We start from the raw sequence: 72,089 nt of genomic DNA on the forward strand, positions 1-72,089 counted from the left end.
ACGTGTATCTACTGACACTAAAGAGTAGGGAAGGTGGAATAGGTGAGCATGTTTAGAGATAGGATGGCTTTGAAGTGTTGACACTGACTCCTGAATCAGAAGATGGAGGTTTAATTTTAGTCCTGCTGTGACCCCTTGGAATAATCTTCACTAGCAAGAGGCACCTTTAATCCCTTAACACTGAAGTACTTGGTCTAAGATAGTCATCAAAGCTCCTCTTCAGTTTCAGCAGAAAGACGTGCACAAGGTTATCTATTCCACATACCTCCCACACCTATGCAATGATGACAGCACAATGAATGTACACAGTCTTTTAGAAGTAGATCGATCTCTCTCCCACTCAGGTTAAGGTGTATCCAACCTAAATCCCTTCCCACTCCCCATCTTTGTTTTTCCCAATCTATATGAAGTTTCAAAACCAGGTGACTCTTTTTATTGACAGTTCACAGCAAAAGGATCCTGTTAAGTGCCATGGAAATCCAATGTAAGTAAAATAGCAATAAATTACTGAGAATGGGATGACAGATCTCATTTTATAGGCAACTTCCAACAGGAAAAAAGGGGTGGGAAATGGTGAACAACAAAATAAACTTTCCTCGACTAAGGCTTTGATTTCTGCCTCCAAAATATTAACATTGCATGGGAAAAGATGAAACCCAGACCAGAAAATGTTACTAAGTGAATCTTCTGTTCCTACCGAAAAGACAGGCTGTTTTTTATTAAAGGAGATAAAACTTTTCTATAAGGCTCGTGATGGCAGTGGACAGGCAAACAGGCCTTCATTTAAACAATGGCTGGGCTCCAGTTGACTCAAAACTATATAAAGAACTATTAAAAAAAATATAAAATTGGATAGAAATGGAAGTGGTATAGAAGTCCAAACTCCAGTCTTTGCCATGGTGTACACTAAAAACAGTAAACTCAAACTGAGACAGTTAAAAGGAGAAACATTATTTGAAGACTGTGCATTTTAGCTCTAAATGTCCTTTGGTCTGGTAGAAATACATGCTACTTGTAGAAATGTGTGCTAACATAAACAGAGAAGAGGTGTAATATCCTCTTCTGTTCTATTGGAATACCCAGATTTCAAGAGATTTCACCAATAGGAACCTCTGCCCTGAAATTTCATTCATAGTCATTAGAAGTTTTGACTTCCAATTAAAGTTAAGCCCTTCAGAAAATCAAATTAACAAAACACGGAAAACAAAGGGCATGAATGTATCTCTAGGAAGCAGTTATTTGTCTTCAGAATTAAAAAAAAAAAACCCAAACAAAAAAAAAAAAAAGGCAAACTACACAGTACAGCCTCTGACAGAGCAGAGGGATGCATGGAATATTTGATTGTTCCACTATCCAGGCAATTCCCGGTCTTATCCTGCAACACAAATATAGTTTGCCTTAAAAAACTTAAATTGCTTTCAAAAAGAAACACAGAACTGTTACTTCTCCTAGACATAGAAGAAATTTCCCCAAAATTTAAACACACCAAGGTCATAACCATCCACCTGTGAAGAATACACCCATTTCTTTGAGATGGAGTGCTTTCCGCAACAATGAGTTATTTCATATTAACCATAACAATCAATAGTTCAAGCACGCATTTCACTTTCAAAGAGGAATTAGTTTAATATGAAATAAGGCTACTAAAAACTAAGTAAGAACATCCATAGATTGTTTAATGCAGTTTAATAAATCATTTTAAAAAGCAAATAAGATTAATTTTTATAACACCCTTTTATAAATAACTCTCTTTTTTTTTGGCCGAGGCAGAAAGGCTCCCATTTTGATTCCTGCCTACTTGTTTTCCCATTGTCAAATGCCAGTGCAGCCACAAAACACATGCTGTTTTTGCAAAGTCAGCAACACTTATTTTATTTCACATTTTGATCAGACTCATACTTCAGGCCAAGTTCAGGCCATAGCTTTCTAATTTTTCTCTAAATTACTTGGCACACTTTTGGGAAGCTGTAAAACAAAATGAGTGATGCTACATAACAATTGTATGTGGCAGGGAAATGATATAGTGTTCCTCTTGTGTGGATGAACTGCAAACCTGGAGAACAGCAAGAGCAAAGCCTACTTTGAAAAGTCACATTTATGTTTAGGGACAGTATAAGCTTTTGACAAACATTTAATAGAAAAATCCTGTAGTAATAACAGACCACAAAATGTCACATTTTTCCTAAAAGCACTTATACAGACTCTGGAAAGATGCCCAGAAAGAGCCCCAGGCATGAGAATAAGTGGTAATATCTGTAAGTTTTCCATAATAACTCAATAAGACTAAAGCAGTACATAGATAATGGGCAGTGAGGATACCAACTTTCTGAAAAGGCAAACTGGAGCAAAGGTACATAAAGGGAGACACTGTAACACAAAAGCTCTTCTTAAAGGTAGATTATTATTCATTGGAGAAAAATCCTTGTTTGCACTGATGAATAGGCATTTCCTTGGATAAACTTCCTTTAAAACTTCTGGAGAAAGAAAAAGAAAAAACAAGTAAACTTTTGCTTCCATCAAGAATGGGCCTTTTCCATCAAGTGTGCAAGTATTACTTTCCTATGGCAGAACTGCAAAATAAGTATTCAAGAGTGATAGTTCTTAGAAGACAGTCCTTCTTTGGTTCAAGCCACGAAGCTGTGATAACTCCTTCTGTAGGTTGAAAAGGATCATGATGCCTTACATATAGCCTACATTAAACAGAAAGCATTTGAGGTATGATTATTTTTTTCTAAATCGGTGTAAATAAGACTGGTACAAAAATCCACATGTACACTTTCATGTTCATTCCAACCAGGCCTACTTTAGTACTTTAGCTAAAATTGATTAGGAATTCATTTAAATTGAACAACAATAAACTATTTCTAATTTGGAAATAGAAGTCCACGCAATAATTTGTAGTATTTTGATTACACCAGTGCATATTTGTGTAGAGGTAAGATTCAAAGCAGCAATGTGCCCTAATAAAATATTTGCTGTTAGAAATGACAGAAACTTCCCCCATTTTTCCAAATGAGCTAAACAAGGCAAACCATCTCAAGACCTAATTCTTGAAAAACAATAGGGCATACCTTTGCCTTTCTCTGTGTTGAACAGACACAAAGAGGAAAAATACAACTCCACAGTAACTTCTGCACTTGTAGCTCCTGCATCGCTCTCAAAATTGGGGCAAAACCTGGAAGGAGGACAGCGATCCAGTGTGGCCTGGTTGGCCTGAAAACGGTGCACAGTAGGACACAAACCCCTTCCGAGTTACATCTGCTGTGAGCAGCCCTAATCATCAGCACACGCTATGTGAACCCGCTGAGGCACTGCCAGCGGCACCTGGTAACTAATGCCAGCTATGCTGGAAGCCAGACATGGAGGGAGACGTGGGATCTGTCCCCCTTTGTCACCCGAATCTTATTTATTTAATGTACATGAGCATATATGGCATCTGTCACTTTGGGGTCCCAAATGATGGTCTGTCTTTCAAACAGTTGCGGAGTGAAGTCCATTGGTGACCTCCTGCAGCTTGTAAGGGAAAACCTCTGGAATGAACACATTTTCCAAAGTGGCCAAAGTGGACACCGGTTCAGAGCACGTCCCATCCGTGACTTTTGCAGGTGCCTCCCCCTAAGGGCGGTGTCCTTGGTGCCCCCCTAAGGGCCGTGTCCTTGCCTTGATCCCACAGGCTGTCTTGCCCAAGCACGAAGGCCAAGGCCGCAGCAATGTAAGTGTCAATCCTTGTTCGATCTGCGGCCTAAGGAAGGGATGCGCCAGAAAGCCTGCCCGAGCGCACCGGGCGCCGGGAGGCAGTGAGGGGAAGAGGGTTCCCCGGCCTTGCGCTGCCGGGAGCCACGGTGCGCCAAGCCTCGGGAAATACAAACCAGACCCCCCCTTCCCCGCCGCGGCGGGCGGAGGTTGCCGGCCGGCGGCTGCTGCCGGGGGCAGCCCCGAGGGAGAGGCCCTTCGCGCAGGCCCTCAGCGGGGTTAAGGGAGCGCGGCCAGCGCCGCGGCCCGCGGGCCCTGCTCCCGCCGCCGCCGCCACGGCCCCCGCCGCCCCCTCAGCACCGGGAGGGGCCCGCCGCCGGCCGGGGATCCCCGCACCGCGCCGCGGGGCACCGCCCCCCGCCCCGCCCTCCGCCCCGCCCCTCGCCCCGCCCCGGCCGCTCCGCGGGGGAGGGGGGGAGCAGCGCGCCCGGCGCGGCCGTTAAAAGCCTTCCCGCCCGCGCACGCGGCTAGTCAGCGGGGTCGCCGCGCCGCTGCTGGGGCCGCGGGCGGAGCGCAGCGATGCTGGGGAATGGCTCCCTGAGGAACTGCTGCGACCCGGGCGGCAGGGGCCGCTTCGGCTTGGCGGAGCGGGAGGCGGCGGGTGCCCCGCGGCCCGCCTGGGTGGTGGCGGTGCTCTCCAGCGTCCTGATCTTCACCACCGTGGTGGACATCCTGGGCAACCTGCTGGTCGTCGTCTCCGTCTTCAAGAACCGCAAGCTCAGGAACTCAGGTAAGGGCCCGAGCCCCCGGCACCCGCCCCGGCGGCGGCAGGTGGCAACGAGCGCCCGGAGCCCTGCGGGCGCCCCGGTCCCCGCTGCAAACTGCCCTGAGGAGACCAGCCCGCTCGTGGTGTCCGGGCGGGCCGCCTGCTGACGGCAGGGGACCAACGACCCCCCCTCCGTGGGTGCGTGCCCTGCGGTGTGCGCAGGGACCCCCAGGCACCCCGTCCCGGGAGCCCCCCTGGCGCAGGGCCCCGGCGCTGCCCGCAGCCCCCGCTTTGTCCTGCCCGGGGCGGGGGGCGGCGCAGGCCGGCAACTGGCGACCGGGGCACCGTGCAGTCCCTGTGGAGCTACTGATGAGGCGAATCGGTGCTACCCCGTTAACGTACCGGAGACAGAGCCCGAAACGGTCGGAGGAAGAAAGAAGAAACTTTAAAACTTGCTTAAGAGTACTTCTGAGGATGATGAGGTGCTGTGCATGTGTGGGAGCGTGGCTCTGCCCACGCTCCGGAGTCTCTCTCCATCGGCGTCCACAGTAGCTTTTCACGACACATCTTTCTTGTCTCCTCACCGAATATCCTTCAACCAGAAAGCAGCAAATAAAGTGGGGTGCTGTCTCCTGAATCGTGTCTATAGTTCTTTGTGTGTGCTAAAATGTGATTCTGCCTCTTCTCATTTGCTAAGCTTGCTTTCTCGCCTTTGCTGGGCTAGCTACACGTGTAACTACAAAACTCTAGCTAGCACCAGCTTCTCGGATTTGCCTGCCGGACATTTTCTCGCCAGATTCACGCCTGTCCCGCTGCATGAGGGTGGCTCCTGCCGCTGATGCAGCCGCCCGCTGCCTGACGCGCAGCTGGGCGGCTGCTGGCACACCTGCGCCCGGCTGACATGGGGTATTGCTGCAGGATAAGGTGCTACCCCCGCCCGAAATAGCGGTGTTAGCTACTCGGGTAGCACCGAGAAGTTCCTGAAAGTGCTCGCTTCTTCGAGTCTTGAATGCCATCGTTTTGCGATGCGCAGGCAGGTCAGGGTAACGAGACTCTGAAGAGACCTGGGTCGAGTCAGAGACGCGACATCCCCCACGGGCTCTGTACCGTATCGGTCCAGGTCCGCAACCGGGAGGCAGCGGGGTGCTTCCCCGCCAAGGGGAGGGAGGGACAGCTTGCTGACTGGTTTCTCCTGGGTGGTTTTTGGTTGTGGGTGTGTTTTTAACGGGTGTCGCTTCCCGAGCGCTCTCGTGTTTCACGTGCAGTGAGTGACTAGAGCTGCTAGCTGGACGCTGGCACTCATTCGCCCTTGTTATACATGAAGTGATGCTTAGGAACAGGAGTTCACAGCGGGATGAGACTTCCTCTCCCTAATGAAGGTGTACAGGAGTGTACACCTACACTCTACAGGTGTAACGGCAAGCGAGGGGTGCCGGCGGGTCCCGGCTGCGCGGGGCTGAGCGGTGACAGCCCGCGGAGCAGCGCCGGACTCGAGGGTCCCGAGGCGCGGTGCGGGTGGGCAGGGCAGGCTCGGGGCGCAGCCCTCTGCCTCCTACCTGGGCTGTGCGTTCAAGGGGACCGAGCCGTTCCCGAGAGCGGCAGAGCCTTACCCGGTGCCGAGCTGAGGAAGGCGGTGCACCCCGGGAGCGGGAGCCCTCCGTTCCCCGAGCGGCGCCGGGCCGGGAGCGGGCGTGCCGCCGCGGCGGGGGAGGGAGCTCCCCCTCGGCAGCCGCCGTGAGTCACCGGGATCTTGTCATCTTTGATAAGTACCCTGAAGAATAACAGGGAGTTCCTTCTGCATAATTTCCATAAAGTTAAGTAACTTTTAAATTGCCAGTCTTTAGTTTTCCATCGGTGAGAGATGGCTCTTGGGGATGCAGCTGAAAGAGGAGTTTGGTAAATGTCCACAGAAGTCTTCAGAGAAAAATTCTTAAGGAGGTAGCAGAGTGGAACAGGACTGCAAACTGATGTGGGTAGAGTGATGGAGAGGGGGTGGAGAGCTAAGACAGTGCTTGGGAGCCCTTAGCCTCCCACCAGGAAAGAAGATGGACAAGCAGGTGTACTTACAGGTCTTCCTTTCTGAGCGAACCAGAAACAACATGTTCGTACTCACAAGGGGAGTGGATGTGGTAGTAAGTGAAGTGGTGAGGAAAAATGGCACGAAAGGAGTCAGAGGAATGAGATGAAGCTGATGGAATGGTCCTGACAAGAGACAGGGGATCCAGGTGACAGAAGAAATAAAGAAGAGCTATAGCACCATAAGCATTCAATTATTTTTGAAGAAGATGAGATTTTTTTTGGTAAGGATGAGAGTTTGGGACTTCAAATCAGCCACAAATGTATAAGGAATAAATTAAGCAGCTCTACCCACTTCTCTAGTACAAAGAGTAATCTTCCCTGCAGAAAGCAAAACAGGGCTTTAACATATTCCCAGGATATATCAGCACTATTCTGTCCTGGGCTTCACAGAGGAATCCGATAATTGCAAACAGTGTAATTATGCATCACTGTCCTTAAAACTAAAGCATGATCAAACCCAAATCTATTGTAATGCTGTTATATAATACGGGACACAAGAATGGAGTGAAATAAAATGACCCATTAACCTTTATGCTGGTAAGTATTATGCTCAGCAGGAGAGAAATGGAGAATGGGTAGTGTTGTCCCGTAGGCAGGTTCATTACCCGGTGCGCAGCATCAACTGACACACCGAGCCGAGGTATTTCTATTCATTTATTCTAGTTTGCACAAAGTAGGGAGCTGGGTGGTACCCCCGAATGCCTGGCTCACCCACTGCCAAAACTTCACTCTGTTTATACTCCGCAAGCGAAGGCATCAGCCTTCATTGGGTACAAGTTACGTAATTCTTTCATTACTTCGTACTCATTTTCCTATTTGTTAAGCAGTTCCCTCACTTCTTATGTTAATTAGTCCGCATGCTCAGCCTCCACTTCTTTTGGAGTCGGAGGGGTAGGGGGCTCTTGAGTCGGTGGTCGCGATCTCCCCCTGCCGGAATTACTTTCCCCCTGGTTAGTGCTTCTTGTGGTAAACTTCCAGTCTGCTCGTTCATTCCTCTTGTGGTGGTACTTTCCTCGTTTAAACAAAGAACTTGCTGGCGCTCAACGAAGCGCTTAGCAGGACATACAAATATGCTTGTATCTTGGATTAACCATTAACAACTCATTTGCTCTAATTGTCTTAAAGTCAAACTACTAACAATGCATTCAATTTTAGTTATCGTTTGATTTCAGTAGAACTGGTGCTTTTAGAGTTTGCTCACTCACTCCTTAAACAGTGGGAATTTTGCCAGCCTTACGGCAGAAGGATTGTTTCATACTATACAGAAGCCTCTTTCCCACGTTTAAATTTGGTTTTGGTGGGGGAGGGGAAAACTTGCGAAGGCTCTTCCAAGAAATGCATAGCATAATTGGTATGAATCAACATGCTTTTCTTCTTACATAACTGCACCCAGTCTTTCTGGGAGAGGCTGAGCAACTTCTGATCCCTAAAAGTGATTTCATTTGCAGATACTAATGCTTTTATCACTTCTGACTGGGGAGAGGAGTAACTTCGTCCAACACACTACAAAATTAAATAAAATTTTTTATATGGAAATAATAAAATATATTAGCCTGTCTTTCTATTTGAAATGTCAAATGTGTTCTCAATTTTCAAAAGCAACTATTGATTTTGACCACCTTCAATGAAGGGTGCCCAAGTTGAAGGCAGCTTTTAAAGTGCTAAACTTTTGAAGTGATAAAGTTTACAAGTGCTCCACACCACTGCTGGATGGCCAAGTACCCTGAAGGTGCATTAAGTCAATCAAAACCACTAGATGCTTTTAAGAATATCAGGATACATTTGTATAGCCATAGCTATAAACATAACATTATGGGCTAGGGTAGGAAGCACTTCAGAAGGTGGGAACTGGCAAGGCGTCTCCCACAGGAGGCAGATAAAGCAACCCATTTGTATTTCATGGTCATTAAAGCCAGCATAAAATCAGCAAGAGGTGAGAATTGGGTATTAACTCAAAGAGTAGCGAGGACTTGGGACCCTTTGACTTTTGGCAGAAGGCCTAGTACTAACCTTGGTGCACTGCCACAGAATACATTAGCAGAAAATGATATTTTTAGTGCGTTGTGTCACCTCTTTTCTCTCTACTGTTTTCTTTTCTATATATAACAGCTAACACAGTATGATGAGACCCTGATTTCCATTCAAATAGCAAAGTGCTGTTGAAACATAAATTAAATCAAAATGTGTTTCTTTTACCTGTAAGATTTGCATGTTTAGTTCTAACTAATGTGCATGTGAGTGCAGAGATGGACAGTACTTCTCAAATCTACATTCAGACAAAATGAAAACTTCCTGCACCTAGAATTGTAATTTTGGTAGTCGTCTGTCTACTAAATAAACATGTTCAGCCATATAACCAAGTCTTGTAGTTTTTTCCATGCTATTTCCCTTTCCATAACCTTTGCTCTGCATCTCTGTAGTATAGTTGAGGGTATGTTTTCTCCATTGTTATATGCTGGTTTCAGTTATTCTTCATCTCTTTGGCCACACTGGGGGTTTTATTTTAACTTTATGCTTATTAGTTGCTAATTTATAGTGGACATTTTAATTTGTAGAACTATAATGGGCATTTAACTTGGATGGATCATTTCTCTACCTGGTGTGAACTCTTTTGCCCTTTTAATGGACAATGAACATGTATTTACCTCTTAACCTTTGTTTTTCCATGGTAAGCGAGTCAAATACTTTCAGTTTTCTCTAGTTAACTAGGCTCTTTGTTTCCCTGATTGTTTTAGGCCTTTCAGCTCACCTATCCCAGCTGAAATAATGTCTTGGACAAGAGAAAACTGAACTGTTCACAGTGATGCAGATGAAGTACCACCAATACCTTCCAGAAAATAATATTAACATTCTATTCTGTTCTGTCCTTCCATGGATGGACAAAACAGACATGGTATGCCTTGGAGCCACATTTTCCCTTTATAAAATAACATCATACATATGACTCTTCTTTGTGCAGTCACTTGCTAATGCAGCTCTTCTTTTTCTTTTGTTTTCAGTCCACACAATTATTATTTCTTCAGTACCTGACCTCATACCTCATGCTATTGTACTCCATCCACTTTCTTTTCTTTTTATCCTCAAGGAAAAAAAGATCTTGACATTTCCCTGTATCAATGTAGGCTCTCAACTTTGTATAATCACAAAATTTCATTAGTTCTCTTTGTGTTTTGTGACATAATGCTTCTGAACCAGACAAAATTAGTTCAGTGGAGGTTAACTCCCTCTGGTCCAACAGTTTTCTTTCATCACCATCCAGGCAGTGGTAACAACAGACTGTGTGTGGTACCCTAACATATGTGCTTATATCAGTTTAGAGCAACCTCCCAGGTACAGAACATCCAAGTCCAGCTTTTATTAAATAAAGATGACCAGATTAGTTGGTATGGCCACTTTGTATAAGCTCATGTTGAATTCTTTTCCATTTGTCTTTCCTGCATCTTTAATTTTCCTTTTCTTCCAAATTTGTTTCTGCATCCTTAACCCACAGTTAAGATGAGATCAAGAAGCTCAAGGATTTGTCGATTCATTCTTCCTTTGCAGCCGATTCATCACCTTAAATACAAGTGCCATGTTAGCACATAGTCTATGGGAGATGAATCTTCCAGAGGTGGCAACGCTGTTTTAGTTTTCTCATTACTCCCTGACTAATTGTTTTTATGACTTATTGCTAGCACCATTCATGCAAAAAGAAATGGCAATTTTGCCAGCACCACAGCAAGGGAGGAAGAGATGGGTAGTAAACTGTGAGAGCACCACAGCTGCAGGTGAGTCACGGCAAAGCTGCTTTTTGGGATGCATGTGGGGAGCCAAGCTCTGTGCCACAGCCTGAGAGAAATCAGGACTTCCCTACTGGCAGTGAGGACCAGAGAATATATTCAGCCCATTTTTACAGGTCCACACATAGCGCTCTGTCCTTTCAGAACACATGACACTATCTCTGAGATAACAGATGTTAAAAAATTCCTGCCATCAAGTATAGCGTAGGTCTCTTCTCCCACATAACAAGTGATAGAACTAGAGGAAACAGCATCAAGTTGTGCCAGGGGAGGTTTAGATTGCATATTAGGAAAAATTTATTCACTGAAAGGGTGTTGAAGGATTGGTAGAAGGCTGCCCAGGGCGGTGGTGGCATTATCATCCCTGGAAGTGTTAAAAAAAACCATAGATGTGCTTAGGGACATGGTTTAGTGGTGGACTTGATGATCTTAAAGGTCTTATCCAGCGTAGGTGATTCTATGATATTCAATCTCTCTGACATTTTTGCTTTATTGTAGATACGTTAATTCATCACATGCCAGCCTGCCTTGTCACCCAACCCACTGTTATTGTCCTTATTAAGAACTGCAGCAAAATCTTTTTCAGACCAGCAGGAATTTTAAGCTAATATTCAGATTCAGATTCCCCCTTCCCTTGTAACTCCTCTTTCCTTTTTCCTTTTGTTTATGTGGTGAAAGGGCATTTGATTAGTTTTAGAAGTCTTTGCAAAGCCAATGAAGTTTAGGGTCTTTGTCAGTTCCTGTTTTATCATTTTTTTTGCTCTCTCTAGCAGTTTTCTCTGGTGGGCGCATCTTTTCTAGCCCACCTTCTAGCCTCATTTTTTGCCTCTGCTATCCTTGCTGAGACAACTTTTCCTCCAGCTAGATCTGGAACTTCTTATATTTTTTCCCTATTTTGGATGCAAGTTCCAGAGAATATTTTTGTATCTTCACCATGAAGAAATGCCAAGCTTCCTCCACATTCAGGCCCCTAAGCTTCTCAATACAGTTGATTTCACTTTCCTAATTAGCTTCTTTTGTTTATAAAAATGTGCAAAACTTCTTCTTAGTTATGTATGTTTTGTTTATTCTTCTATTTAATTTAAACAAAATAATCTCATCTGCTTTCAGCACAACCTTATTTTCTATGACAGGCTCTTCAGGGATGTCTTTGTTCATTATCTAAACAATAGCCAGGATGTGTTGGCAAATAGACTCTGTATTGAAGAAATCTACTGGGTGGATGTCCAGTACTCAATGGTCAGCGTGTTTATTACCTCCTTTACAATGCTAGGAACTGCAGTGTCCCATCATTAAATCGTTCCCATTAGTATTTACCTACTAAAATAGAGGTGATCACATCCTACTGCAGGTTTCTGCATGCTTCCTTGCACATTGTACAATTTTTCCCCAGTGTAATTTTGGTTTTTAAAAGTATATTATCCTCTTTTTTTTTTTTTTTTAGGTTTTTTTAGTGTATTTTTTCTTTTTATGAAGAGTATACCTTTCAGTTAATATTTTTCTTCTCTGATCATTGGTGCAATTCTATTCTAACAGAATTATTTCCATAAAGTTTGATTTTAATTTCTCACTGGTTTTGAATCCCCTATGTTGTTGCATAGGTTCCTGGCATTTTTTTACTGCCTCTACTGCTTTTCAAATTTCCACTTCAGTCAAACTCCTCAGTCTTTGAGTTTCTATTTTCTATATTTGTTGCCACCACGTTCCTGAAGCCAAAATTCCCCCTGCCATGGGTGTTAAATGAAGAAACTATGTGGTTCCTTCTCAGGCTCTCCTCCCTTCTCTCAATTTCAAGTTCTTTTTTATTCATTCTGCCAGCTTGGATTGCAAGCTGGTATGCCACATGCTTAGGTGAAGTCTGTCCATGAAGATATGAAACCTCTTCTCAGAGAATACCTCCAAATGATCAATACTCCAAGTCTTTCTACATCACTTCTGGAATTATTCAGTCATATTCCCATGACTCATCTCATACTTCTAATTACACTTCTATTCTCTTCTTGGAGAGGAAACACAAGTAGTTCATCACCAATTCCCTCCCCTTTGCTATGAGACTTAGTTCAAACAGTAACCAGCTGGGAAAATAAATCTTCAAAGTTACTTATAAATAATAACTTTAAAGTTTATTAACCTGTTAATAATTCCAAAAGTAGGAGAGCAAAATGAAAAGCCAGTATTGTTCGTTTGCAAATTTGGAAAATTAACAAAGGAAGTATCCTTCAGTGAAAGGAAGGAAAACTTGCAAGTAAATTTGGAAAAAGTGAAAATCAAAGACCTAAGAATGTTCTAGATGAGAAGAAATCTAAAGAATATAAATTTAGTAATATGGAATTAGAAAGTTTGTAAGGAAATTATAGGCCTAAAGGGATTGAAAGAAACATGCAAAAGTACAGAAACATAATGAACGAAAAAAATTATGTCTGTATCACTCTGCATCACAGGGAATCCTGAGGAGATAAACAGTTTCTTCAAAAGCAATAGGAGATGGCTTTATATGACACTGTGTATAAAATAGTGGATAGCCTTAGAGAAGACAGACTAGAATAATCTTTTTTTTCATCATCTGGAGAATCACAATGCAAGACCAAGGACATGTTCAACATAATTTGGAGATGGAGAATACTAAAATAGAAGTAGTTTTCTGAAATGCTAGGTAAACTGTGGAAGTCAGGAATTTGGCAAATTTAAATAACTACTGACTCTTTTAGGAATATTTTGAGTGTTCAAAGCCATAATGGCTAATGCTACCAAAAACTGGAGAAAGTGTGCAATATATTAGTGGCAGGTGTAAACCAAATTCTAGCAACTAAGGATTACGGCAAAATTGCAGTCTGAGGCAGGTTTTTCTACAGCTATAGGGTACTTTGTATCCTCGTTCGAAGCACCAGGCAACATCACATTGGATGATAGCTCTAAACCAAAATCTTGTTTTCTCCTGTAGAAGAGTGATTAATTTGTTTGTAAGTGAGTAGAAAGTATATTGCCAAGATCAGCTTCAAGACACTTTTACTTTGGAATATAATGCTAAATTCTATACCACTTGCCAAATGGAGCTGTTGGTGCACTTACTTTTAGAGGAAATAGAATGATAAGCGTTTAGTTGCACTGGAGGACTATAAAAGTTTTCTTGAACTTGTAATGGAAGAATCTAAGGGTATATTTATGTTGTGTATTTCATTTGGCACGAGTCCACTCTACCCATGTTCTGAGTGAAAGAAAAACCGAAGGATGATGTTAGTGCGATGCTTTGCCTGCAACCCATACCCAGGCTCTCCATAGGTCCAAGTCTACCACAGTCACACAGTTGTGTTTTTTTTCAGCTCAGAGTATGAATAAATTTCCCTTCATGTGAAATAACCAATGCAAAAAACCCCACAGATACAGGAAATTATAAGGATATCTTAGCAGCTGTAGTATGGCAATTCTAATGTGTCTTAGCAGCACTCCCTTTGCTGCCAGCTCTCTCCTGGACTCTGGACTGGCATTTCTTTTGCGAGACTCACTGACTGCATGAGGCATGACCTCCCTGCAGTAGAGCTCTGTTCTTGGATGGATCAGCAGAAGCAATTCAAGGATTCGTGGTGCTCTTTGACATAATCAGCCAAAGAGCAAAGAGACCAAATCCACTCACAGAGAGCCAGGACAGCTTACTTCAAAAAAGTAATTTTTTCAACTACTCTTAGCATATGTATATATTCACCAAGTGACTTGAACCAGTCTATTGAGGATGTTATAGGAGACTACAGTCATCTTATTAAATCAATGATAACCTGTTCTCTGCCTCTAGGAGGAAGTTCTACTCCAATTCAAATCTATTCTGAGTACCAGTATCCTCAGATATGCTCCAGACTTTAGCTTCTTAGAAGTTATCCTTTACAAGCACATATTGGCACCTTGACATAAGCTGTCAAATACTCCCAAGAATATATATAAAAACAGCCGTGTTATCCTGAGCTGAAAAACAAAACCAATTTTTTTCCTTTGCGGAAGGGAAGAAATGCTATAGGAATTTTCATCTTCCTAAAAATCAGTTTGAGTGTTGTTCTAGTTTTTAGACTCCCACCTTGATATGGGCATGAAAGAGGTTTCCTGACAGAAATAGGTCTAAATCAGTGTGGGTGCAACTCCATTGTCCTCCTTAACTTTGGAATCTTCTGGTTTACTTTTGGTCACAATACTGATAAGGACTGAGCTATATCAGAGTCAGTGTTTTCCTGACATTTCAGATGTGTATGGGACAGTCATATCTTGACATGACAACAGATAACAACAGCCTAAACACGTTCATCAAATTACTAGGATCTGGATTGCTGGGATTCTCTTTTAATTATTTATTAATTATAGAGGTATTTGTTTACACTTGTTAATAAATCACAGAATGGTTTAGGTTGGAAGGTACCTTAAAGATCATCTCATTTCAACCCCCTTGCCACAGGCAGGGACACCTTCCACTAGACCAGGTTGCTCAAAGACCCATCCAGCCTGGCCTTGAACACTTCCAGCAATGGGGCATCCACAAATCTGGGCAACTTGTGCAAGTGTCTCACCATACTCTCAGTAAATAATTTCTTTCTAATATCTAAGCTAAATCTACCCTCTTTCAGCTTAAAGCCATTCTGCCTTGTCCTATCACTACATGCCCTCGTAAAAAGCCCCTCTCCAGCTTTCCTGAAGGCCCCCTTTAGGCACTGGCAGGCTGCTGTAAGGTCTCCCTGGAGCCTTCTCTTGTCCAGGCTGAACAACCCCAACTCTCTCAGCCTGTCTTCATAGGAAAGGTGCTCCAGCCCTCTGATTATCTATGTGGCTCTCCTCTGAATCCACTCCAGCAGGTCCATGTCCTTATGCTGGGGACTCCAGAGCTGGATGCAACACACCAGGCGGGGTCTTACGAGAAGAGCAGAGTAAAGGAAGAGAATCCCCTCCCTGGACCTGCTGGTCACACTTCTTTTGATGTAGTCCAGGATATGGTTGGCTTTCTGGGCTGCCAGCACACACTGCTGACTCCTGTCCAGATTTTCATCCACGGGTATTCCCAGGTCCTTCTCCTTAGGGCTGCTCTCAGTCCACTCATCTGCCCAGCCTTTATCCGTGATTGCTCTGCCCCACACGCAGGACCTTGCACTTGGCCTTGTTGAACTTCACGAGGTTTGCATGGGCCACCTCTCTAGGCTGTCAAGGTCCCTCTGGATGGCAACCCCTACCTCCAGCATGTCCACATCATCACACAGCTTGGTGTTGTCAGCACGCTTACTGCTTAAGTTATTTACGAAATAAAAACATAACCCTTCTCACAAAGTTACTATTTTTTTCAGCTGCTTTTTACAGACATGGCTCATTTTCAGTGTTTAAATACCTGTATTAAGGTTATAATAATGTTGCGTGACATATCCACATTGTCATCTTTCTGCTATAGAGCAACATCTGTTCATCTGTTGGTTTAGATTGCCATATTTGCACAAGGGCAACAATTGTCAGAAAATACCACATGCAGCCACTGGAGCTAGCAGTCTGACTAAAAGGAAAAATATCTGCTTAATCACATTATCACAGAATGGTCAGGGTTGGAAGGGACCTCTGGAGATCATCTTGTCTACCCCCCTGCTAAAGCAGGGCCACCCAGAGCAGGCTGCACAGGATCACGTCCAGGCAGGTTCTGAATGTCTCCAGAGAAAAAGACCCCACAGCATCTCTGGGCAGCCTGTGCCAGGGCTCTGTCACCCTCAAGCTAACAAAGATCTTCCTCATATTCAAGCAGAACTTGTGCTGCACTTTGTGCCCGTTGTCCCTTGTCCTGTCGCTGGGCACCACTGAAAAGAGCCTGGCCCTGTCCTCCTGACACTCACCCTTAAGGTATTTGCAGACATCGATGAGATCCCCCCTCAGCCATCTCTTCTCCAGGCTGAACAGCCCCAGCTCCCTCAGCCTTCCCTCATCAGGGAGATGCTCCAGCCCCCTCATCATCTCTGTAGGACCCTGCTGGCCCCTCCCCAGTAGCTCCCAGTCTCTGTGGAGCTGGGGAGCCCAGCACTGGACCCAGCACTCCAGGTGCGGCCCCACCAGGGCAGAGCAGAGGGGGAGGACCCCCTCCCTCGACCTGCTGGCCACCACGCTCCTCCTGGTGCCCCCCAGGGTCCCACTGGCCCCTTGGCTATGGGGCATACTGCTGGCCCATGGGCACCTTGCTGCCCACCAGAACATCATCCTTTTAAATATAACTATGTTAACTAATTACAAGTTCAGAGCTAGCATCAAACTGTAAAATATATCGCTGCAAAAGAGACAAGGACTTATATATAGGCATCCTCATGTCTCTAAGATTTGCTCAAATCCTGCATGCAATTCTCAATGTCCTTTCATTCTAAAGCTAGTGCAATTTTTCCAATTACCTCAGTATACACATCATTTCATTTGAGTTCAAATAGAGAAAAAGGCCTTATGTCAAATGACTGTCACCTATGAATATGTGTAATCTAATCGGTCTAGGTATTTTTATTTCCTATTTTTCATTCAAGTAAAAATAGTCTACTTGCTGGGTTTTTTAAAAAAGTGTCTATTGAAGTTACTCATGCTGTTCCTGCCCATGCTGGAGTCCATTAGTGTTGTAGTCTTTACGACTTTTAAAAGATGTTCTTAGAAAGAGCCAACTCTATTCAGCTCTTCTACTGACAAGTTAAAGGACATTGATATATTAAATCCTGATGCTTTGCTTCAAGACAAGTGAAGACACGCAGGTGGTGTAGTCACTGCATATCAACCGGGAGATAATCCATCCCTGCTTTCTGTGAGCTACAAGGGTCTTAAGACTCTTGGGAATCTATATTCAATCTATAATCAGTATATTATATTATATATATTACATTACATTACGTTACATTACATTACATTACATTACATTACATTATTGAGGTTGTAGAGTCTCCATCTCTGGAGATCCTGAAAACCCAACTGGACACAGTCCTGGGCAACCTGCTGTCACTGACCATGCTTGAGCAGGAGATGTTGGACTAGATGATATCAAGAGTTCCCTTTCAACCTAAACCAGTATGTGACACGGTGATTCTTAAGACTCCAGCACAACACCACAATTTGCTGTAAAAAATTGTATTGTATAATAAGTACTGGTGGAAAGATTTTCATTTGACATAATTGGCGGAACTCTATTAACAGCACTGGCTTATTGATGCGTAAGTTAGGTTTGACTCATCCTGATTTCTGAGATCCCTGATTTCTGAAAAGCTTGCTTTTTTTCTCAGTGCACATATGTTTAAAGGTAGTACATTTCCTAAGCCTTTAACATGGTCTTTTACTGCTTACTGACACTAGTTTTCCATTCCTTTATCGCTCCAGTTTGGAAAAGACCAAACAGGAAAAGAAAGTGAAGCTGGAAATATGTTTGCAGGAGCATTAGCACCTTTGGTTGCATGTCATCTGTTAAGCAAGGAATAGCCTTTTGGTGGCAGAACTCTGTATTGGCAGTATACAGTGATACTGAAAGCAGCTGGGAGGTAAACTCTCATTAATCTTCTGTATCAGTAGGTCCAACCCTTAACTGAAACATAAAAATAATTTTCCAAAAGAGAAAACAAAGCAGCACACTTTCTCACACTTTTAATTACATCAGCACAGTCACCTGACAGAAAAAGCTGTATTTAAAGAACTTTCTGTTAAATAGGAAGGCCTAATACTTAGGTAATACAACAATAATTTGATTAATAGGGGACTGGTACCTTATATGCCTTTGCCTTGTTACATTAGAGGTCATGATAGAAAAAAAATCTAAAATTCCAGGTCCCCTGCCAAAAGTCAGGTAGCACACTGGCATGTTCCAGGTATTTTACTGGCATAAAATATAGTGGCAGAAAGTGATTGTTGTGCTCTGGAAATATAGAGCGTCCTACTCAAGGACACAAAGCCTACCTGTGAGAGCTCTGAAGTGACTGCAAAAATACTTATTAGATTCACAGGTAGGGTTAGAGCCCACGAACAACAGATTGTTTTCTGAATCGGTCTTCATGTTAAGCAACATTTCCCTTTTTTTTTTTTTTTGCTTTCTTTTGAAGTCATTAGAAGCAAAATGCATTAAATGTTCATCAGATATCGAAGCAGGCCTTGTAAAAAGGCAGTTTAACCATACTGATCTGCCTAGAAAAAAATGATCTACCAGTAAGCGTGTCAAAAGAGTTTAAAAGATTTTACGTATGATTATGGTCCCAGGTATGAAATATTAACTGCACAGAGTCTAATTTCAGCACTGGGCATTTCTGGCTTCAAAACTGAGCAAAAATTAATTAATTTGAGATCCTGTAATTCCGTCCTTTAGTCAGATGATCTTAAAACAATGTAATCCTCTTTAGTCACTCATAGGAAACCCCTGGCAGGCTAGGACCTTAAAGCTTGTAAAACTTGCTATACAGTTAGCTTCTTGGTTAAATATGAAGCAAGAGTATCTCATCTGCTTATGGACAGCAAACAAAATAGCGAAGTGCATGACCTTCAAACACAACCTTCTCATGTGATATCTACAAAAGTGATTTCCATTTGAGCTTAATTTTGTACAGATTGCATTGGTTTGGCCCAGTTTTCAGAGGTGTGAGTCAGTACTTCATACGGACTGAAGTCACCCACTGCTCTCTCTGCATCGCAGGCCACCAGGTCACTCACTTGGACTACAGCTAGGACTCCCACAAGGAGTTAGTCTGAATGCCTAGTTGCAGTTCACAGTGCTTAAGGATCATCCAAGTAGTACGTGGAAAAGGATTCTGCAACCTGGGTAAGCTGAACCTAGTATTTGACTGTCTAGATTAAAGGAGGAAAATTCTGGCCTTGTTAAAGCCAGTGGGAATTGGTTTCCAAAATTTTTTTTGTTAGGATCTGGTGCCTCTTCCCTCTTTCTGTGCAGCCCTCACCATACTCCACCTTCTGCCCCCCAGGTCTGTAAACATTTGTTGGTCCAGATTCTCTGTTTGGCTCAGACCATTATGTTCAGTCAGGGACTGTTCAGATCCTGCTGCCACAAGGGTTCTGAAGACACCAGCATAAACAAAACAAAGCCCCCACCTACTCTAATCTGCACTGGTACTTGTTCTTCTGACCAAGCAGCTCTAGCTTGCTGTTAATGACCACATCTTTTCTGTACCTACATAGTAGCAGGTATGATTGTAGATACCCTCTGCTATTTAGTAGATCAATTAGATCCTCATCTGTTGCAGAATCAACAGCAGCTTCCTCCTGCTCCCTAGAGAAAACAGTAAATACCCTGTATACCTCTTCCTTACCGAAGCAGGTCACCCAGAGAGGCTGTTGAGTCTCCATGGCTGGAGATAGTCAAACCCTGATTGTACATGGCCCTGAACAACCTGCTGTAGTTGACTCTGCTTTGAACAGCAAGGTTGGACTAGATGATCTCAAGAGATCAATTCCAACATAAAAGATTCAGTGGTTATATTGGTAATATGTCTATGTCTGTCACCCTTCATTTAACTATCGTCTCATCAGTATCGTGACTCACAGGCCCAGCCACAACAGAGTTTTTGTCAAGTAATTCTTGGCTCTCAAAGACCTTAATTCAGGAAATGATCATTACACACTTTGTCTCTATTGAGCTGAAACGCAAACCAGCCAATACTTTAGAAGAGAATACACAATCACTTTCTGTAAAAGCATTTGATTTACTCATCTGTTTACACGCTGTTTACAAACCTATGGGTATCATTATAAGATGAATCATGTCAGTGTACTTTGCTTTAAGACCTTGTTTCCAAAAGAAGCAGATGGCACAGTCTGACAACAGCTTCTGAAGACATTCATCTCCCTATGCATGTACAGTGATGAGGCCTTCCAAAATCTCAGAACAAAAAGGGTAAGACGTTTCCTCACTGAAATGTTATAATGGTCATTTTCATCCAGTATCATCTATTCTCTTCCTTGGCAAAATAAGAAACGAGGAGGGTCATAATGAAGGGACTCCAGAGAATGTTAGAAGCGTTAGCAACTTGTCTACCTAAGTGTTCCCCATATTAGATGTTCCCATATACTATATTTATTACAGTGTATCAGATCCCATTTTATAGAATTCCAAGACTGTCTTAGGATCCCCCACTGTCTGGGAGTTGAACACAGGAACCCCTAAAAGTACATAGCAGTAATAATGGGCTTTGATTTGATTTCTTTTTGCAGCTGTAACTGGTTTGCATGTACATGCTTTGCATGTACTTGTCTCTGGTTGTGTAGATGCCACAGGCTGCAAGTCCGTCTGAGCCTCACAGAACAGTTGAGTAAATCACTGTGGAAATTACCACTTTAATATCTTCATTTCCATAAGAGGAGATCCAAGCATTTGTACTGGTCAGAATGCTCTGTTCTGTTTAAATGGGTGTACAGGGCAAAGCTGCAAGATGCACGTTATTATAGCTAACCAAATCTCTGGGCTCACTCATGCTGAGTTATGTCCCATAATTTGCAATAGTCTCAATTTTATTTGCTTGATATATCTGCTGAATATTTTGAATAACTTCTGTAATATCTTGAGCCTTATATTACAAAATACTATTATTTTATGTTCTAGGGTTTGCTTTTTTATTTATTCAACTAATCTGCTAGTGAATGTTAAAAAAAACCCAAACCAACGACAAACGAACCAGCTTAAGAAAACAAAACACAGTTTCTGTTCACACAAAATTATTTTCATTCTTCAATTTCCTGTCCTCCTTTCTAAAAGAATGTGGAAGATAAGTTGTTCTAAGAACCTGAGGCTGTTTTGTTGCTGCAAGAGAGAAAAAAAACCCAAAATAATTTCCTTCGACAAATTCAGGCTAAAGACAGTAGCAAAGATGAAGGTAATAGAAGGTAATAGTGAAAGGTAAAAATGAGCTGTCCTTTCACACAATGTAAATTATTATCTGCCAGGACACAACTAAGTTTTGTCCAGAGTTTTTAGCTGTGAAATGTTGTTACTTTGTTTGCTTCCACTTTTAAGTCTTTTGTCGCTAATCCAAACCAAGTTTTAGTTTTTCTTTTTTCTTTTTTTTTTTTTTTTTTTTTTTTACAATATAACATCCTACAAAACGCTACATATTTCAATTCTTTTTTTTCTATGAAATGCAATATAGTGTTGGGAGACTGGAAAAAAAAGTTATTACCAATAATAAGTTGCCTAGCTATTTATAGGATCTGACTAGATTGCACCTGTTCTATTTTACAGCTTTTCATATTAGCCCCTTTGTCAGCAGTAAATGAGTTTTCATACTTGCAGTTGTTCATGTAGGTTTCCTATTCTTCCTTGGTTGAAGCAATCAACAGCTGTGATTACTTCAAGTGAAGAAAATTAAACTGATATGTAACGACAGATACAGGAAACACAACTAACTTCATGAATTAGTGAAAAACCAGTCTGGTTTTTGCTGTTATTTAATGATCATGCTCAGCAGCTGGAAGTTTTGAAGCTGGGCTGTCACTGGTGTCCGTAGTGGTAAGCTCTCAGAGTAAATGTCTTGGCTTCATTCCTTGCATGAAAAGCAATAGTACCCTAGATAGAGACATTCTCTCACCAACAGCAGGGGCCTTTTGCCACCCTAGACTGCCCTGAAGGCAAGACCCTGACTACAGGGTGAGGGCATAGGTGTAAGGGATCTTTGCACCGAAGCCTGCTGCAAAACGCAGCTCAGTTGCAGGTAGCTAGACAGAGAGAACAAGGTTATCCACCCCTTCAAACATTCTGTCAGCAAAACTGGGCTGGTTGTGTGGAGGAGTGGATGGCAAGGACCTGAATGGTAATGTCACATTGTACCACTCAGATCACCACAACAGAGGAGCCCGAGAAGGAGCTGTGCTTCTGAACAGTGTCACTGAAACCTACTGTCCTCATCATTAAAGCAGTTGTATTGATACAGACAAAGGGCATAGCTAGCTTCACACTGTCTTTAACTGTACATGTAAGCAGGCACTCAGGGTTAAAAAAAAAAAAAAAAGAGAACAGAGCAACCCTCTATGATACTTCCGTATTCTCTAGGCTTGTGATTCCTTCCAGCTTGGAGGATTTCCTGAACCTAGTATGTTATGTCTATTTATTTACCTTCAACTGATGCCTCTTTGAAGTACTTTTCCAGCCTTCCCTTGAATACAGGTAAAATTTTTGCATCTGCAAGATCTGTTAAGGAGTTGCACAGGTTTACTACCTATCACAGCAACCACCCCCTTTTGCTTTGAATTTGACTAGCTTGGCTTCATAGCTCTAGCTCTTCTATTGGCCCCACCCTTCAGTACCAGTATGCCACTATGGTGTCATTTTGGAGGAGCGAGCTGGACAGGCGCTGTCACTTTTTCCATAGTGTGCCTAATAAACATGGTATTAATAGAGAAGAGCAAGGGTCATGAACCTAGAGTATTCTTCCTAATCTGTGTCTTGGGAGAGTCCCTGCACCTATCTATCTCAGTTTCCCACCTGTTAAATCACAAGAAGGATATTTTGTTTGTTTGTTTGTTTTTTGTTGTTGGTTTTTTTTTTTGCTTTGAAACATACTGATGAAAAGCACTCTACAATATAAGTGATAACCTGTGTGTTCTGGTTCTAGGGTGAAATTCTTGAACATAACCTAGAAAGAGACAAGCAGGCTAACCCCAGAAGAGCAGCAGGGCTGGTGAGTAGGGCACTTTTTGGGACTATGGGAGACATACGCTCAAATCCTTTTTCAAAGAAAGGATCTTCTACCATGGAAGTGTCCTAACCACTAGGTGATAGTGAAGTCTCTAGATGAGCTTGTCTTCTGCTTCTGCTTTTCTCTCTGAAAACCCCCAGTACCAGGAAAGTTCCTGCAATCTCAGAAAATATCAGAAGCCCAGGAAAGTATCACCTCATAAAAGATCTATCTGATTATCCATCAGACTTTGTCTCTGGAAGAACCACCCGCTTGCTCCCGCCGCCTGCCCGGCGAGGCGGTGCGATGCCTTGGCTCTGCGGTGGCTGGTGCACTAGGTGGCACTAGAGAGTCGCCACTGTCCCTACTCGCACCAGAGGAAGCCACCGGCAAGCAAAACTGTACACCTAGGGGTTACAAATCTCAAGCCTTCACTAAGTTTTTAACGGCACAGCACTGGAATTTTTTTTTTTTTTTTTTTTTTTTTTTGGCACCTGAAGTCTATTGTGAAATTCATCAAACTCACAGCAAGTACCGGTGCCCCCATATTTAACCAGAAGGAGAAGCCTGAGCACACAGAAAAGTCAGAAGCTTTGCCCACTGGGTTATAGTCATACCTAGCTGCCAAGCACACCAAAATCATGATCTCAGAAACATATTAATCAACAGCGCAACTTAGGTGCCTCTTTTCGGCAAGACTATGTTGACACTTGAGAGCTACAGCTTATAAGCCCGAAATCAGCTCCTGCAAATGTAGCTTCCAGCACCAACTCATATCTGCAGATGTAGGGCCAAGAACACAAATCTGTCCCAGTCCAGCAGTCTGCAAGTCACTAGGCCACAATCATAAGCTTCCTTTTACATGCTGAACTTCTATTTCTGTGAATCCTGCTTTCTTTGCATTACAGAACAGTTTGAAAAAGGGATGTAGAGCGGATTCTCCACTAAACTATCCCACAGTGGGGTGTTTGTATTGTTTCATCTTAAAACAAAAAGTTGCTCTTCTTATCTTCTACAAAACAGCATAGTGCTTTCATCCAGAAAGCGTATGACGAAGGTTTAAACCCTATTGAGTCTGGATCCCAGGCTTTCCTGTGAAAACCCAGGCATCTAACTTTCAGAGTGTCTATACCTGGATTTCTTCTGAAGACAAAGCTCTCTCAAAGCCTTTAGGTAGCTGCACAATAAAAAGGTAACTGGCACAGTAAAACTCCCCTTCTGCTCTTTGTATAGTACAGCCCCAAAAGGCAAAGGAGCCCAGGAAGACTGGGCGTGCTTCAAGAAGGAAACCCTAAAGGCACAGAGGCAGGCTGTCCCCATGTGCTGAAAGAGGAGCCAGCGGGGCAGAAGACCGGCCCGGCTGAACAGGGAGATTTGCCTGGCACTCAGGGAAAAAAGGAGAGGTTTTGACCTTTGGAAGAAGAGGCAGGAAATTCTGGAGGACTGCAAGGATGTTGTGAGGTTATGCAGGGAGAAAATTAGGAGGGCCAAAGCCTGGCTAGAACTTAATTTGGCAACTGACCTAAAAGACAGTAAAAAATGTTTCTATAAATACATTAGTAACTTAAGAAGGGCTAAGGAGAATCTGCATCCCTTATTGGATGTTGGGATAAATGTAGCGGCAAAGGATGAGGAAAAGGCTGAGGTGACTAATGCCTCCTTTGCTTCAGTCTTTACAGTAACACCGGTTTTTCTCTGGGTACCCAGCCCTCTGAGCTGGAAGGCAGCTTCCCATAACCCAAGGGAAATGGTCAGTGACCTGCTACACTGCTTAGACACACACAAGCCTATGGGGCCGGATGGGATCCACCCAAGGGTACTGAGGGAGCTGGTAGAAGTGCTCACCGAGCCACTTTCCATCTCTTATCAGCAGTTCTGGCTAACCAGGGAGGTCCCATAAGACTGGAGGCTAGACAATGTGATGCCCATCTACAAGAAGGGCAAGAAAGGGATCCAGGGAACTACAGGTCTGTCAGCCTGACCTCAGTGCCGGGAAAGGTTGTGGAGCAGATCATCCTGAGTGTCATCACGCAGCACGTGCAGGACAGCTGGGGGATCAGGCCCAGCCAGGGTGGGTTTATGGAAGGCAGGTCCTGCTTGACGAACCTGATCTTCCATGACGAGGTGACCTGCTTAGTGGGTAAGAGAAAGGCTATGGATGTTGTCTACCCGCTCTACCTGGACCTTAGTAAAGCCTTTGACACCATTTCCCACGGGATTTGCCTGGAGAAACTGGCTGTTCATGGCTTGGATGGGCTTACTCTTCACTGGGCAGAAAACTGGGTGGATGGCTGGTCCCAATGAGTGGTGGTGAATGGAGTTCCATCCAGCTGGCGGCTGGTCACAAGTGGTGTTCCCAGGGCTCAGTACTGGGGTCAGTCCTGTTTAATGTCTTCATCAATGATCTGAACCAGGGGATTGAGTGCACCCTCAGTAAGTTTGTAGATGACACCAAGCTGAGAGGGGAGTGTTGATCTGCTGGGGGGCAGGAAGGCTCTGCAGAGCGATCTGGACAGGCTGGACCCATGGGTTGAGGCCAGTTGTGTGAGGTCCAACACTGCTCAGTGCTGGGTCCTGCCTGTGGGTCACACCAGCCCCAGGCAGCGCTGCGGGCTTGGGGAAGAGCTGCAGAAAGCTGCCTGGTGGGAAAGGCACTGGGGGTGCTGGCCGACAGCCAGCTGAACATGAGCCAGCAGTGTGCCCAGGTGGCCAAGAAGGCCAGCAGCATCCTGGCTTGTATCAGAAACAGAGTGGCCAGCAGGACTTGAGAAGGGATCATCCCCCTGTACTGGGCACTGGTGAGGCCGCACCTCGAATGCTGGGTTCAGTTCTGGGCCCCTCACTGCAAGAGGGACACTGAGGGGCTGGAGCGTGTCCAGAGATGGGCAACCGAGCTGAGGAAAGGTCTGGAGCACAAGTCTGATGGGAAGTGTCTGAGGGAAATGGAGTGGTTTAACCTGGAGAAAAGGAGGCAGAGGGGACACATTATCACTCTCAGAACTACCTGACAGGAGGCTGTAGTGAGGTGAGTGTTGGTCTCTTCTCCCAAGTAACAAGTGACAGGACAAGAGGAAATGGCCTCAAGTTTCACCAGGGGAGGTTTAGACTGGAGATTAGGAAAAATTTCTTTACTGAAAGGGTGGTGATGGATTGGAACAGGCTGCCCAGGGAGATGGTGGAATCAGCATCCCTGGAGTTGTTTATAAAATGCCTAGATGTAGCGCTTAGAGACACGGTTTAGGGGTGGACTTGGCAGTCCTGGGTTAACAGTTGGACTCAATAATCTTAAAGGGCTTTTCCAACCTAAACGATTCAGTGATTCTACTCCCAGTAATGGTACAGAATTTTCCTTGTACGTATCATAGGATAATTATACTCGCCAAACATTTTAAACAGTTTCATAGAACATACATTTCTTAAAAAGAAATATCCTGAACTTTTCATAGATCAACAACCAGCCTTGTTTCATTGTCTATGCTGTATTTTTTACTAGTCTTTAAAATACCGTGGTTCTAGTGAGAACATATTGCCTGTCCCTTTCCATTACATCAGTCTGCAGTATATCCTGCTAATACCTGAAAACATGAAACATAACTACAAAGAAGCATATCATCACTTTTAAACTGTCATATTAAAAGAAAACCAAAACACATGTGGCACTTGTTTGAAGCATTATATTAAATCTTCTGTTAGTAACACAATGTTGAACATTATACAGTTTAATATGTCTCAGTAAATCAAAGATTACCCTAGATCTTGGCTTGTACTGTCACAGGGAATGCAAACATCAGTCTGTGAAAGACTTAAGTCTCTGCTCCACCTGCTGCCAGTGTCAACCTCTGGTGGCTTCGTTCCTGCTGACATGAACAGAGTTTCACCTGAATCAGGGTAGAAGGTTGTTCTTCTTCTGATGGATTGTGAGAAAAAAAGGAGATGACAGAGGTAACTTTTAAACAAAAAATCAAGAACTACGAGAGCTTAATTACTGTTAAAAACCCCCACAACTAATTAAAAAAGCCAAAACTAGAGACAAAAATCAGTAGTGAGGAAGTATGAAGCATTAGCCTTTCTCCAGGAGCAGCTGACATCTCCCTGCATGCCGTTTAAGCCGTATTTGCAGAGCCATTCTGGACAAAGGAAAAAAAACCTACACAGTTCTTAGTTCTGCCTGCTGACCTGGTGCCAGTTCTTCAGTTCCTCCAGAGTCATGTTTTGCTTTCCACTTTAAAGAACAAACCTTAAGAGGAATCTCTACAACCAAGCCTGAAATGAGCTGCAAGAATTACAGGAACTGAAGCCCAGTGGAAAATATGACAGGTCAGAAAATGTAGGTGACAATGGCAGCAGCAAGAGCCAGCAATAAGGTGGCCAGGGCTTCAGTTTAAAAGCCAGCACCTGGAAGTTTAGCACAAGTCCTGGCTCTGAAAGCATAGCCTTCTATTTTTTTATGTAATTCCTCATAAAACATGCCAAAATTAACTCAAAAATTGGGAAAGACAGTCAGCTGAATAAGTAGTAAGCATCCATGTGTACATGGACATACGTATTAATGAAGAAGCTCCAGGAGTGTGACCAGCTACACAGTTCCATCACAGTAATCACCTGTTTTGCCTGAAGTCTGAGCTGGAAAAGCACTCACACCTCATGCTCAGGTTTGCAGTCAGGCTGGCACATAGAATAATCTGCTGCTTAAATGGTTTGGCTGAGCAGATTGGTCCTTAGTTTCAATCTCAGGGCTATTCTCATACAACAAGGAGTGGAGACATAGACACATTAAGTCAATTTTCTACCAATTTTCTCTTAGTTGAGTATGCTCCTGTTTTATCTGGCCCAGACCTTGAGACTCCCTTTAATGAGGATTCAACAGGGTCTGGAGCCTGCAAATCACGTTTAAGCTTGGTTCTCAAAAGGTGACGTTGCACAAGAAAGTTCAAGACAATACTTCATCAGAGCTGCGTTGTTTCTATTGGCAATTATAGACAAGGAGACATTAAAGAGGGACAGTCTTCTTGACTGAAGGACTGATTGCTTTCTTCAAGCTGTTATATATACCTCTTCAATCTCCATGTTGGTCTAGACTCAAACAACACATCAAACAAGGCACTTGCTGTAGCGAATCCTGGCTAACATGCCTTGGGATTAGCACACTGCTATTCCTCTTTGTCTGAAGGTAAAACCTGCTCTTTTAAAAGTTGCAGGAACTGTAAAATGGGTTTAGGCTTTGATTTTTGGATTTTTTCCATCCAAATATAATTCAAGTGCTACATTTTTTTCATTGTTGTGGTTATGTGGACCAAATGCTTTCAGTATTACACATTCTTGTTAATAACAGGTCTTTATTTTCTTATATCTGATTAATGTCTCCTTTAAGTTTATAGCAATTCTGCCACCAACTTCAGCAGTCATTAAAGAGACCTAAAAGGCAGATAATTTACACCAATGTAATGTAACTTAGTAAACAACATGTTGTATGAAACATAAATAAGGGCAAAAACATTAAGAATAAAAGTATAAAAATAACATTTTTTTTCTACAATTGCTGGTGGTCAGAAACAAAACTTATAAGCCACCAGCAACTTCCATACCAAGCCTAGCATCAGGATCAAAGTTACCTTTATTAGAGAGAGGTGGTATCACAGCCGAGGAAGGGTTTTGTATCAAGCAGCATATAGCTTGCAGAAATTTGGAATTATGATCAAGACTGCAATTTTTTTTCCCCTTTTAAAGACTTACAGGAAAGAAGTGAAATATTAGACTCACCTTGTGTATTTTGTGAACTTCTTAAATACTTGAGCAAAAAAGCATTTTGTATGCTTAGTTTTATATAAAAGTACCTTACAGAATGGATGACACCAGGCATCCCTGAAGTGATATCTTGTGGTTTTGACTATAAGGGTGTTTAGAAACTGAGCTCAAATTTCTGTCTTTATATATCAACCACAACAAGAAAGCTACCAGAAGCCTTCCAGAACTCATTTCAAGTACAAGGGCTACAGGAGTCTGGCAGAGGAATAAAGAAGGAGGTTGAAGAATGAGCTAGCACTAGCGACATGCCTAGTGTGTATGGACAGTCTGTCAGTCTAACTTCTTCTTGAGGATACTTATTTACTGCGAACGCTGCAGAGGAATGACTGGCTTCATTTTATAGAATGACAGGACTTACTTCATGCATGCCAAGACCTTGCTCCACTTATCCTAGAGATAAGTACCTACAGGTAGTTGTCAGCGTGATGTCACATAAAACCTCTAGTTCTTATTCTCAGCCAGTATAAAAGGCTATTTAATTATAACCAGTACTTCTTAGGCCTCAAGCCCAAACATGTGAGAAGAGCCTTCTCACATTCCAGCTGAAGACATAATGAAGTAAAAAATCTGTGGGAGTAGCTGTGAGTTTCCCCTTAAGGTTAGGATATGGAAATGGGAGAATAAAATAACTATCCTGAGTCATCCTTGGTATTTACAAAAAAATCTGCCAACACATTATAGTCATATTGATTGAGGTTCAGCCTTGCCTGATCCTGCTCCTTACTTTTGTTGCTACACAAGAATCCAAGTTCAACAGGAGGAGAGGAGGGGGCAGGGAAACAGTCTGCAGGATAGGCTGCACAGGAACAATTTTCCTGTCCTGAAGCTAGGCATTTGTATGCTAAAGAAGACGAGTAATGGATGCAGAAGAAGAGTATACAAGGATGAACATGACTGTAGCCAGGGGGAAATAGACCTAAGAGGGTGATGTCTGTATGCAATGTATAACAACTTGTTAAACAAATGTGTAACAACCAAAACACTGTCTGATGAAAAACAAAATACCATGATTTATAATTAATCATTTTAGCCAGTTTGAAACCTAAGGAAGAAGCAAAACCTTTAAAAAATGGTTGGCAATTGCAATGGCTTCTGGTTTTGTTAGACATTGGAAGTCGGTTGTCTTTTCAGAAGGCAGATGCTTACCTCATAAAATTTCTGACCTTACCAAAAAGTTTGTTCTGGCATTAAATTCCTACAATATCAAGTCATATCAAGATTACAAGAGGGTGTGAAATGCTCCTTTTTTCTGTTAATTGAGGTAGCAAAACCAACATGCAAGAATGCTTCATGAAGTGTCGATCTAGTTCTGTTGCACCCAAAGTCAATATCAAACTTATTTTGGTTTTTTATGCACCCAACCATCAATGTTTGCAACTTTGCAGATGCGTATCTTTTTGAGTCCCTGGAGAGACAGTTGCTTTTTAGTAACTACTGCTTGTAATCAAGGGGGCTTTCCATTCCAGCAAGCAAATGTGTTTCTTGTAAATGAATACAACCTTCTGTCTGATGAAACTGAAATCTGGAAACATCAGGTAAATTATGGAAATAATTATAATACTTCCAACTAGATGAGCGTTCTGTGGTTTTTATTTTGTTACTGACAGCAAAAATTTACCTCTTTGGTTATCTTATGCATGTAATTATAACCAGTCCAAGTGCTGTGTCTTAGATGTACCAAGGAACATTGACTTTCTCCAAGCACTTAAAAGACATCTAAGAACTTTATTTCTCAAAATGTTGATTATGTATTTTTTATGAAATAGAAAAGTTTCTCTCTACTTTCGTAGATTATTCATTGCAATGCTAGAACATTAAACTTCATTCCGCAGTCAGCCACCTAGAAAGAAAAAAACATTGGACCTTACTTTGCAGTGCTCAGTGTGAACACTCAACCCTGTAAACAGCAATAAAAGTGACATATCACTTGAGACCTTTATAGGTATTGCACAATTTTTCTTCTGTGTTGTAAAGTGGTATACTATGTTTTTGACAGGTTCATTGCTAACTGACCTTACTCATTGCAGCTGGAATTTTCAAGTCCTAAATTACAAAAAAAAATTGTGAAATTCTCTTGCCAAATGTACTGCACAGTAAATTTCCAAATATAATTGAAAGAGCTGAATGCCCACTTGATTTTAACTAAACAATTACATTTTAGATATAAGTTGATGCTGGGGGGCCTTATAGATTAGGTTAATTTTAGCACACACACAGACAAAACTCTGTATTTCTCCTCCTCATTCCTCCCTTCCTCCATTCCTTCCTTTCTTCCTTCCTTCTTTCTTTCTTTTTCTTTTTCTTTCTTTCTTTCTTTTTTTCTTTCTCTTGACTTCTCTTGAATTCTCTATCTTCTGATGTCAGATACAATGATAAAAAACATAATAGAAATTCTTGTTGCTATGATATAAATACATTCTGATAAAGATGCCCTTGCTCCTTTGTTAGTCTTGTCTTTTATTCTAGTTATCATATGGCTAGATGAGGCCTTCAAAGTCATCTTATCCTTCCTATGCTCAAAACAGGAATCAGCTGTATCTAGGCCAGTACTGACAAATGCTAATTTAACATATTCTTACAACCTCAAATGGCAGACTCAAAGCAAGATGTTCCAGTACTTCCTTCTTCTTGCCATTAAAACCTTTTTCTCAGCATCTAATTTGAAACGTCTTTGTTGTGCCTGAAGCTTGTTTGTGTTCACCACAGTCATGGGAATGGATTATATCCTTTCTGCTTTGCTTATTTGAGATTATCATCTCCCCCTCAATCATCTCCCTAGTTTGTTCAGTTTTCCTCACAGATCACAAAACTGGTAGATATTTGCTTTGCTCTAGATTAGCTCTAACTAGAGTTTACTTCTTCCTTGAAGTGTGAAGCACCAAATTGGAGACATTTTTCTAATGCCTTAGCAATCCCGAATAAGACAGAAAAACTACTTTATGTGGTTTTGCATCTGAAAATTATGTTTACCTTTTCCACAACAGCATGTCATTACTGAATTGTATAAAGCCAGCAGGAAATGTGTCCTTGTGCAGGTCCAACAACATACTCCATAAATAGACAACCCTTAACTCCCAGCACAGGGAGTGACTGGCTTGGGAGGGCACAAACCCCAACACAGTACTATTGGTTTTACACCCTGCTTCTAAGACAAGTAGCATGGAGTTGCCTTACCTCCAGTGCCATGTCAGTGAACTGTAGCTATGAAAACATTTCTGTGGCCTATAAAGTATAAAGCAATGGTGCCGCAGGCTGCTAAACATATAAAAGGAACCGTTTAAAATAAATTGCACACCACTCTTGAAATAAGCCATGTTTCTGTAGCTAGAGATTGATAATCCTTCTTTCTATTAAGTTCACTAGCTGTTGTGCAAATTCTGATGAGCGTGGTCTTCCGCTAAAGTGTGTGGGAGAAAGAGAGCTCCCTATCCCTTCATTCAGGTTAAGCAAGCTACAGATGCAGAGCAGCTGGAGCAAACAGCATACAGGTGAACATCTGCCGTATTTTGAGGAGTTCAATCCTACATGGTTGTTGGTTTTATGGCTCCCAGCTAATGATGATGATCCACAACGTTATTTCTATACTTCAAACTAAACGGAGAACTGCTTTCCTAGGTGACAGCCAGAAAGCTCAGCATTTGTAGAACTGAGCATCTAACTGCTCTTTTCGAAAAATAGTTATGTTCTGCAAGCAATTTTAAAAGCCGCTTGGGTCTTTTGCACTTCTGTTCTTGCTGTGAAGGACTTTAAAGCAAAAAAGTGAGTATGCAAACCAGAATTGTGTTTTATGCTATCTAAATGCCAAGAATCTAAATTTAGTACCTCTATTTTCTGCTTCCTGGAAGTTCCTAGAGTATGATTACACGTTTCATTTTTCAGAAATATTGTTTAATATCTCAACATTTTATTAACGTATCCTTAGATAAAATGTTCAGAAATTTCAAACTGATGAAAAGAACACTGTTTAAAGAGAGGCAAAAAGTCTCAACCATATCACTAAAATTTCTTTAAATGTCATCAACAGAAAAGGATCTAAAGGCTCCTTCCATGAATTTGAATACTTTCTCTTGCATTGATGATTTTTTCCTTTGTATGATTAAGTATGCTTTTCCACAGAGGGTGATGAAAGCAATTCACTCTTAGTCAATCCAATGGTAAAATAACAGCAGTATGGGTAGGCCATTCATGCAGAAAATATCTATACTACAGACTATTGTGTAGCAATTTAGAATATACATACAACAACCTCCCTATAGATCTGGTCTTTGTATATCATTCCCATTGACACCTGTCAAACCTGTTAATATCCCTGTGATAGGTTAGAATGGCATAATGGCCTGCCTACCTGGCACAGTTTAGATTTATTTTTTTTTCTTTTTCACCTTATTCAGTCCAGTTGGGGAGTTAGCTACACTGAGATAACTCAACCTGTGCTTACGTAATGGCTCGCTGATGGTTATGTTTATTAAAGATTAGAACAGAAAGGAGGGTATAATTCTGTCACCGACAGATCTGAAACGTCGTGTTGCTGCAGCTATTTCCATGGCTAAGCTGAACTGTAAAATCATTTCCCATACAGACCTATTGGTCCTATGTACCTGCCACTTGCTGACATCATTAATAATTTAGCATTGCAGATATCAAAAATAATATATTATATTTCATTCTTGTTCACAGCTATGCTTGCTTTCAGACTTATGTCTATGTATGTTTCTTTCTCCCCAGGTAATGCATTTGTGGTGAGCCTAGCTTTGGCTGATCTGGTGGTGGCCTTGTATCCATACCCACTGGTGCTCTTAGCTATTTTCCGCAATGGATGGACGTTGGGTGAAATGCACTGTAAAGTGAGTGGCTTTGTGATGGGACTAAGTGTAATAGGCTCTATTTTCAACATCACTGCAATCGCGATAAACCGATATTGTTATATATGTCATAGTTTTGCCTATGACAAAGTGTACAGCTGTTGGAACACCATGCTGTACGTCTCCTTAGTCTGGGTATTAACAGTAATTGCAACAGTGCCAAATTTTTTTGTTGGCTCTTTAAAGTATGATCCACGCATCTATTCATGCACATTTGTTCAGACTGCAAGCTCCTACTATACGATAGCTGTTGTGGTAATTCACTTCATCGTCCCTATCACAATTGTGAGCTTCTGCTACCTTCGAATTTGGGTTTTAGTAATTCAAGTTAGAAGACGAGTCAAATCAGAAACAAAACCAAGACTGAAGCCAAGTGACTTTAGAAACTTTCTTACCATGTTTGTAGTTTTTGTGATTTTTGCCTTTTGCTGGGCACCTCTAAACTTCATTGGACTGGCTGTAGCCATTGATCCTATGGAAATGGCACCAAAAGTTCCTGAATGGTTATTTATTGTAAGTTACTTCATGGCCTATTTCAACAGCTGCCTTAATGCAATAATATATGGACTCCTTAACCAGAATTTTCGGAATGAATACAAACGAATATTAATGTCACTGTGGATGCCAAGGCTTTTCTTCCAGGACACATCCAAAGGAGGAACTGATGGTCAGAAGAGCAAACCTTCTCCTGCTTTAAACAACAATGACCAAATGAAAACTGATACTTTGTAAATGTGTAATAGTCATGCAACAGTTTGTCATCGAGAAACCCGAGAATATAGTTGTAATGTTCTGGTCATTCTTCCTTACTTTTGGGGGCTTGCCATTTTGATGGCATTTTGTGACTGGAATACCATCTCCTTGATAAAGCACATTGCTCTCAATTAATGATTTATACAAGGTATCAATTGGAAATGTATTTTAGAAATAAAGCAGCAGGTGAGTGCAAGCATAATAGTTCTGAGCTGAATTCTGCTCCCAGAGATATGACTGAGGCATTTTTTTAATTCAGTGGGAGTTTTGTATTACACAGAATCACAGAATGGTCGGGGTTGGAAGGGACCTCTGAAGATCATCTTGGCCAACCCCCTGCTAAAGCAGGGTCACCCAGAGCAGGCTGCACAGGATCACGTCCAGGTGGGTTCTGAATGTCTCCAGAGAAAAAGACCCCACAGCATCTCTGGGCAGCCTGTGCCAGGGCTCTGTCACCCTCAGGGTAACAAAGATCTTCCTCACATTCAGATGGAACTTGTTGTGTTGCAGTTTGTGCCCGTTGTCCCTTGTCCTGTCGCTGGGCACCACTGAAAAGAGCCTGGCCCTGTCCTCCTGACACTCGCCCTTAAGGTATTTGTAGACATCGATGAGATCCCCCCTCAGCCATCTCTTCTCCAGGCTGAACAGCCCCAGCTCTCCCAGCCTTCCCTCATCAGGGAGATGCTCCAGTCCCCTCATCATCTCTGTAGGACCCTGCTGGCCCCTCTCCAGTAGCTCCCAGTCTCTGTGGAACTGGGGAGCCCAGCACTGGACCCAGCACTCCAGGTGCGGCCCCACCAGGGCAGAGCAGAGGGGGAGGACCCCCTCCCTCGACCTGCTGGCCACCACGCTCCTCCTGGTGCCCCCCAGGGTCCCACTGGCCCCTTGGCCACAGGGCACACCGCTGGCCCACGGGCACCTTGCTGCCCACCAGCACTCCCGGGCCCTTCCCCGCAGAGCTGCCCCCCAGCAGGTCACCCCCAGCCCCTGCTGGTGCCTGGGGCTGTCCCTCCCCAGGGGCAGGACCCTGCTCTGGCCTTTGCTGAAGGTCACTCGGTCCCTCTCCGCCAGCTCTCCGGCCTGCCCAGGCCTCGCTGGATGGCAGTGCTGGTAAATCAGTCACTCCTCCCAGTTTTGTATTGTGTTCTTTATACAAGATCAGGATGCATTTTTTAGAAGACGTAGTGAAGGTACTTGTCTATGGGCACAGAAGCTCATCAAGGTTGAGGAGTGATGGTTTCCCCTCCTATAACTGAACAAAGAGGGTGAAGTATACACACTGTTTTCTGCACACAAGCCAAACATCACATTTCTGTGTATGTACTGGTGGCAGTAGTAGTATTTTTCAATCAGACTTGTAAAATGGAGAGAAGAACACTTGTGTAAAAGCAAACATTAACATTAAGAGCCTTTCCTCACAGTTTTTTCAAACTTATGTACACTGAGATTTGGAATACAGTCTATTCTGTTCATGTTTTGTGGTCAATGTTACGGTAGTTGATATAATACAAATGGTTGATTTCTTACACATTTACTTTACACAATATTCTTTTTTTAGATATGATTAAATTTTCATTGTGTTCCATTTATTTACCTAAATACACAGATCCAGTGTCATTTGATGCACTTCAGCACACCTTACATATCTGCAACAGGCTGGAAATTATGGCATATGACTTGTGATCATCTCGAGTGGCTACTGGACACAGGGCAGTATATCCTAGATCATCTCAAATGATGCTAAGACCAAAAGAAGAAACTCTTTTGTCTATAATGGTAGCTGAGATACCTGCTTCACATGTCTACATCTAATCATGAGCAAAATCCACTGTTAGTGCCTAACCTAAGCTTCAAGGTTCCCTATAGTGACAATATGTTTCCTTCCATCTATGATGATAAACACACATCCAAGGATTAGGTGAATTGCTTTGTGGAGGTGCTGGTCTCCTTTCGTTGATTTTAGAAGGAACTTTGATTGCTAGTTCAAACATCTCACTTTGGATAGCTAGATGGGGTTTTATCTTGCCTAATTTGGGATGTTACCAATGTAGGTGTTTGCACAGGATTTATTTTATAAATTCCCATTGTAGTCCATGGAGTTCTAGGAAATTATTAATTTTATCTTGAAACAGGCACCTGTCTTCGTTGGTCAGGGGAACTGATCAACAGAACTCACTATGTCTTCGTTGACTGTAATGGAGATCAGGCAGATCATGTAGTCACATCTCAGGCAAAGACAGGTGATCTCAGCCACATAATTCGTGTACCTACAGTTCATATTTGCACAGTTTATAAAACAAAAGGATGGGTTTCCATATTTTTTTTTCAAACTCAGCTCAAATTCAAACTGGATTTCTTCTTTTTGAGGTAACAGATTGTAACAGTGACCATACAGATCAGATTACCATCTGGGTTATACATCACAGCATCATAGTTTTTTACACAATGTAGTTTGTATTATCTCTAAATCAGATTAGGGATCTGTGTGTAAACACACAGCCAATGAAGTTATTTGAACATAAGACTTGAAATGAACATTACTTTCAGTAGTGCTGCTCAGGGGAGAGGAGACAGGCCACTGGTAAATCCATGGCAGGTATTCAGATAGGAAAAGGAGGAATTCAGGTTGCTATTACAATCCAGTTTGGGTTTCCTGACTGGGATATTATGAAAAATATTTCTGTAGTAATTGTAATGTATACAGCTGATATGCTGCTCCTGAAGCCATAAAGACATACTAAACATCATCCTTATGTTTCTACACTGATAGAAAAGCATCCAAGAACCACAAAATGTTAAATGTTTATTTGCTTGCCAAAAGTCTATGTGAAGTACAGCAAAGCACTGTGACAGTACAGTGCAAAGTACTGCAATAGGTGATGTGGTTATAGCATGGTTTGAAAGTGTGGGCAGGAAGAACATACCAGTTCTGTACAGATTCATTCATCTTTGAGGATATTATTATTTCTGTTACATAGAAGTATTCATATCAGACATAGACACTTTGAGAAAAAGGAGGATGAAAGTCATGTAGACCCTGTGTTCTGCACAAGGTGACTAGTGAAGGCGAAACTAGGGCCTCAGGGACAAAGTCTGTTTCCAGAAAATTTGGAGTGTTTTCAAGCATTTACTATTATCTTGATTAAAAAGTGTTGTATTTTCTATTTATTAAAAAAAAAAAAAAAGTATTCTAGGATTGTTCTTACAATGGAACTCTAATTAGAAAAAACTTATCTTCACACAGATGGGGGAAGACCACTTGTACATTCTGTTTCAGTAAAGAGGGAAGTGGAGGTGTGGTAAAGTCTCAATGAGACTGACATGATGCATTAGCCTTATCCTGCCTCTCCATGCAAGTGAAAATTTCACTCTCAAAGAAGAATTAAAACTAAAGATTTAATCCTATTACTGTTGGCTTCAGTGAGATCAGGTTTTCACACCAAATTATTGACTGAATAGAATAATTCTGCCTGGCTTATTCTCAGGAGCAGAAATGCACTTCTGTCTCTCCACTTCTTCCTTTAAGAACACATCTAGACAAAAATGATTACTTATATTTCCCAATTGTATTTTTAAAGAACTGCACAAGTCTGGGAATGTGCTACTGAATAAAGATCTATGGAAGATTGTATATATTTCTTAATATGTATATAATACAGTTTTGGTCATCTGAACAGTATCTTGCATTTAAAGGCATTTACAGATTTAATGAAAAATGTGGAAGACAATTTATTTTCTGTCATCTATTGATATGTTGGTATTTTAACTGTATCTTGCACTCTAGTCTATAATAATGAATCCCTATTTTGTCTCAAGTTACAATGAGCATGCAAAGAGACCACTATGGATGTCTGTTGTAGAACACATAACTGATTCCTGTTCATCATCTTGTTAGTGACACCTCCAGCTGTAGTGAGACACAAAATGACAAAACCCATTTTTTAAATCTGTATTTTAAGAAATATTTTTGTGGCATGAATTTGCTCTGGGATAAGAACCATATGAAATGCATTGCCAGAAAACGGATACTCTGAATCTAACAGCTGGAGTTGGAGGTTGAAACCACAAAGAACATGACCCACTGGACCTGATCACAGAGGTAGGACTGTGACATTCACTAACTGTAAACTCTCGTGTTCAGCTTTGAGGGCTTTAGTCCTTTGGGATACCTGGGAACGTCCTATGGAATTTTGTTGGTGTCCACTCATAGAAAAAATGAATGTCATGTCATTGTGCAGGCAAAATTCAAAATAGTTCAATGGCTGCTGAATGAAGCCTCAAAATTGCTGTATAAAGAATCATTATCTGGGAAAACAAAGGGGAGCTGGCCACAGTAACAGCATTTTAAAAACTGTATTCTATGTCTGAAATACATACCAACTAATATTAGTGTTCTGTAAACTTATTGAGGTTCCCCTTTACCTACAGTCATGTGATAAAATCAACTAAATGCATGCCAACTGATATTATAGGCAATGATTAGTGATGTCTGTTGATGTCAGCTATGTTTTCTTGGTTTTTAATGACAAACTAATGAACAGTGAGATTTTGTCCTTAGAAAGTTAAAAAGAAAAAAAAAAAAAAGCAAGCCTGTGAAAACAGGTCATGTGATAATACTTTTAAATTATGCCACAAAGGAACCGCATGGCAAATCACCTGTTTGCATGTATTTAGTCTAAATGTAACCATTTAACCCCAGAAAATATATCCAAAAGGCTTTGCAAAATTCAAAAAAATAAAACGATATAGTGCTGTTCCAAGGCAAAAGATACTTTACTGTAGAAACGTGCACTTTGCAATTCCTAACTTTCCGAAGTCCCTATAAGACACTGAAGACACACACAGAATAATATGAGAACAAAATGTGGAAGACTGCACAATGATGAATTGCAATAATTTTGTTTTCTCCACGAAGTGCAGCTTGCCTTATTATTGTGAACACAAAAGTGCAGGAATATGCCAGGCCCAGGAAGCACTCTGGAAATCCTGCTGCTCTCCGGGATGGTTTATGGGAGGATAAGACCACAACTATTGCTAACAGAAATGTGATTCTGCTAGCAGATAGTCACTGTCCCCTCCTCATCCTCTGCTGACAGCAAATTTTCAGGGCTCTTTTTTTTGACTTTTCACTGCACTTGTACCTCTTTCGCACGCTGCTCCCTTTTTCATGTCAGGAGCATCTTGATCCAGCCCCGTTGCCCCAGCCTTAAGGATAGCAGTTTTCCTTTGGGGCTGAAAAGCTTTAAGCAGTCTCTACAACTGACAAAAAAGCTTTTCCAGGAAGAACAACCTCTCTCACAGCCTCTTGCTTTCAATGTCAGCACTTCTTTTTTTGAACAGTTCTTACCAAAAAGGAAAAAAAACCCACATCACAACCATTTTTAAGAGACTTTAAAATAAAGACTACCTCTGACTTGAAATGTTCACATCTGTGTGGTAATCAGGATAAAAGTAGCTGGAAATTCTCCCTAGAAATCTCAAGAATACTGTCAGAATCCTAGAATCATCATTTAGGTTAGGAGGAACCTCCAGAAGTCAAATTGTCCAATTCCCTGCTCAAAACAGATCAAGTTGTTTAGGTCCATGTTCAGCCAACTTTGAACACCTCCAAGGATGGGCACTACACAACCTTTCTGGATGTCCTACACCAGTATTTGATCACCCTTATGGTGTATTTTTTTCCCTAATACCTATTTGGAATCTCCCATGTTGCAACTTGCTTCCATTGCCTCCCATCCTGTCACTATGTACCCTCATGAAGACTCTAGCTCTATCATCCTCTGAACAGCTAGCTGTAGACAGCAGTATGGTCTTCCTTTCAGCTTCTCTCCTCCAAGCTGAACAAATCCGGCTTTCTCAGCCTTTCCTCATATGGCCCGTGCTCCAGGTCCTTGATCAGCTTGGTGGCCTCTGCTGAACTTACTCCAGTAAATCGATACCTATTTTGCACTGGGGAGCCCAAAATGGGACACAGTACTACAGATGTCGTCTTAGAAGCACTGAATGAAGTGGAAGGATTACTTCCCTTGACCTGCTGGTGACCTTTTTCCTAATGTAGCCCTCTGCTACAAGCACACACTGCTGGCTCATGGTCAACTTCTTGTCCACAAGGACACCAATGTCCCTTTCTGCAGACCTGCTTCCTAGATGGTTGGGCCCCAGCCCGTAGCGTTACATGATGTTATTCCATCTTATGTGCAATATCTTGCTCTTAATGAATTTGATGATTTCTTTACCTTGTCCAGGTGCCTCTGAGTAGCAGCCCTGCCCCTCAGGATATTGATTGCTTTCTCCAACTTGGTGTTGTCCACAAACTTGCTAAGGATGCATTCTGTCCCATCATCTGGTTTGTTACTGAAGACTTTAAGCAGCATTGGTGCCATTATTGACTCCTGAATGACCCCATTAATTACTGACCATGAGCTGGACTTTGCACTACTGATCACAACTCTTCAGGTCCACTAGTTGAGCCAATTCCACACCCACATTTTTGTCCATTTATACAGCCATTACACTACAGATTCAGTGATAAGGAGACTATGGGAGATTGTGTCAAAGGCCTGTTAAAATTAAGGTGTACAGCACCCACTGCCCTCCCTTGGCCACAGCACCCGTCACTTCATCATTGAAAGCAGTGAGGATGAACAGGTGTGATTTCCACTAGGTAAATCTGTGCTGGCTGCTCTCAGTCACCTTCTTGTCTTTCATGACATTTAGGAATGAATTCTGAGTGGATTTGTCCCACCACCTTCCTAGTGACTGGGGTGAGACTGAGCAGCCTGGAGTCCCCTGAATCTATCTTTTTGCCCGTCTTAAAGATGACACAACATTTGCCTTTTTCCAGTTATGAGGAGCCTCCCCAGTTGCAATGACATTTAAAAAATGATGCAGTGTGGCATCACAACGTCATTCAGAAGCTCCCTTAACACCCTTAGATGCATCCCATCTGGTCCGGTGGACTCGTGTATGCCCAAGAGGCTTAAGTGATCCCTAACTCTTTCTTCTGCTACTGTGAGTACTGGTTTACTCCCACACATCCTGCTAGAAGGCTCAGGGACTTTGGATGCCTGTGGACAAACCTTCCCAGTGAAAACCGAGACAAACCCCACATTGAGTACCTCAGTCTTTTCCTTGTGGCATCTCACTTGGTCTCTTTCCCCACTAACAAATGATCCCCCCATGGTCCTTACCCTTCCTTTTCATACCAATGTATTTATAGAGACCTTCCTTGTTGTCCTTCACCTTGGTCACTCCAGTACTTTATGTACCTTGTGAAGGAGATGACTGCACAGATTCAATTCCAGTCTCTGTGCTCCAGAGTCTGAAGAAGCCTTCCCTTTTCCATCCCATTTGCAGCAGCCCGACATTGTGACTGGGAGAAGTAGATGCTGTTTTGTATGGCTTCCTATAGGGAGGTGGTCAGCTGGTGCAGACTAATCTTGATGATCCAAACTGAACGCATAGCCCAGTAGGAGAGAGACTCTATTGGCAAGCCATCTAACATCCCTTGACAATTACATTTTGATCAAATGCCAGAGCATGTTGAGAAGTAAACCTTTTTGTGAAGAAGTCAATCAATCAAAAAGAAAAATCAGGCTTTGGGACTTTTTCCTCTTATACATCAGTAGCAATCTAGGGAATTCTAAAAGATATTTTTGAGATTGCAAATGTTATTACCATATTCTTCACTTTTCATTTCTCTCAAGCAGAACTTCACTGAAAGTCCATTTCATTAGACTAGTTCAAGCAGTTTTGTGTCTCTTAACATTAAAATGTCCTTGCCAAAAGTTGCTTTTAGCCAGAGTAACTGCTGCAAACCTTTTTCTTTATAATTCACCTTGTTTAAAAGTCAATGAATCAGAAATACTGACATGAAGTATATGTAATATATATATAATTTTCAAAATATAAACTAGATTTTCCATGTTTTAATGTATTCACCAATCCCACATGCCTTAGCTTATACATATAATAATCCATAAAGCCAAGACCTAGCGATCCCAATGCTTTTCATATAGTAAGCTCTAATTCAGTCTTTAATCAACTGCAGCATTTTTTTCATGCTTTAATTGCTGTGTCATTGGAAATCACTCCAAATTTTGTGTTCATAGGGCTAGAATCCTGCAAGGGCTAATTAGTCTTAATCCAGCACTTTACACAATAGCACAGCAGAAAACAGGAATTTCAAGCAACATTACATCATTAAACACAGTGCATCAGAAGAATTTTTTCCCTTTGTCCTGAAGTAGCACTAATTTTAAACTGGGTATCACTGTAACACCATGAAAGCCTGTTCTGCTGGTAAACTTCAAGCAGAAATTTAGTATTTTAGAGTATTTCATATGATTCACAGATATGAACTACCAAAAAGCTACTACAGTGACTGATCTGGATACTCTTGGGCCATTAGTTACAGTGTCGAGCTTTCAGCTGGTAATGCAAAAAGTGAACGCTCTAATAGCCCTTTCTGGCGTATATCACAAATTGATATGGCATTCAAGTCATCTGTACTAAAGCAATTCTGCATACAGATTTTTTTTCCAGATTTGTTCATGTGGTGGATAACAATTTAAAAAACCAAACACACCAAACAACAAAACCAACGTGACAGTGTCTTATATATAGAGACCATCTTTCAAATACATTACATGCAAGGAACTAGGCAGCCTCAAGTACCATTTCCATGAGGGAAAAGTACATGGATCCTGGAGTTTTATGTTCCATCTCATTATCCAGCTATTTTTCAAAAAGATACGCTTGCTTATCGAACAACTTATGCCATCACCTTAGCTTTTCTTATGCAAAATATAGTATGGGTTGAACTGAAATCTATGAATCCAAAATGGTATTATTCAAAACAATTTCACGTGATACTGATGCATTTAGTTCTGTGTCCCCACCACTCCACCCCAGAGGACCAGGGCTTTGTTACAAGAAGGTTTTCATCCCATGCCCTTTTCTGCCTGACAGATTCTCCCTCATGTGCTCATTTTCTTGGAGCTAGGAAGGGATTTTACAGTAAATTTGGATGTGGGTCTCTCAGCTAAGTATAACAAAAAATCATATCAGAAGCAGTGAGGTCTTCTTCATAGTTTATTAATGAATGGCATTTGAAGTTGCAGAAATCACCAAGGAACATGAATGCAAATTGTGATCTGTTCTGTGTGTCTTTCGTCCAGTATGCAGCAAACAGGACAATACGCAAGAGGCAAGGAAATTTTGTTGTTCCTCTTCTTAAATAATACAACTTTGTTACTCAGATTCCTTCCAGAAAGGGTGCCTCTAATGAAAAGAGTGAGTAAATGTCGCATAATTTTTATTCATGGCATACGAGTAAAAATCATAAAAGGCATCTTCCACAGCCATAAAATTCAGTCCAGGGTATGGGAACCTTCTAGATGTCACACACCATGCACATGCGACTACTGAATACTCTCCAGAGCAGGAGGAATCCCTGTTACCATAAACAAGTCCTACGTGGCTTCCTGAAAATGAAACCCAGGTAAGCAGATTTTCAGCCTTTGCTTTTTTTTCATTGATCTCTACAGATCTGCTGACATACAAATCATATAGTCTTGGAGACAAAAGATCCGAGTAAAAGGTCAAATTATACTGGCTGTGAGGATGAATTTGTTATGAGCTGCTATGAGATAAATGGTCAAATGAACAACGTATTTCTGATCCTCAGAGTAATGACTCTAGCTCTGGAAACAGCCTCTGTTCCCATCACAATTACAAATATAGGCACTTTGCAGTCTCTGATGAACTCCTCACACCCTCCTCTGGGACACAGGCAGATGTCTACAAAACCAGGTTGTTCAGAAAATGGTTAAGTAGGTTCAGGATTCTTCAATGACTACGTCAGCAATAGTCACTGTCCTGCTTTACTGCTGCCACTAACATTTGTATGACCAGCCTGGATGCTAAAGAAAACACCTAACTGTCACAAGAGCAGTGATAAACCCACAAGTGTTAGAAACAATCTGACTAAAATTAGAGTATTTTTTTTCTTCTTTTTTTTTTCCCCCCCCCCCCGGATGGTATTTCTTATAAGTAGTTTGAATGGGATACCTTAAACTTTAATGACACAAAGCTAAAACATGCAGTATTTTTCTTGGCTTAATGGAAAATTCACAGTATAGAGTGTTGGTCTTTTGTCTTACAAGTGCTAATATTCCCAGCTTGGACAAGGCCTCCTCATGACAGAGGTAAGGGCAAGAAGGAGCACTTCTGCCTGCTTTCTCTTCTGGTTCCCTAGATATGCTGCACCGAGGTCCTGGGCTCTGCTCCCACCCAGACCCTAGGGGCACTCCATAACCTCAGCATTTACGGGGCGTGCCGAAACCGCTGAAGAGAGGACGGTGGCTCCATGTCATGTGGTTCCTTGTTCCACATGAACCAAAGGAACCCGAATCTTTCTGAGGAGCTGCATTTCCCCACCAGTCCTGTACTGCCCATACATGTGGGTGATGGAAGACGCAGTATGCAGAGCTGCTGCGAGAGTTTGGTATGGTGGCAGTGTATACTAATAGATACTTTTAAATATCTAATAAATACCTAGCTAATAAATACCAGCTACAGATATATGGGGACATGTAATAATGTACATAAACATACATCCTTAGAGTTGTTATGCCATAAGAGACTCAGCACAAGCAGGATGGGATTAAGCTTTTATTTATCCACTTGCATAACCACCGTGAGTCTTTAGGAGGGATGCAATTAAAAAATCAAGACATACTAGCTGTGTTGGAAGGTCTGCTCTTAGATTTTCAATTTGTCCCATAAAGTGGGAAAATCTTACTTGACATTTCCCACTTCTGTAAAACAAATGATATTTCACCTTATTTTATCTCTCAACAAAAGCACATGGAAAGAATCAGGTTAGTTTTTCTCTGGAAACACAAAGACACCGAAGTACATTTGGACTTATGAAAGTAATAGCCAATAAGTTTATTTTATTCTTCCCCCAAACAGCACTGCTTCTTTATATTTATTTTTTAAAAAAATCATAGGTATTAACAATATGTACCTCAAATTTTATAGGGCTTTTTGTTTTAAGAAATTCATTATTTCTTTAGGAGTTCTGTATTATGAGAAGCGTGTGTGCTTTTGGAGGGTAAGCATAATCTTCTCTCATTAGGCCATAAGTAGGTAACACATTATTTGTTTCCATGTGGCTGACGGCTCACTTGTTTGTTGCATTTAAGCAGTTTCCTCATAGTATAAATTGGATAAATTGTAACACACGGCATTTAAAAATGAAGAAAAATTATTTTTTAAAATCTCTTCAAACACTTGGCAAGCAGGTTTTTTATCACTTCATACTAAATATATGGCTTTTTTTTTTTTTTTTTTTTTTTGCTTTTAGACATGCTGATAGACCTCTTCATCTGCAGTGTGAAGCACCAGCAAAAGAAGCAGCAGGCACCCAAGTGATCTTTAGGAAAGCAGGATAAAACATTGTTCGTAACATTCATATTTCTTCTCTGCTATATGAGATCTGACAGCAATAAGCGCTGAATCATTTCTTATGGTTCTTCAGAGACATTAGCTGCTGGAAGGATAATGGCTTTCTTCATGCAGAGACAAATGCTTCAGATTTGACTGAGGATCCTCTGGTCACCCAAGCACTAAATAAGTTTATTTTAAAAGTATAAGTAAACTAAGCCTAACAGACCTTTTCCAGATGCCCTTATTCCAGCTAACTATTGCATAGCTTACCAGACAGCCCCTGTAATTCTTCATCATAGCCCTTTTCATTTATATTTACTGGATTGGCATAGGCTGCAGGATTTACCTGATGAGTTTCAGAAGCCCATGATTCTTTCTTTGAAGATGCAAGTGCCCTTTGTAAAAAAATTCACATTGTCAGCTTTGCGCTTCAGCAGCAGTCTATTATTTTAACACTTCATTTAATTGTTGATGTGTTATCTTCTAAACTTCAAACTTCTAAACTGCTGCATGATTTCCAGACTTCATGATGAAGGTTTTCATGTTCAATGACATTTCCTCTAGATTATACAGAAAGGAGTCTCCATAGTTGCATAGAGAAAAGAGGAAGACAGGTTTTTAGCAGAAGAAAATGTACCTACAGTCACAGCTGAGTTGGTAACTGATTAGCTACACTGAAATAGAGGCCAGTCATTTTCAGATTGCATAGCATTTATGAAAGGCACTGGGAAAAGGCCATTTAAATCCCCCATGCAGCCACAAAACAAGCTAGAAGCCTCATCCCATGCTGTGTAAGTAGCAGCAATCTATTGGTACGATTGATGTATTTATGTAAGACATACATTTACAGTTTCGAGACCCACTTAGGTCCAAACTGTCAATGGTAATAGTGACGCTGCCTTTTGGTGTAGGAGGGAGTTCCCACACTACAGATTTCCTTTTTTACTAGGGTAGCAGTAATCGTACATGGCTACTATACAGCATCTGTTCTGCCACAAGTGTATGTTCTAAGTATATAAAAGGCAAGTAAAACCATCCTGGGATTTCATGCCATGGCAAAATGGGAAGTAGGTCTCTTGATCAGATTAAAATCAAGTAAAAATTTTCAGGAGCCTAAAGACAACACGAAAAAGAATCAGCTTCCAATTCTGTCCATTATTTACTATTTCCTTCCATCAGTGCATCCATAAAATTTCAACTGTTTTCCTGGAGCAGAAAGAAACAGCAGGAGATGTATAGAATATCTAGCTATACTCTGCGTTTCTCCCTGTATTCAGGGATCAGCTACAAGGGCACAATGGTTATGCTTACTACACATACTTCATCCAAAAGACTGGATTCTGGAGCATCCACAAGCATGACGTAGTTTTAGATTTGCCTGATTCCTGTGCATAAGGCTGTCATGTCAGTATCTTTTTGCTACTACTGCATTGTCACATTTCAGGCATAAACTGAGGGTATTTCACAGGCTAAATGGTATAACAGTTTCATGGAGGTAGCTGGGTTTCCTTTCAGGTTAACATACTATTTACTATGATCAGGAAAGAGAGCTGAATCCATAATTACCAAAACACCTACTTAGTTGCTCATTGATTTCTTTGTTTCTGCCAGACATGGGCACAGTTTGCTGTAGGTCATGCTCTCCTCCCCTTTGCAATTAATGCCATAAAAATCCTTTCTAGAGGAGGACTGCACTCACACCATCTGGGAGAGAAATGCTCTCTACAAGCCCCTGTGAAGCCTACAGCGTGACTCCCAAGCGCTCAGCATTTAAGCCAACTTGTTCCAATACCACAAGACTTGGAAATCACCCCTTGTACGACACAGCCTCTGGCACCACGCGCAGTCACTTGGAGGTACATCAGCAGACAACAGTTAGGGTGACTATTCAAAGCCATACTCCTGGTATTTTTCAGCCACTTGAGTGCTGATGGAGAAGTCCAACTGAAATGAGACCACATATAACTTGACTTGCTTTTCGACCCAGTTTCATAGCATAGGTCCTTTTCCAGCTACAAGGCCCAAAGCAAAATTATTACTCTCTATGGAAAGGGTAAGGTTTCAGTCTTAAGACATCTCAGTCTAGAGGGTTTTAGGTAGATATCTGCATGTGATCTGGGTGTCCAAAGTCTTATTACACAGATGAATCTCACCCTACAGTAGATAACCAATATATCATCCAGTTGCCTAAAAATAGGTATGTAATGCTGTTTCAAATATCCTGAGATATCTGAGGCTATATTGTAAGGCATGTATGACAAAGGACCTGTGGGAAATGTGTAAATTTCTGGAGAAACCCTAGGACATTTCAGATCATTTAAAATGCCTTTGCATAGGTTGATCAATTGGACCCCTCACATCTAGACAGCCAGAATTTGCTTGCAGTACTCTTTTGGTTTTATGAGTGGATCTTTCATAGTTGTGAGCTTAGACACTTGGCTCATATATAAAATCTTTTGTTTTGACGGCTTAATTTAGAAATGAACCCTATTACTAGTGACTTCAGCTGATGTCAGATCTGATGCCACCAAAGTGTCAGCACCATACTCAGCCCTGGAAACAAGAAGGTAAGCAACAGCAAATCTGATGGGCAAGAAGAACTGATGGACAAGCAGCAAGACCCCTCTTAGAGTTGTTTCCTTTAATCAAAACCAGCAACAAACCCTAAGCAAAAACTCATCAGAGAGGTGATTTTTGCACAAAGTAATAGGGACATATCGTCATTACAAGCAGAATTACAGAGCCCTCTGGAAGGTAGTCATTATAAGCAAAACTACAGAGCCCTCTGAAAGACAATTACATGTTTTCTGACATACTGTGCAGTTGTAATTGAGGTCTGCTGGGGCAAAAGACATTGAGCAATTATTATTTACTCACTAATTCAGAAAGGTCCTCTTTATTTACAGCCATTTGGGTTTATTAACTAACTACATAGAATATTTATAGTATCCGCAGTCTGTTCACTATTCGTTTGGAAACAAACACGGCACATCCACAGAAGGTAAGTTAAAACCCTGTATTATGTCATCAGGATAGAGGCAAGAGCCTTTTACACAGTATTTAGAGACACTCTCCCACAGATCTGAATCATACTGTGTGCAGAGATGTGGGCAGCTTTCCCTGTTGCCTCTCCCTGACTGACTCAGAGGAGTTGCTCGCCCCCAGAAAAAGGAGGATTTTCTGCAGGGAATCTAGCAAGGAAGCAAGCTAAATCAGGTAGGCAGTTGAGACTCGAAGATCAATGGAAATGTTTAGGATTTTAAAGCTTTGCAACATTAATAATGAAAGGCTGGCTTTCATTAATTAGCAACATTAATGTAGCTTTGCTACATCAATAATGAAAGACTGACATCAAAGAGCACCTCAGATTTACACTGTTGTAGTGGGCTGTGGAGATTTGGAAAGCGATGGGTAAATGCTATAGGCCATGGACCAGCTAGCTTTGAGCATGGTGCCTACATTCCTCAAAACTAAGGAACTGTCTGACATGGTGTTTTCAACTTTCTCCATATTCCTAGATCACCACTTTCCTTGGAGAAAGCAGTTCAGATAATTAATGGTTTGTCAACTTCATTTCACACAAACATCTTTAATACAAACACCTGGGAGTACAGCAACCACATTTAATAAGGGAATTACTCAAAGTGATTAAATTAATTAATTGAAATTAATTTAAAATAATAATTATGTTGCATGTAATTTAAAGCATGTCAGTGGGTTTTCTGTCTTTTTCTTAAACAAGAACCTCAAACCTCTGAAACGTTTTCCAACAAAATAATGGACCCCTACAAAACCAGTTAAGCTAACTGAGAACTGGCTTGCTTTTGTGGACCATTTAGAAGCCTGTAGCCTCCAGTGATGCAGAGACCTCAGGCTGAAATATCACATCCAAAAGAAAGAGTTCCCAAGACTGAGAAACACAACACAGGCTAAAAGCTTAATAAATTCCACTCAGGTGTCAGCGGTGGGTAGAGCTGATCTGTGGAGGTCCTTACACATAATTCAATAAGATGTCAGCTTTCTAAGGAAGAAAAAATAATGGTTCCCAAAATAACCAAGGGAAATACCTCCACTCTTACCAAGAAGGGAACTATCTTAATGTTGAGCATGAGGGTTTTACTGCTCATGTTCTCCCTTTACCTTTTAGGCTAGATTAAATCCCCAAAACCACTCAGTCCTGTCTTTTCAGTAATTTATAACTCAAAGTTAATTTGGAACTTTGCTGTGCATTCAATAGTAGGCTGTTTTCCCCTAAGGTCTATATACATTAACTGTATGCAAAATACAGAAAGATTAGTGTCACACATGCTAGTTTTGGCTGTGGCTGACTGACGGAAAATGTTATGCCGTTAGCCTGTGCCCAACAGCTGGTCACATCTTCACATCCATTGGTATAACTGTCCATGTAATCGCTTCCTAGCAGAATTAATTCAGTACAATTAGGACTACAAGAGATCTACTTTAAACCGTTTAAGAGAAGGTAGATCTTGTTTAATTAATCAGATTAGACAGCAGTTCCACAAGCACTTACACTGGCAGATCAAAGGTTCAGAGTTAGCATTGGTAGCTCGATGAAGAATGATGCAAGTTCTACAAAGCTCTGGAGGCATCTGACCTGAGGTGGCAAACAACATGGACAAATCTTTGCATACAGATAATTAATGTGGTATGAAATCGCTCAGGACAATCTACTTTTAGTCTCCTTCTTTAGGAGTAAGATCTTGAAGGAGAATTGGAGTTTGGAATCACAGCAGGAAGAGTTGGCATCCTTCTAAGGTGCCTTACAGGCAGTCTGGAGTGTTTGGGCATGGTGGAAACCTGCCTTCCAACCCAGGACCTCTGCCTGGGGGTAGGAAGTGCAGAAGCAGAGGAACGTAAAAATATTATTACATACTGTTGAAATATATTCAGAGTTTCCAAATGGACTGGCTTGGATTCAGCCTCGAGTAAAAGCATGAGCTGAACTTGTGTTTTGTTGTTTTGTTTCAAGGATTTGAAGAATAGAAAGAAAAAAAAATTAATGCAAGAGAAACCCAGCTTAGAGTGCAGCCCACAGCTCTGATGATAGCATTTATTCTTCTCAGGAATTTTTCTGCTGTCTACTTAGAAAAGCTAGGAGGGAGCAGTATATTTCTGCAAACCCTTGTTCTTCTGAGATACCTAACCAAGAACCAGCTCTGCTAGTAAGCAGTAGGTTTTATGTATTTTCTGACAGAGTAAAGCTAAATCTTTCAACACTAAGTCTAATAGTAACAGTTTCAAGAGACAAGAGTCCAGCTATAAGCTCAGGACTGAAAAGCTGATGTTACTGTATCAGTCTGATGACCGAACTGTGCACTTACAGCTCAGCCTGCCTACCTAAACGTCACCACAGAGGGAAGAGTTCCTGCTATTTAACTGACTGTGGTTTAAGATTAGTGATTGCTGTATAAGTGCTTGGCAACAAAGATTACATGCACAGAGGGGTTCTTGGGAACGGTCTTGCTAAATCATTGTCTCATTGATAAGTCTCAAATCAGAGCAATGCTGAAAAAGTGGTAAAAACCAGCGGAGCTTCCTAGTACATAATTTGTTAGAAAGAGATACGAAACTGATAAACTCTGAGGAACAACTGGCCACACCATCCCTTACACTCTGCAGGGAGCTAAGTTCCACCTAGCTGAAGCCATTACGCTCAGTCCACACCAACAAAAGCCACTTGTAATTTTTATGTAGGGTCTGACAGAAAATCAGGTCAAAGGAAGGATTGGGGCTGGAAGTAAATTGGATTCAGGCTGAGAAGATTAAACGAGCTGATTGCTGGTGCTTGCTGTTTCAGGGCATTAGTGGGGTAAGCAAACCTGGCCTGGCCTTCTGCTTCATAGGACAGGGACACAGCAGAACAGGAACTGGAGAAGTGTCAATTGTTCAAGTTTCAGGCTTTGTGTGACACTTCACGCATTGCTTCTGATGTGCAGAATAATGACCAGAAACATGTTGCTATTCCTGGAAGAGCAATGATGAGGAACATACTGACAAAACCAGGAGGCAATGAGGCAAATTAACATTACCTCCAGCAACAGAGCTCAGATGTTGGTGTTCACTTGACCAGCCAATGCTGAAGGTAGATCAGAGAAGAGGAGTAAGGAAGAAGGAATTACAGTGGTGGCCCCATGGATTTATCACGACGTTAAGAAGGACCCAGAAAATTCTCAGCTCACCTTTGCTTCATGCCTGGGTGGCTAACTGGAGCAGAAATGTGCTCTACTGGCTTTCACTTCTATGTCCTCGTCACTGCTGGTCATGTGTTGGTGCAGCTGTTTCCAGCTGCTCCTGAATCTGTTAAGGGTTAGGCTTTACAAGCTGAGCTCCATCCTTTCAATGTGTATGCAGCTCTTTGTCAAACAAAATACGTGCCCAAAGCCACTGATGGGCATAATGAACTAAAGCATCTATATGGTGACACAGACGGGCATGCGTTAAGTATAGATTTCCAATCTGTGATGATGTTCTTCACCAGCCAAAATGATGGTTTATGAAACTATTTATTTGTTTGAATGCAATTTTACATAGTTTAAATGGATCTTACAAATAATTCTTACTTTTTCTCACCTCTTTTTGAAGGAGATGATTGTCCCCCAGTACTCCGCTCTTACGAGACCTCACTTGGAGTACTGCGTCCAGCTCTGGGGTCCTCAGCACAAGAAAAAACCAGGTCCTGTTAGAGTGGGTATGGAGATTTTCAGTTTTGAAGAGATTCAAAATTAAGCATGTCCCATCCTGTGAGTAACTTCTGGCATCGTCATTCCCATCTCAGAAGCCTTCATAGTGCCAGACTGTGGGCATCACTCTGTTGGATGGTTATCAACCCCTCAGCCAAATTTAGTATACCTTGCTCTACTTTTTACTATTTGGCTAAAGCAAAATGAAAATAAAAGCTTGTCTTTATAACTAAACTGTGGAAAAGGAATCATTAATCTCTTCAGTTCTCTTCTCTGTGGAAAACATAGCTATAACCGCCTAGAACAATAGAATAACATCACGTCATCACATTCTAAAGCACTCCAAATCTCCTTTTGTCTTTTACTTCACACAGGATCCAAATAAAACTTTCTCCAGACCAAGCTGCTTGCTAGGTCTTCCCAAGAGGATACCCCATCTTTCAAAAAAAATATTGTGTACTTTTTATGGGTTTTAGCTTATCAGAGGTCTTAAGCATCGGCATATCCAAAGGGGCCTTTTTAGGTCATTTATGCAAAGGGATGCAATTAGATATTAGGATATGCACTAAAAAACTTGCTGTCACGTAAGAGAATAAAAATACAGAGTGTTGTATGATATTGACTGCTGATCTAGAAACAGAATGGACCATCAGATACTGGAAGAGGAAGGAAAAAAGAAAGGCTAGTATTTCAAGTGTTCTATAGCAGGGCACAAATAAGGCTTCTCTACAGTTTGGAGACATTGGTCTCTTTAAAGAATCAGGCACTCTGCCTTTCCCTAAACAACTCACTAGCATACTAGTGGATCAAACCCCGTTCTTTATGCAGCATTTTTCCCCCTGATCATCTCACGAGTTTTTCATATGGGTTTGGTTTTGTTGGTTTGTTTTTTTTTTTTTATCATGGCTTTTTATGACATGAGTAACATCTTCCTGGTTTTCAGTCCAAAAACTTGTGGTTTGCAATAAAATAAAGCTAATTTCAGTACACTACAGCACGGTATTGAAATACTGTCTAAAGCTGCAGTTACTGAACTTCTTTAAAGACAAATTTACTCCATGATGCATCTGATGCAACAAATTCTTGTTTGATGGAGCTCTGCTTGTGTGCTTCTGTCCTGTCTTGTTTAGCTGCTAGATGTTAAATATCAGCCAGACTTCCAAACTATCTTCCAGAATAAAAAGTCTCAGTTTGCCCTGACCATCTAGAGGTGGAACCAACAGTTCCCCAGCACTGAAGCAAATTAAATCAAATCAGCTTCTGACTTGCTGCTATTCACCGGTGAGAAACATTGGGCTGAGATCTTCCAGCTACATTGAATACTTCTCTTTTTCATTCTCCAAGTTGATATGGGAAGAATTGGGTCGTAAATCATTGTTGTTATAATTTGGTCCAGACCAGACTGCACACAAAAGCTTCCAGAACATAGTAAGACAAATCTTGGCTCACAAAGGAGCACACTGGCTAAAAAGAGGTTTATAGATAAAAGTATGTAATCAAATTATGTACTTTCAGGCTGAACTGTTAGTGGTATAATTGAAAAAGGCCACAGCTCTCGTGTACTTCTTTGGCACCAAGCTCAGGTCTGGAGCCAGGCTCCAAGGATAGACATATGTTTGGTCTGAAGGTCAGCCCTGGCTGAGACACCAGGCTGCAAAGCTGCAAGATGCCATGGCTCTGAACTTGGCAGCCTAAAGGACACCACATGTAAGCTGGATACACTTGCTAAACAGAGGAACATCAGGGAAGCTGCAGCCCTGTGGGGAACAGTGACTGTTCTTCTTTGCCTGTTCTGGCACGGAGATGATAAATGGCCATAAGTTTTTACAGCACAATACGGCACAAAAATAAATGACATCTTCATTCCAGTATTTACACCCTTCTGTTAGTACCATCCTGACAAGCTTTGAAACTTGTCTGGGTTTTGTGACTGCTTTGCCTTTATGAGGTTTTGCTCTTCAGTTGTCATGGCACTTGAGGGGTCTAGTCACATCCAGAGAGAGCGAGGTGCTGTCATACAAATGCACAGCAAAAAGAGGGTCTTGTCCTACAGAGCTTCCTGTTAAAATAATTTCTGAGAAAAGGAACTAATGATCACTTACCGTGCTTACACTTTTCTTCTTTGGTCTTTTACTTTATTAAAACAGGATAGTGGCTTTATTCATTTTAGGAAGTTATCAGAAAAATGCATTAACCTCAAATTAACCTGAAAGCCCACGGCAATTGGGTGAAAAAGCCTTCCACAAAGCAACAAACCCAGTGCTGGCTGAGAAGGTAACAGTGACTGCAGGCAGGAGATACAGCCAGGGAGCTGTGGCTGGCCATAGCTGGAAACATCAGAAACAATAACATCATCTTGATAAACATCACACTGTTTAATAAAGTGCCAGTTCAATCTTAGAAACCTAAGTTTCTCTCCTGTTATCACTCAGCATGCAGCAAAAACTCTACCTCACTGTACATGGCATTACAACTTTCTGTGTTTTTATATTATATTTCCAGTACTTGTTTAGACCCCTGATTGCAGAGCAGTTCCTTTATCTTACTTTTTATGTCTGATCACATTCCTGAACTGCCAACAGTGAATGCTGGGGTGAGTCACTATAAAAATAGTTGTGATGATCAAAAGAATGCTCTTTTCACTCCAAACTATTAAAAAAAATGAGGCATGTTTGAAATTTGGAGAATAATCATTTTTCTGACACTTCCAGCAGCTTTGAGCAGGCTGAGTTAACATAAGAATAGCTCCCTTTAAGTACTTCACAAGCCCTATACTGTTAAACCCAGGATTTTCCTACCCAGTCTGAATGATTTTGTTCAGGTGTTGAAAAAACCAGAGATTTTTCAGACTCCACAATATAGGAATATCAGTACTTAAGGACAAAGGGAGTAAAGTTTGTTATGTCTCATAACTGGGACATCTATTTAAGATTCTAAATATGAAAGTAATATTTATATTTATTTATATTTAATATATTTAAATGTTTAAAATGTTTATATTAATATATACATATATTAATATTTAAATAACCAGACTAAACTGGTCATTGTGTATCAAATTCTTAGAGGCTTGACTCTCAATAACCTCTCACAGGACTTAAGATATGATATGTTTGACAGACATATGCCTGGGCCACTGGATCCCATCCCTCATTATCCCACATGCCTTCTCTGACATATGTGGTCTTAAAATAAGTTGGGAGTTTGTTCCTGCAACTCCTATTTGAAGGCTTTATAGAACTGGTGGTAAGAAGCCCTCCCATGCAGGCCCTACAACCCTCACGGGTTTCTAACCATTTGTTGTGTTTGGTGGCATCACTCAGTCAGTCCAGCAGAACTGGAAAAAGAGTCTTCAGATCATTTTACTTTTTGAAAATACTGAGGTGCTTTATTCTATTGTGGATTCGGATTAGGTCAGTGGAGAACTCCTCTTACTCCAGCTGAAGCAAGCTGGAGAAGTCTTTTTGACAATTCCAGCTTTGAACTTTAAAAATCTGATTGTAAATGCATAGCAAGCTGACTGTCCTGAAGTGGCCAAATCAAGTAGCAAACTATTAAGAAAACTTAATAACTTTAATTCCTTTAGATACACATACTAAAGATCTTTACTGGTTGTAGAAGCTCAGCTTCACTCAGTGATAGCTCTTTGCCAATTAGGTGTGGAGCAAGAGTTGTTCTGCTTTACCTTGCATGCTTATTCCTGAGTAATGACATTGTGCTGAAAAGGCAAAACCAGAAAATATTACATCCACTTCTAAAAACAAAGGCATTGGAAGTAAGCACTTCATGAAAGTCAGAATGAAAAAGATTGGAGCAGCGGAGTCGTGATTGCTTTGTATAGGAGAAAGAATTCCTGGTCCTTTCAGATTAGCCAAGGCAACACTGCAAGTGTTGTATGTTTACAGCACTTCACAGCCTTTCATTTTTAATTAACCCACAACTTGTGTTGCTCAGAGAGGAACAGAGACTGTGAGGGAGCTTGGAACCCTGTTGTGCTCAGATGCTATCCACACAGAACATTGTCTGACCTGCAAAACTCACGTCTAAAGGCTGACAGCAGGTGGAAGAAACACAAGATTATAATCCCCCTTTCATAAACAGGATCCAGGGTTCAGAAAAGAGCAAGCATTTTGCTCGAAGTGGTGCAAAGTTGTTGCAAAGCTATGAAGTGAACAGAAGGGTTTCTGAAGCTGTAGCCTGACATCTGAGAGCTGGCTGCACCCCTTCTTGTCAAGGGGAATCTAACCTTTGAAAAGCAAATCCCAGTCATTCAGTGAGGTCCCTTGTTACTGAGTAATATGAAATAGTTGTGATACTTGATATAAGGGTACAAACTGTGCCCACCTTGAAATAGCAGATATCATGTACCAGAGCTTGACATCATCAGAAATAGGGAGGTTTTAGTATTCTTCTTTACAGACCCATCCATAAATCAGTCAATATATAGACCACAGAGCTCCCACATGGATAAAGAGACAGTTTTACACTAGGTACTGCAGGCACTGGGATTTTAAGGCCCACATTCATCCTCAAATCAAGAGTTTGGTTAAAATAACAAAACAAACCAACAACAAAAAAACCCACAGCAAAACACCAAAAGTGTGCAAATAGCAGTCTGTTTTGAACTCCAGGTTGCATTCACTGTATTGGCTACCGCCACGTGAGATAGCTATCCCACAGCTAACTCAGGCATATATATCTCCACAGGTATACCTTTAGACTGCTCTGCATGCCAAAGCATATCTTATTTATTTATTATTATTAAAGAAGGATATCTTATTCTTTCCTATTTATGCTGTTGCAGTTCATATACATAACCAAACCCACAGCATAACAGGGAAAAAAATCCCTGCATATAGTGATTAAAGAAATTACCTGTAATGTGAGAAACAGGTTCACCTCCTTGGGCCCACAGCTCCCTATTCCTTTTTTTCAAATCTAAAAAGGGCATCTGAAAGATCTGTCACCCGTACCCTGAAAAGTGGAGAGGCAGCCTATTGCTGGCACCAGGACATCACCTGCTATGTGGATGGAGTTAACATACCGTAAGGTTTACAGATTAGCCACAAATTTTCTATAATGGATGTATGAGCTTGAGCTCTGCTACTAGGTATGAAATTCACAAGGGAGCACTTAAATCCAAGAAAGCATTCCAAAATGAGATCATTCACCAGACCACATCTAGATTCTGCATCTAGTTTTGGCCCCAACAATGTGAGAAACCCAACGTGAAACTGGAGCAAGTTCAGTAGAGGGCCATGAAGACGATAAGGACCAGGGCACTTGACCTACCAGGACAGGCTGGGGGAGCTGGGCTTGTTCAGCCTAGGGCAGAGACAGCTTCACATGGACCTAACAGCAGTACTCCGATACCTGCAAGCTGGATACTTGACGTGTCTCTCATAAAGATCAAAAGTGATAATCTTCAGCAAAATTGGGGGACACTGTGGTACTTGAGATGGCTGATTATTCTACTGTATTCTTTCCAGTCTCTGCCTTTAGGCACACTCTACCTGTGTCAGCAGGTAGAAATTTACTGCTGGATTACAAATACCAAAGACACAGAACTAAAAGACTGAGACTGAGCTCTTGCTGTTCAGAAGGAAAGGCGGCTCCAGACAGACTCATAGAACAGGAATTATAATTTGAGCCCCAAATTTCTATGCTCTGTTGGTTGCAGGTAGAAGTGGTATATGGTTTGGCTGAATACACGTTACTTGAACTGAACTTACCTAAAACCAGGCAAATTATGCAAGATGTGCCCCAGAATATGTGAGTCGTTGACCGAGTCTTCTCAGATGTTGAGAGTGGTTTGATATAAATGAAGATCACATGCAAGACAAAAGCAAATCAGGGGGTAAGGATGGACACATCTTCCCTTTCTCCACTGCCTCTAGAAAAGATCAGAGCTATATAAGCATCTCTACTCCAAACGTATCACAGAATCACAGTGTAGCAGAGGTGGGAAAGGACTTCTCAGGTTGCTCAGGATACCAAGCCAGGTTTTTAGTATCTCCAAGGATGGAGACTACAATAAATTTCAGTGCTTGCCACGATTTAGTCAGTCTATAGGCCTCACATGGATTCACAGTGCTGGGATTCCCAAGGCAGCATTTTGCATCAGTGCCCCACTCTTTTATTCTGTGGTAGAACCAAACCTGCCCAGTCCCCAAGGGACGGAGGGTGGGACTCGGCCAGCCCAGCTCAGCCAGCTGCAGCTTGCAAAGCCAGGTTCTACTCACTGTGTTTAAGACAGTGAAGTTTTACAAGGAAAGAAAGCTTAAAAAAAATAAATCTTTGCATTCTGCTCTGTTCTCCCTGTGGGCAAGCGTTAAATCAATGTCTCCATTAGTTGTAATATGTCACTTGCTGTTACTTCCATTCAAAACAATTGCTTAATTTCCTTATCACAGGCGGTGAGGGAGGAGGGCTGGCAGAGCCCACTCTTTCTATGAGGATGGGTAACACACCATGAGGAAAAATAGTTCTTGATTACTTTGACCTTTCATCATTATAACTTTGCTTAATATTGTAATTAGAATGTGTGCTTCATTTAACCAAGACTGTGATATAAAGTAATTCCTTCAGGGGTGTTTTTGTACACGAGAGATGATTGAGAATTCAGTGCATGAGTGATTTTCCATTTTCTTTCCTCTGTCCTCTTTTTTCCATGTATTTTAATTTCAACTTGTGAGAATTTTAAAGTTAGGCTCTGTAAAGGAAAACCCTGTCAAGACAAGTGATTAACAAATGGTAGTTTTATCTGAAATGACCAGACACAAACAGAAATAATTTATGTACCTATGTAGAGAGTCATGAAACAGCAAATTGCCCTGCTTGTGCCACCTTGCTCCTTTTATTTAGAAGGTGGTGAGTTTAAGCATCTCAATTCTAGAACTGTGTTATAAAGCAGAGGCACCACACTTAGGAGCTTGTGAAGTTTATCAGCAAAGCATAAAGAATTACCTCATCCCCAACGATGGCATGTATGCCTTCTCTAATCATATTGCTTTCAACACTCACAAGTCAAGTATGTGCTTTGCTTTGCAAGATGTGTTTTGCTTCGTAGCAGACAGGAGTGCCACAGCCTTTATTTTGGAACCTGCCCTCTACACTAAGGCCTTTTGACTGATTTTGTGCTAGCAAAACTCTGCTTGCTATTTCTGGTAAATCACTGCATTTTTATTCTCCTTTTCCAAAGTGGAGTACAGTGAGTAAATAAGTACTTGTCACTACTAGAAGCACCAAATATTCATCAAATATTAAACCGTGGAAAGAAGGTCCCTAAAGCAAATTGATTCTTAAATACGAGTTTGTTTATCAAAATTGAAAAAAAATTATCAAAATTATCAAAAATGAAGCCTCCCGACAATACTCAGCCTCAGGAGTGGTGAAAAGTTACTTTTAATGGCAATAAAGTACTTTTTAATGGAAGAATATGTCAAACTTTTCTTCAGACAACCTCAATATAGTGCAAAGCTACCGGCCATATAAGAGGTTGCATGGAGCACAATACAGACTATTATTTTGTCACAGAATCATAGAATCACTTAGGTTGGAAAAGACCTTTAAGATCAAGTCCAACCATTAACACAGGACTGCCAAGTCCACCTCTGGAATGGTGGCTGGAAAGCTGCCCGGTGGGAAAGGCCCTAAGGGTGCTGACTGAACATGAGCCAGCAGTGTGCCCAGGTGGCCAAGAAGGCCAACAGCATCCTGGTTCATAGTCAAAATTGTGTGGCCAGCAGGACAAGGGAAGGCATCATCCCCCTGTACTGGGCACTGGTGAGGCCGCACCTCGAATGCTGGGTTCAGTTCTGGGCCCCTCACTGCAAGAGGGACACTGAGGTGCTGGAGCGTGTCCAGAGATGGGCAACGGGGCTGGGGAAGGGGCTGGAGCACAAGTCTGATGGGGAGCGGCTGTGGGGTGCTCAGCCTGGAGAGGAGGAGGCTGAGGGGGGACCTTATCGCTCTCTACAGCTGCCTGACAGGAGGCTGTAGGCAGGTGGGGTCGGTCTCTTGTCCAAAGTAACAAGCAACGGGACAAGACAGAATGGCCTCAAGCTGTGCCAGGGGAGGTTTAGACTGAATATTAAGAAAAATTTATTTACTGAAAGGGTGGTGAAGGATTAGATCCAGCTGCCCAGGGAGGTGGTGGAATCAGCATCCCTGGAGTTGTTTAAAAAATGTTTCAATTGGTCTCTTGCCAAGACAAGAAAGGAGCATATGGTTATTTGTATTGGCTTCACTGTAAGGCTATCAGGAATCTTACTATGATGGTTTTGGCTGGGATAGAGTTAATTTTCTTCACAGTAGCTGTTATGGGGCTATGGTTTGGATTCATGCTGAAAACAGTGCTGATTACACAGGGATGTTTTCTTTACTGCCCAGCAGTGCTCACACCCAGCCAAGGGCTTTGCTGCCCCTCACCCCACCCCACCAGCGAGGGGGCTGGGGGGCACAAGGAGCTGGGAGGGGACACGGACGGCACAGCTGACCCCACTGACCAAAGGGATATCCCATACTGTATGGCATCATGCTCAGCGTATAGAGCTGGGGGAAGAAGGAGGAAGAGGCGGATGTTTGGAGTGGCGGCGTTTGTCTTCCCAAGTCCCTGTTACATATGATGGAGCCCAGCTGCCCTGGGGATGGCTGAGCCCCTGCCTGCCCGTGGGAAGCTGGGAATGAATTGCTTGTGTGCGCGGCTTTTGCTTTACCTATGAAACTATCTTTATCTCAACCCATGAGTTTTCTCACTTTTACCCTTCCAATTCCCTCCCCCATCCCACTGTGGGGGGAGTGAGCGAGTTGCTGCGTGGGGCTTTGTTGACTGAGGTTAAACCATGATACTCACCTGGACTCTGTAAAGTGGGGGAAAGCATGTTATGCCACGGTCTGGGTTAGTTGTACACATTTCCTAAAATAAAGTCAGGCAGTCAAGCTGCTGCTGGCTTCAGAAATCCTGTGGAATCGAATAGATGTAAGACTCTTCGTTCTAAGAGTGGAACTCTTTCCTGCAGAGCCTTGAACTGAGAGAGACATCCCATAAGTAGCACAGGTTCCTCAAAGATCAAACCATTTAGTAAGAAGTAAGATGCCTGTAAAGAAGGCAGATCCCAGACCCTACAGTGATGACAACTGCATGGTCTAGGGGTGCTCATAGGCTGCCTGAAGATAATAAGAGGAGCGTGCTGGCCCACGCGGTGGTCCCAGGCCTCTTCCAGCACACAGCAGCCACGCAGAGGCCAAGGGATGGCCCTGAGGTAGGTGGGTCAGTGAGCCATGCTCTTTCAGAAATGGATATTGCCTACGGTGAGGGAGATGGGAAGTTTCTTCCTCTGGAAGGAGCGTTAGTGTGATCCAAGGAGCGTTAGTGGGACATATGCCACTTTCCATTTATTTGAAATGAAAGTGATTGAGAGTTTACTTTGGAATTGAGAGGACTATCTATAGGTCTGTAACTGTATAGTACTGTGCAACATGATTATATAAGGGAATGCACCCAAGCCCTTGGGATTTTGAGCATACCTCAGTTTTCCTCAGTAGCTAAATCCCAAATCCCCTATGGTTTTCCTGATTCCTTTATTTATTTATTCAAATGTGTAGAAAAATAATAAAGCTGCCTTGCTGGTGCTCTAGTCATTTTGATTGTACATTATACGTAGAACACATGAATGCAGCAAACAGACACAGCAACCTCCCAAAACACAGACTGATGTCCCAAATCCTGATAACTATTCTCTTCCCAAAAGCCAGGAAAAGATACAGGTTTTTCAGATGTCCCATTTCGAATCAGGAGTTGAAGTGGTTTGGTAAGTTTTCAGGCCTAACTCAGAAAATGCAAGTCTGCAAAGCCCACAAAACTCTGTAGAATATCAACTATAGAAAAAGAGCACAGAAGGTAAACCCTGCAGTGGAAAAGCAGGAGACTTTCACATTTTATGGGCATTCATATTGTCATAATATTTGAGACTTTGTCCTGGTTTCAGCTGGGGTAGAGTTAAATTTTCTTCTTAGTAGCTGGTGCAGTGCTGTGTTTTTGGATTTGGTGTGAGACTAATATTGATAACATACGATGATTTTAGTTATTGCTGGGTAATGTTTATATGAAGTCAAGGACTGTTCAGTTTCTCAGGCCCTGCCAATAACAGGGCTGGAGAGGCACGAGGAACTGGGAGGGAACACGGCCAGGACAGGTGACCCGAACCAGCCAAAGGGATATTCCACACCATGGGACATCATGCTGAGTATATAAACTGGGGGGGAGTTGGCCAGGTCTGGTTGGTCACTGCTCAAGGGCTGGCTGGGCATCAGTTAGCAGGTGGTGAGCAATTGTATAGTGCATCACTCGGTTTTATTTCCCCTTCTTCCCTTTGGATTTTATTCCTCTCCCCTTCTCCCTCCTTTTCAATACTACAAATGCTACTATTATTATTGTTGTCGTTATTAGTATTGTTATTGTTAATTTTATTTCCATTTTTAAATTGTTCTTACCTCAACCTTGAGTTTTACCTTTTTCCCCAGTTCTCCTCCCCATCCCGCTGGGGGAGAGGAGGGGGGAGTAAGTGAGCGGCTGCATGGTACTTAGTTGCCAGCTGGGGTTAAACCACAACAGACTTTAAAACCAACATAGTTTCCTACAGAAAACAGTTGAGCAAAAATTTTTTTTCTAGGAAAACACCTTTTTTTTTTTCATTTTGAAATTTGTCACCAGAAAACATTGAAATGGCTTTTTAAATTTACATTTTTCTTTTCAAAATTGATAATTGTTATTATTATTTTAATTTTTTTCTCTCTCTTATCTCCCCTTCCCTTCTTTTTATTCCTGCCAGTAAATCATGGAATTTCACGAAAACAAGGCCTAAGAAACCACCTGGGTTTTACTACTCTTCCAAAGGAAGAAATACCTAACCGAAATCCCACCTGACAAATGACTATGTAACCTGTTTTTGAAGACCTCTGCATTCATACGTTACCCCCAGGGTAAGCAGCATGCGCTATGGAAGCACCAGCCTAATGAGCTACAACGCACCCCTTGCATTTCTTCAGATGCATTGGATTGCCAAGGAAGATATCATACAAAATCAAACTATGCCCTTGAGCACAGGGCATCAGAGCAGACTCAGGACCAAGTGTTGTGAAGTGCAGACAATGTCCACCTGCTCTAAACTAGGCTTGTCCTCATCAGTAAGCAAGCAAAGCAGCAGGCATGCTTCTCCTCAGACCCAGAGACTGGTCCTTGTCTCCTCCTGTTTAGCAGAACAAGTATAAACTCTGCATGCCTTTATTCTTTTCCCCGCTAGCGAAGATTCCCCACTATCATAAGATTTACGTTTTGGTTGATTGTGATTGTTTCTCACAAAGTCTCATCCACATTCTTGATTTGGTGGCCCACTCCTTTGTCACATTAATTTTTTTCATTTTCATCCCTATGCAGAGTTTTTCAGCACAGCTCACCTCCTACTACATTTGAGACCTCAGACTTAGCCTGTCTTTGATATGCAAGAAATACTTTCTTTTCTTTATGAACATACTATGCCCTTCTATATTAATACGCCTATTATGTGAATTTTCTCTTCAAGTCTGTTCTATAAATTAAATCATATTCTTATCATCTGCTTGAATAATATCAGGTTTAAAGATGTGTTCCCCATGTTTTTATCTTACATACAGAAACCTAAAATGTTTGGCAGTCTGTGCTATGATCCCCTTTGTTACTCCTAAACATTATGAGTGAATATCTCTTCTAGTTTCTTGGCCCTCGTCCAAGTCAGCAAGTCAGCATCGTTTATACCTATTTGTAGTCCGCTGTCCCATACTAGTCTTGGTCCTGGATTAAAACTGTCCTCAATAGATTTGCAAAGCAATCTTCAAAGTTTCTCTTCCCCTTTTATGTGTTTTGGACTCTGTCATCAGTCAGTGAATGACTCGTGAAATAGTCTTGGATGAAGCAGTGGAAGTCCTCCTGACAGCACCATCTGCTCAGCCATACATTTGTCTACTGGATACATGTTTATGTGGATGTGTTTTGTCCCTTCACTGGAGGGACAGATGGGAGTCCCCAGTCCTTCATTTTCCTTCCAGCATCTCACAATCACTTTGGATCAGTGCAGGATCATTAGCAGCACTCACATGACTAAGCAGAACCATGAACCATGCCTTGGCCAGTGGTCTGGGTGTGCTTCAGCAACTTTCACTAATATTTCATCTCCTGGGTACTCTCTAGCACGTCTCAAGGAGTCTCTGGGCCTCTGGGCAGAGGCTTTTCCCTGCCATTCTTACAATGCTGACTTGCTGACTTCTACAAAGTCTTCAAAACTAGAAAATATATTTGCTAGAAGAGCTATTTACTCATTATAGGTAATTACTCATACACTCATTTAGGTCTCTGTCCCTTCAGCAGCATCGGCTACCCAACTCAGCTCACTTTCAACCTGCCCTGAAAGCTGTCCCTGACTGTCTGATGGAACAGGTGACATATAAACAGATATTTTCTCCTCTTTTTTTTAGTTTACTACCATGTTACTTTTGAAATTTCTCAATTTGGAAAAGTAACCCACAAAGATACTCACTAAAAAATAAAATTAAGCAGGGTTTTGGCATTTGGTAACTTTGCAAAATCTGGAAAGTTTTGAAAGCTGAAAGTAGAACTAAAGAGAAAGAAAGAAAATAAAACTTGACATTTGTGATTTTTTTCCCCTTCCTATACTTGTTCCACGCATCGTTGGCTTTTTTTCTTTCTTTTGTTGCTGCTGCTTTTCTTTTCTAGAATTGTCCACTAGAATTCTAGAATTCCTTGCTAAATGAACAATCTACCTTTTAAGAATATAATAGAGCCAAACCATCCCATTTCAGCACCCACAAAACAGACATTAGAAAGAAATATCATCACCTTATGCCACACCATCTTTTTTTTACCTTTTATCAATACTAACATCTCCCTGACTTCCCAGTAACCAACATCAGACACTGCAGTTCAGAGCACTGATGTTGTACACTCCCAGGAATTCCCCTCAAACAAGGAAGCAACTGCAAAATGCATCGTCTCGCAGATGCATGCAAAATGTCCCCCTGTGAGGGCTTCAAGGCTTGGCTCCATATAGAGCATATTACAGTGACTAATGGAGGCAGAAGCAGCCTCTTGGATGGCAGCCACTGTGGTCAGACACCTCCTTGGCGAGATGGAAATGAGAAAGTACCGTGCCTTCCTGTGAACCCTGGGGATGCTTAGGGCAGCAGGATGACATTCAGCCATCTGCTCTCTGCAGGAGGAATACTTGTTGCTGCCTGCTGAGGGGAGCATCGCCCCAAAAGCAGATATTTGGCAGTGCAAGCCCCACATGGCACTGCTCACACACATCAGCTCTGGGGACACTGACTCGGCCACGGGGAAAGTGCTGCATATTCACTTCTCCTCTTTCACCCCAGTTCACCTTGCTCCCCAGCATTGTAGAAGAAAATACAGACAAGCTTCAATGGCAAGGCATGTTTTTTAAATCATATTTACAAGGTTTGGAAGCAATCACCTCTAAGAAGAAATCATAAAGTATGATTCCAATGTATATATATGGTGCAAACATGACCTTTTCCTAAATCCTTCTGTGTCCTATCTTTTCCTACACTCATGCCACACATCAGCTGAGGTTAAGTTGCCCCACTGTTGGAGCAAATCTGGTAGTAACAATTGCATTAGATAATACTGATTAATTTTAATAAATTTCTTTCTCACCATTCCAGGAAGATTTTTACAAAAAGGATTATAAGCAAGTATTGATCAATAGGTAGATACAAGGATTTGGAAGAATCTGTGGTATCCAAAACCTTTTGTTTTGGATACCGTAGTTCTCCATACTTTAAGCATGGCTTTTACATGCTTTTCTATTGCATTTTCATTTTTTAAATGTTTCTTAATGTAATGGCTCAATTTGTATTGGCTAGTTTAATAATTTTTATTTATATTCGCATTTACTACTGTTTTCCTGCAGCTTTATTATTAGTACCCTTAATCTTGCATTTTATTACTAACCAAAACCAAATCTGGTAAAGAATTAAAACATGCTAACAAAAATAATCACGTTTATATTGTAACCAACAAATAAGACCCCTATAAACTTTCTAAGCAGTAAAATAACTGCTGTATGTCAGCATATCTGCCACGCAACTCGCTTATACAAAGCAATTTTTTTAGCCCTAATTTTTCCCAGTTCGCATTTCCAAAAAGCTAAACTCCTCAGTAAAAACCCATTTGCCATAATTGACCAGTTGAAACTCAATGAATTCCAACTTTTTTCCCCTAAAAGTACTAGACTTGGCTTCCTGGTTTTATCTGTTATGACTCTAATATCATTTCATGTAATTCAGTCTTCACATGTTTTAACAGAGATGTCACACCACATCTGTTGACATAGAATTGGAGGCAATCTCAGACCAGGAACTGGGCACTGCTGGCAGCTTTAGTGGGTTGAGGCTCACCACAGGGCATTGGTTCATCGCTATCATAGGATTACCAGGCAAGAACTGAAAACCAAACAGATCCTAGGTTGTAAATCCAAACCAATCAAATGTAAGCACTTCTCTTGTTTTATCTCCTCAATTTAATGAGTCTCTCTTCTCTCTTTATGAGACTGAACAACAGCCAGATAGCCCATTGTCCCTGACAAACAGTAACATTGAAGAGTTCCAGAGAAGCCCCAATGAAGAAAAGCTGTGCTTTTTTTATTTCAGGCATTTTCTATTTCTATTGCTTCCTGCATGTGGTTTTAATGGACTAGCAAGTATCTGTTAAGAATAGTTACTCTTCCAACAGTTCCTCTAAATTATTACAGGATCCTAGGTCTACTGAACAGGAGGAGGGACACAAGTTAATAACCTTTTTATTTCCAAAATCAAAGCTATTGCCTCCCATGCCAGTACCAAAGTGTAACAAAACAAGTTTCAGGTTGCATCCAGGATTACAGCCTTGCATATCTTCCTAAGATACAATGTGGTGACATTGATCCTCTTCACCCTAGGGGAACCTCCAAAGGAAATCCCTTTTGAAATGTCTTCTCTAACTTATTTTACATACACTATATTTTGACTTCCCAAGCCTTTTCCAAATTATTTTTGTTGAACAATATATTTAAATATTCTAGAGTACTAAATTCTAATAAAACAATGAAATAATTAACTTAATCTTCATCAGCCAAATCTTTATCACTATATATAGTATGCTAAGGCTATGACTATATTACCTTTGCTTTCTACTATGTTGCTAGCCAAAAGTAATTTCGTTTAACAATTCCAGCTTAATTTTCCTATGCAGCTAACATGCTCTGCTGCAGGAAGGTGCTACAATTCTGTGGGTAACATGCCAGCTTCAGTGGATCATGCCAAGAATTCATTCATATCGAGAAGCTAGTCTTAATAAAAGGGAGTTTTCAAAGTCTGGGTTTTTTCTGTCTGCATTTCTGTTAGTCAAAAAAAAAAATCTCTGTAAGATTAAAATCAAACAACACACATCAAGAGCATCAATCTGCAGCACAAAGCAAATTATCTGTTTTCCATAATTCGGGAATTTTAATCTCTATCCAATTAATCAGTACAGGCATAATTTAAAGGTACATTCTTGTTGCTGCTAGGAAACTTCTTATTTGTAATGTAATAGTCTTTATTCCTCACTGTAGATGGTAGAAGCCCACATGCAGCCTCACCAGCGGGTGAGTCCTGGCTATGTCAAGTTTTTGCCTGAGAAGAGGCAATTTAATTACTGACAACAGATTGGCAAATTAACAGTGGTCACACAGGACTTGACTACAGTTACAGGAGGTGGTTTCTCTGGCATCTTCTCACTAGCAAGGGAAGAACCAGCAGCCCATAACCTCTGATATAAAACTTGTAGTTTTATTCTTTTGTGTAGCAGAGACCTAATACACTTACCTGCCAATTCCTTGTGGCCTTTCAGTACTCACAGCTTTCCATGAAAGCCAAGGTTTTCAGGGACTGGTAATATATATGACTCTACCTAACTCCTTCTGTCTGCAAAGTATTTTCCTTTAAACATCCAGCAAGCAAATAATTTCTTCCAATGGTGCCTCCAAACTCTCTACTGGTGTAGCATTTTCTGGTCACCCTTTAGCACTCAGTATTTTCCACTTACCACTGGGGTACAATCCTCTTTTTGCACCCTGCAAAACTCTGAGGTACCACATTGTTAGTGACACGTCCAGTGTCAGTTCCAGTATGCAGTGTTACTTCCATTGCTTTCAGCAATGTCACTGTTAGCAACACTTCCAGTATTTCCTGGAAAAGGTTGAATTTGTCACAGAATGTTAGAAATACTTCGGTTGGAAGGGAACTCTGGGCATCATCTGGACTCTCCCCCAGCTCAGAGGACTAGACTCGAAGTTGTCAGGTTCTTGTCAAGTTGGGTTTTGATTGTTTCCAAGGATGGAGGTCCCTCAGCCTCTCCCAGCACCTGTCCTAGTGCCGCACAACCCTCTCAGTGAGGATTTTTTTCCTTGTACTGAATCAGTTTCCCTTGTTGCAACTTCTGACCATTGTCTGCTGCCCTTTTGCTGTTCACCTCTGAGGAAATGCTGGCTGCATATTCTCAACTATCCTTCAGAGAGTGAACAACAGCAACTAACTCGGCCCCTAAGCTTCCTTTTCTCTAGGCTAAACATCCAGTTCTCATAAGTTGTACCCACCTCCATGCCAGTGGTCCTCCGCTGTGCTCTCACCAGTTTGTTAGTCTCTGTAATGCATCAGGGACCCCAAAACGGGACAGTGTAGTCCAGATTCAGCTGTCTTCCTCCCTAGCATGAATATAAAACCTCAGAAGTCCAGTATCTGGAATTACAACTTGTTTTGGTATTGTGTTTGTAGAACACCCAACACTATGGAGCTCTGCACCTGCATGGGTTTTGTCTAAAGAGGGGAGAGGTTCAGGGTAAAATTTCATGGGCTTCAAGCCTGGAAGTGTTTAACATCATATATGAAAAGCATATGGAGAAGTGCCTTTAGGACTACTGCATCACACAAGGAAAACAGGATTGAGACTATTAGAAGAAGCTTTGATAAAAGAAGAAAACAAAAAGTTATTAGGATAGCCAAATTGTGGAAGATTTGTAAAACATGAAAGCCATGTCCACACGCTGACACCTGTCCAGAGTACAGAGGCCGTACATTGAAACATGTAAAATTCATCAAGCATGTCTTTTCTATAGGCAGAAGACAGCTGGTAAGTGACCCTGGCCTCCCTGCTGAACGCTGGGCTCACCTCTCTGCACATCCACCTTCTACTGAAAGATTCATGACCCATTTCTCAGCCAGGCAGAGGGGACTCGGCGCTTCATCCACAGTCATGGGGGGAACAAGTGAGTGGTCCAGGCTGCAGCTAAGCCCTGCAGCAAAACTGGAGAACTAAAAATTTAATCAGGGCATCAGGGGCAGCCCAGGGGAAGCAGGAGGTACTTAAGGATGGCAGCTCAGCCCAGGAACCTCCTCAGCCAGCTGAGGACCTGGGGACAAGCTGGACTCCATCAAAGCATCTCCTTCTGCAGGCTGTCAACAGGGGCATATTTATGGCTGCTGCTAAAAACCTGCCTTCACGAAAGAGGTGTGGATGTAGAAATTACATCCTATTCTTTTGTTCTGATCCAGTTATTTTGCCATGGTTAGAAGTCACACAAAAAGAAAATTTTAAAACATGTTTCTGCGGTACTATAATTCTCTTCTTTCAGTAATATGGTTCAACATCGCTTACCTTTAAATCAACCCTTTTTTCTCCACAATAGAAGTAGCCCACTATGAAAAAAAAAATAAAATACCACAATTGACAATGAAATAGGATGTTAGTCTAAACTTTCTGACTATGACTGACAGAACGTACTTTGGAAAGGTTAATTTCCTTCTATAGCATGAGATGACAAACAGTTGTCATCCTCTCCTGAAGCCAGCCACTAGAATTTCTATTTCATAAAGACACAATTACTGTGAGATGTTAAGTCCCCTCTAAAAGATGCTTGAACTCACTGAAGGGCCATTAAAATTTATCAATCTAGCGTCGCAAGAGGTCTTGATGATTTTTCTGCCTTTTGGTTTCACCTAATAAGGCCTCAATGACCTCAAGTTTCATTTAAATGTCAGATTAAGATTAGATCTCCATCATGGCTAAATTCTGACTACCCAGTTTGATGTGAAACTATATGGCCAAGCTGATGTGGCCCACACTCAGAAGCATATTCTATAAGTACTTAGGGAAGAAGATAGTTTTGTCTAGAAAGACAAAACAGGACAGTAATGGAAACTGTTTCAGGACAGGGATCCTAGATGACAGTTATCCAGCTCAGAAAAAAAGAGAAACTGTAGAGAGCAGTGTCTGGCAAAGTATTTCTTCTCCTGTGTTAGGGAATAAGACAGAGTAATTCAACATATTTTATGGTCAGCATGCTTATATCAGTTTTGTTTGCAGGTCTTCACGGGTGTGCTGATTTTGGCTGGGACAGAGTTAATTTTCTTCACAGTAGCTGGTATGGGGCTATGGTTTGGCTTTGTGCTGAAAACAGTGCTGATTACACAGGGATGTTTTCTTTACTGCCCAGCAGCGCTCACACCCAGCCAAGGGCTTTGCTGCCCCTCACCCCACCCCACCAGCGAGGGGGCTGGGGGGCACAAGGAGCTGGGAGGGGACACAACTGGGACAGCTGACCCCCCTGACCCAAGGGGTGTTCCATACCGTATGGCGTCATGCTCAGCATATAGAGCTGGGGGAAGAAGGAGAAGGAGGGGACGTTTGGAGGGATGGCGTTTGTCTTCCCAAGTCCCCATTATGTGTGATGAAGCGTGGCTGCCCTGGGGATGGCTGAGCCCCTGCCTGCCCGTGGGAAGTGGTGAATGAATTCCTGGTTTTGCTTTGCTTGCGTGTGCGGCTTTTTCTTTCTCTATTAAACTGTCTTTACCTCAGTCCACGAGTTTTCTCACTTTAACCCTTCCGATTCCCTCCCCCATCCTGCTGTGGGGGGAGTGAGCTGCGTGGGGCTGAGTTTCTGGCTGGAGTTAAACCATGGCAACAGATTAGTCAAGCTACTGCAATTAAAATCTCCCAACAGATATCCCACAAACCAAGACAGTGTGTCATGTTATGATGTCAATTTTTAAAAGTAATTAAAAACTTACATATCTGAGAAAGAAGAGTAGATATTGCCCTTGTAGTAAAGGGTAGCTTAGCTGCTCGGCCAGCACATGAGAAGCCCTGGCAGGCAGACGTTGCAATCAAAGTGCCTTTCTAATTGTACATGCCAACACATTGAACTTCCTCAGCTCATTTTAAAAGCCATCTCTTTGTTTCTAGTGGAGGTTTCAGATACTAGCAGTCAACAGCATGAACTGCCTGGCTGATCCTTGTAAAATAATCACAGGTGAGATTGCCCAAATACAGAGTTTTAAAAATCATGAGATCTAGAAGGTAACACTTGGAAGCCCTGCTTCTTTCTGCTAGGAGCCTTTTGTATTTTAACCTTCAGGATTTTAACCTTCAGGATAAACACTAAAGTTTATCACTGAAACAAAATGGCTGTTTTCTG

General features: G+C 41.7%; 1 protein-coding gene across 1 annotated transcript; it reads left to right on the forward strand.

The window, feature by feature from the left end:
• Nucleotides 1-4,235: 4,235 nt before the first annotated feature.
• Nucleotides 4,236-34,488, forward strand: MTNR1B (melatonin receptor 1B). Its single transcript, XM_037377303.1, has 2 exons — nt 4,236-4,483; nt 33,480-34,488. The coding sequence occupies exons 1-2, from the start codon at nt 4,273-4,275 to the stop codon at nt 34,346-34,348; spliced, it is 1,080 nt and encodes a 359-aa protein (XP_037233200.1). The 5' UTR covers nt 4,236-4,272; the 3' UTR covers nt 34,349-34,488.
• Nucleotides 34,489-72,089: the final 37,601 nt, after the last annotated feature.

Source organism: Falco rusticolus, chromosome 2 (genome assembly GCF_015220075.1).
Source record: "Falco rusticolus isolate bFalRus1 chromosome 2, bFalRus1.pri, whole genome shotgun sequence".
NCBI lineage: Eukaryota > Metazoa > Chordata > Aves > Falconiformes > Falconidae > Falco > Falco rusticolus.

Coding starts and splice junctions, on each gene's coding strand:
- MTNR1B (XM_037377303.1), top strand. CDS start 4,273: ATGCTGGGGAATGGCTCCCTGAGGAACTGCTGCGACCCGGGCGGCAGG. Junction 4,484..33,479: donor CCGCAAGCTCAGGAACTCAG/GTAAGGGCCCGA, acceptor CTTTCTCCCCAG/GTAATGCATTTGTGGTGAGC.